Raw genomic sequence first — 72,089 nt, 5'->3', positions numbered from 1 at the left:
CATCATATACAAAAACTAACTTAAAATGTATCAAACAAATACAAGAGCTAAGTATAAAACGCTTAGAGAAAACACAGGGGAAAATCTTCATGTCATTGAATTTGGCAAAAAAATAGATCCTGTAATTCTTTTGCCTTTTACAATTTATTCCTTTTGGAATGAGAATGTCTGCTCTATGCTTATCCCACCATTGTATCTGGGAAGTATATAACCTGTTGTCTGGTTTCACAGTTCCATGACTGGTGGGGAATTCAAGATGAATCATACTTCAAGTCTCACCCACACCTCATTTATATGGTATTTAGATGAGATTCTGGACTTTAGAGATGCTGCAGGAATGGCTCAAGATTTGGGGAGTGGTTGAGATGGAGTGCATATATTTTGCTTGCAAGAAAAAATATGAATTTTGAGAAGCTGGAGGACAGAATATTATGGGTTGAATTTGTGCTCCCTCAAAACTCCAGAATATGGCTATTTTGGGAAGTAGAGTCTTTAAAGGGGTAATTAAGTTAAAATGAGGTCATTAGGGTAGGCCCTAATCCGAGATGACTGGCGTCCTTATAGGAAGAGGAAATTTGGCCATGGAAAGCCACAAAGGTAAGATACAGAGAGAAAACTTCAATCTACAAGCCAAGGAGAGAAGCCTCAGAAGAAACCAATCCCGCCAATACCTTGATTTTAGACTTCTAGCCTCCAAAATTGTGAAAAAAATAAATATCTAATGTTTAAGCCCCCCAGTCTCTGGTACTTGTTATGGCAACCCTGGAAAATTAACATGCCACATGAAATAGCAATTCTCCTTCTGAACATATACCCTAAAGTAGTGAAAACAAGTACTTGAACAGATATTTATACATCCAGGTTCATTATAGAAGCATTATTTACAACCGCGAAAAGTTGAAAGCAATTTAAGTTAATGGATGATTGGACAAACCAGATGGGATATACACAGATAATGGAATATTATTCAACCCTAAAAAAGGGCATTTCGACACATACTACAACACAGATGAACATTAAAGATGTTATGCTAAGTGAAGTAAGCCAGTCACAAAAAGACCAACACTGTCATGAGGTTCACAGAGCAGTCAAATTCATGGTGACAGAAAGCAGAATGGAGTTGCCAGGGACTGGGGGAAGAGGAGAGTGGCAAGTTAGTGTTCAAATGGGTACAGATTTTCAGTTGGGAAAGACCAAAAAATCTGGAGACATATAGTGGTGAAGGGTGTACCACAACACGAATGTGCTTAAAGCCATAAAACTATAGACTTAAAAATGACTAAAATGGCAAATTTTATGTTACATATATTTTACCACAATAAAAAGTCAAGGAGAAATAAACGTTTTTTCAGACAAACAAAATATGAGAAAATTCATCAGCAGCAAGCCTGCAATATAAGAAATATTGAAGAAATACAGAAAATGCTACCAGTTAGACATTGGCTTTACATAAAGAACACTGAAAGAGGTAAATGTGTGGATAAGCATAAAAGCCATTTTTATCATTTTTATCTCTGTGAGAGATGTTTGACTGTGTAAAGTAAAAATAATGACAATGTGTTGTGAAGTTTGTTGCATATGCAGAAGTAAAATGAAAATAGCTCAACAGACAGGAGGGAAGAATTGAATGTATTCTGCTGTACATTTTTTACACCATATGTGAAATGGTATAGCGTCGCTTGAAAGTTAAACACCAACTTTCAAATGATACTAAAATTAAATGCTAAAAAAAGGTATAGAAAATAATCATTCTTTAAAACTCAAAGAGAGAGGAAAGAACAAAGAGCAAATAGGAGAAGTAGGCAAAAAATAGCCAAAATGTCAGTATAAACACTGTTTATAAAACATACTTTATTTCAACTCAAGTCTTCAAAGAAACAGATGCCAAGGGGCATCTGGGTGGCTCAGTGTTTGAGCATCTTCCTTCGGCTCAGGTTGTGATCCCAGGGTCCTAGGATTGAGTTCCACATCAGGATCCCTGCAGCAAGCCTGCTTCTCTCTCTGCCTATGTCTCTGTCTCTCCTGCATGTCTCTCATAGTAATTAAATAAAATCTTTTTTTTAAAAAATGCCAAACTGAGATTTGATGGGCCAGAGACTTATTGGGGAACGTGGTTGAGAAGCAGCAAAGGGAGACCCCTGGAACAGGCTAGGACAGTCTTTTAACCACAATATAAATGTGGCCTCTGTTAAAGAAGACAAAGAAGAAAGGAGACATGAGTAGGACATTCCTCAGACCATTACACAGTTGTGAGAATGTCACAGCAAGCTGAGGAAAGCCCACTGAGCAATGGTTTCCCATTAGATGCAAAAATGTCCCAACCCTAGTAACCCTATCGTGCTGGGAGCAGTCCAGGGAAAGCTCAGTTTCAAGGTGAACACCATGTTGTACCTAAAGGTATAACTGTCTAACAACCATGCTTTTCACAGAAGCACCACTGGCAAAGAAATGGAAGAGCAAATTTCCATGGACACCTTTCCGTCTTTGTTCTGCACAGATCCATGACTCAAAACCTTTCCCGTGGTCCCATTGACTTCTCTTCTTTAAGGTAAACTTAATGAGATAAACCAAAGCCCCATTGTTGTAGTTGGTTTCAGGGCCACCATTGGAACTGATCATCCCTCCATCCCTCCTTTATCATCCATTCTAAATTCCCCTACTCACAAGTAATACCTATGCAGGTGTCTGGGTCTAACCTCGTGATGTAAACCAAACTTTCACCTCTAAAGGATCTAAGTCCATGGTCATTATGGTCACCATTCTCAGTAGTGCCACATATATTCGTTCATAATTACAGTGGGTCAAGGGAGAACTAAGAGGCATCCAGGGGGACTCCTGGGTACCACAGATGTTCTTCTCTTCCCACATTTATAAAAGCCTCTTCCTATTCTCAGGGTCAATTACTCCTGCCAATCTGATTACTCTTCTTCTCATCTGTTGGTCCTTAGATAAAGGACTCTAAAATGCCCTAGCAGCATGTACAGCAGATAGCTCAATAATTTCTCACTTTTCCCCTTGTAATGCCATGTCCTTCTGGGGGCCAGATTCCCTGACTGCAGAGGCTGCAGTTACAAGGATGAGAAGCACAAACTCTCCCAATGGCACATTAGACCCACTCAACCTCTCTGTAAACCTAAAATTGTTCAAAAATTTAAGGCAAATTAATTTTTAAAAAGAGGGAGGAGTCAGGTTATGTCACTCCTCTGCTCCAAACATGACAGTCACTCCCCATTTTATTCAGAGTCCAAGGCAAACATGTCTATAAGGCCTACAAGGCCTCCCTACATCATCCCTATGACTTCATCTGCTATTAATTTCCCTCTGTTTTACTCCAAGCAGATTTCTGGCATAGGACTTTTGCCCTGAACCTCTTCCATTACCAAGAATGTTCTTCCCTTGGATATTCCCTGGCTACTTCCCTCATCCCCTTCAAGTTCTTATTTCAAATAATACATATAACTATAACCCACAAGAAAAGACAAATGGCCCAATTGAAAGACAATGGGCACAATTTAAACTAATTCTTCATAAAATAGGAAATCCAAATGGCTACCCAAAGAAAAAAAAAGGGGGGATCAGCTCATTAGCAAGCAAGAAAATGCACATTAAGACCACAATGGAAAACCATTACATGCTTATTAGATTGACAAAAATTATGGTATCTGACAATTTCAACTGTTAATAGGAAGTAGAACAATATTTTACTCTCAGGAGTAAAATAATAATACTTCTTTGGAAATAATTTAGCACTATTTAATAAATGTGGAGGTGGGCATGCCCTCCCTATGATGTAGCACTCCACCCCTAAATATACACTCTGGAGAAACTGTAGTACATAGCCAGGGGATCGATACAGTAGCATTCATAGCAACATCGGACAAAATATCCCCAAACTGGAAATGATCCAAGGTGCATGGAGATAGAATCAATACAAAAATCATTAACTATGAATATAATATTACACTATACAACAATAGAAATACATAATCTGTATATACATCCACCAACATGGATAAAACTTACAAATATACTACTGAATGAAAGAAGCAGCCACAAAAGAAAAAAACTGTATAATTTACTTGCATAAATTAAGAAAAACAAACAAAATCAAACTAAAGTCCTCAGGCAATAAACTAGAAGATAAATCTATAGGGACAAGCATGGACAGATGGTCACATTTCTTTGGTTGATGTTATGTCTGCTGAAGGAAGATTCTGTTCTGACTATAGAGAGGCATGTGGCAAGTCTCTGTCTGGTCTGAGTGGTTCATGGATATTGTTTTATAATTTTTTTAACTGTATATGTGTGCTATGCACACATCTGTAGGTATAAAATATTTCACAAGAAGAAAAACAAATTCCGAAGAGTCAAATCAATGATGGATCTAAATCCACAGGCATGGATATGAATGGAAGAAAGATGCAGTCAAAAAATGAAGAGAACACCTTGTTTATATTTTTCTTCATATTTCTCATGGCTTGGTTTGCACTGAGTACTAATTATCTACTGTTTGTGTTGCTGCCTGTGCATTTTAATAGCTGTTCACTGATCTAGTCTGACCTTCTGTTTAGTAATTTTAAGTAGTCAGCAGGAGGCATTAAATTGCATCAAGACATAATGCATTATGTAATATTGTAACAAAAATAAGGTAAGATGATGCTAGGGCTTGCAAAGCAGCAAAATGTAAATGAGACCCTTTGGATGCAAGACATGCCTTTAATTGGAAGAGAAATGTCACACAATTGAAGTGCACTGGTCTTAGGGGAATAAAGACTAAGAACATCTTGCTTCCTCCTACTCCCAGGATTCTGAATTGAAATCCCCTTAATAATTTTTGTACTTTTGGATTTCAGTTCCGAGCAGACCTATTACACAATTTGGCAAATTAGTTTCAGAAAGACTGTTGCCAAGGTCATTTCCTAATCATGTAGGGCAAGATCATTTGAAAAATAAACTAAGGCAGAGCCAGGATTTGAAGGCAAGTCTTTCTAATTTTGGAAACTTTATTACCCTCCATGTGACATAATATTCCTAAAAAGGCTCTAGGTGATTTTTGGAACTGTCTATTCAATCTCCTTTGAGGCCATATTCATAAATGTGGTTTGGTATGTAATTGTGACTATAGAAGTTGTATGAAATCTGCCCTCCCTAATCAACTAAAAAATAAAATAGAAATGGTTTCAATAATATAGTCAATTTCTGTTGAGGTATTTTTGCAGGTGCAAGCCAAGAAATAAAGCATAGTGTGATATCATAGAGAGCTCCCTGGATCAGAGTCCAAAGACCTTATAGATTGTGTGACCTTGGGCAAGTCATGCAATCTTTCTCTGTATAATTTACCTGATCTGAATAATGTAATGCTACCTGTCAAGCCAATCTCACATTTGAAGGACCAAATGAAAATGGTTTGTAATTTTAATTATTCTGCAAATATCTTACTAATATTACAAATCCCGAATGGAGAAGATACTCAAAATTTCTGCTCTTTAAAATCCTCAAACATCATGTACATCTAATGGCAACTCCCTTTCAAATTACACATGGCAGCTCACCTCCCCAGATTTAATGGTGCCAGTCCCTTAATCTCTATTGGCAAGATTTGTAACTCCACAGAGATCCTCTTTAGATGGATGTGATTGGGGAAAATAAATAGAAGGGTAGAATGACATAGAGGACTGGACTAAGTTTTGGCTTCTTGTCTTTTTCTGTGTGGCATTAAATGTGAGAAACATCATGACTGCTCATGACCCATCTATTCTAAAGCTTAATATAAAGAGTTCATTGAGACAGGAGACCTGCTGACTGTCCAGCCATAGAACATATGTTTTGAAGTTTTCTGGAATAATGGTGATAACCTGGCTGCAACCCAACTCTCACCAGCTCCTCCACTGTGGGCTCATTTTCAAAATGAACCCACCAGCACTAGCACTTGATGACTGTGGTCACAAAAGAGAGTTCTTTCCTGTGTCAAGTAAACTGGACCATACAGGGTCTGAATCCATGACCTTGGCCTTGTTAGCAGTGCTCTAGGTGAGGTAATAGGCCCAGATGGTAACAAGATATAGAACACTTTGCAGAAGTCACTCTGTACTCACGTAGATCAGAGATGACTTCCAAAAACTGAATCCTTTGATGACATGTGTTCTTTAACCTCTAGGTACATAGTCTGTAGTTACACAGACGCAAAAGTGGAGACAGATGGTCAAGCTGGAGGGAAGGAAAAAGAGAACAAACATAAAGAGAAGGAAGAAAACTATAGGATTCTGGCCAATACCCAGAAAAGTGAAATATAATAAAAAGCTTATAAATCTCAAAGCATGAGAAGCCTAAGCATAGACATTAGTTGTTGCAGTACAAAGTTTAGCCATCAAAATGAAATATCTCTCCTTCAAGAGAACACATTATCATCAAAACAAAATGTAATACACAATTGGATTGGTAAATATTCATGAAAAGTCTCCAAACATGAAATATGTGTTAATGTGAATGAAAATAATTCTGAACCTTCCAGCACTCGAGAAGAACTCCAAAGTTACAGAAATCAGGGGCAAGACCACTGGCTGGCTGGGGTTATTTCCAGTAGCAGCGGGGACAGAGTTTTTTCCAGCCCTTGTTACTAAGGACATTTCAGAGCCTGTCTATAAATAGCTCCCTACCATTAGCCCCATCAGAAATGAGGTCCTGCAGCAACACTGCAGTTTTGTATGCTGCTGAAGGAGATTTCATTCTAACTGTATCTTCCTTTCTTTCTTTTTTGGCAGAAAGAAAAAAAAAGAACTTAACATCCCAAGAAAGAAAATTTGATAGATGTATATAGCTCAAGACTGCAATGCTTCTCTTTTCATAGGAACACTCCTTAACCTCTTGCAGCTATGAAAATAACACGTTTGATACTCTTGTGTTAAACTAGGTCCTAGGGGGTTCAGTTGCAATATTTTCAAGGTTAGCATTTAATGCCTGCTCTCCAAAGGTCTGTAAAGAAGGGATTTATATGATAACTTAGTATCTTTCCTTTTATTGGATAAACTCTAATTCCCTTACAAAGTTTCTTCTATCCAGGCATTCCTGTAATAGATTTTTTTTAAAATTTTTCAGGGTTCTTACTTTGATAAATTGTAAACTTCCTCTCCTACATTGTTGCCTCTTTTTCCCAATTTTCTGTTTCTATTTTCTTTTTAACTTGTTCCTACCAAATGATTAATTCAAGAATATTAGTTGATTTCAATAGATGTAAACACTAGTTGGGGGTGGGGGTGGGGAATGGCTGTGATACAACTTCTTGGACAACATTCCAGCAAGTAGTTTTAACCAAAATTGCTGCATTTGGAATCTTCAAGACTGATCTTTGGTAAATACATGATTAGAGTGAAGCTGATGCTATGTGTCCCTCTCTCCTGCCTTTGGATCTCTTCTTCCCAGAGGGTCTGTAACCATGTCTTGAGACCCCAGGATCAGCTCACCTGAGCCTGCTTTAGTGTGTCTTGCTCTCTGCTTTTCTCTTCCTCTCCCAAAGCAAAATTTAAATGTTTCCAAAAACTAATATGTAAATTTAATGCAAGTAAGGCCCATTTGGGTTGATGAGCAAATTATAAAGTTTATCTAGAGAAAAGCAAGAATAACCAACAAAAAATTTTAAAGAAAGAATAATAAAGGGAGGAACTAGCTCTACAAAATAGCAAAACATGATACAAAAATACATTTGTTATCACAGTAACAGGTATTGACAAGAAAACCAATGGGACAGAGAAGAAAATCCATATACATGACTATGCATATGCATATAAATACACATAAATACATATAAATTTAAAATATGAAGGTGACTCTTTAGATCAGTTGGAAAATTTATTGGACAGTTGGCTTATTTTTTAAGTAACACCACACATTGTATGCAAAATTCACCTCAAATTATTAAATGATCAAATTCTTTATAAATTTGGAAAATATTAAAATAAAATATAGGAGACTAACTTAAAAATTTCAAATGGGGTAGAAGAGCAGAAGACTAAACAAGCCATAAACTCACAAATTCCAAAAGGAAAATATGAATATATTTTACTATGAATGTCTACAAATAATCAATACAGTGAAAGACACTGTAAATCAAGAATAATTAATAACCTCAGAGAAAATATTGCAAGGTATATAGCAGAATATTAGTATCCAATATATAAATCTTAAAAATCAATAAGAAAAAAAGCAAATAACTTAGCACAAAAAATAAAGAATGTGAACCAATAATTTGTAGAAGAAGAAATACAATGACTGATAAGCATATGAAGATACTGAGCCTCACTAGAGGTAAAAGAAATGCCATCTAAAATAAAAAGAAAAATAAAATAAAATAAAATAAAATAAAATAAAATAAAATGAGATTTTGGTTTTGAGCTACCATAATGACAAAATTAAAGATTGATAATAACTAGAATTACTGAGATTGTGGAGAAAAGGACTTCTTATACACTGTCTTTCTGGTTAAACTTTATCTGCTTACTCTGGCTACTCATATACAGCTGGAAAGATCTGGAGAAAAATACACAAGCACCCTGAAAGTCTTACTTTAAACACATTATCATAAATCTCTTAGGCACACAACAGTACCCAAATGATCTCACCACCCTTTCCAATGCTCCAAAAATATCATTTGCTTTGTGTTTCTTTTCTCTCAAACTTTGACCTTTTCAACCCTTTTTTTTTATAGCCACTCCCCTTACAGTTAATCTTGTCTGGCATTTCATTAAGAAAAAATGAGCAATTATCTTTCTACCACTAAATCAACCACTTTATTTGCATCTGCACCTGTACCATGTCCTTGGCCTTTCGTTACTATGGATAAAGTGTCCCTGGTCCCATCTAAGGCAGTCTCCAATTTAGATCCCACCATTTGTTTTGTTGTTTTTAAGGACTTAATCCTGAATTTCTCATTACTGATTTCTCCTTCTATTGGATCCATTTCATTAGCATCTCAACCCAATCTATCATCATCCATCTTAACACACACAAACACACACACATCACATAAACCTACATCCTCCTCCAATTAACACCTCATTTCTTTGATCCTTTTCTCAGTAAAACTTTCCACTCCTTTGAGTTATCTAGTTCCTCCCATCACACAGTCTTCTCTACCCTGAGGTACTGGGCTTCCCTCACCACTGCTACACTGAAACTATGAAAATTAAACTTTTCAAGAGTTCACCTCATCTGCCTGCTTGAAATAGTCTCTATTTTTGGGTTCTGTCACCCCCAAACTATCATATCCTTCCCATTACATTACCCACTTATTTTTCTTTCTTTACTTGACATTGATATACGAAATGGTTCAAGACTCTGTTCTGTGTTTTCCACTCTTCTATCTAAAGGGATAATTTCCATTCCCATGTCCTTAAATACCGTATATATGCTGATGAGTCCTAAGTTTGCATCTTCAGTCCTCACATTTACTCAATTCTAACTTTGTATATCCAGGATCCTTCTTGCACCTCCTCAATGGAGCCTAAAAGTCATTACAAAATTAATACAGCCAAAGCAGAATTATTAATCTTACCATATCCAAGGTTGTGCTTTTTCCATCTTTCCCATTTTAGTAAATGGCACCAGTAACCAACCAGTTGCCCAATATCAAATTCTAGTAGTTATTCTTCATTCTTCCTACTTATCATATCAAAAATTAATCAGCAAGATAAAAAGCTTTGTCACCTTCTCTAAAACATAGTCCTAATTCATTTAATGTTTGCCCTTCACTGCTAAAACTCTTGTCAAGCCACTCTTTCTTCAATGGATTATGGTGGATTATTGGTCTCTTCTCTTGTTTATTTGAAATCTATTCTCCACAGAGTAACTGTATAGCTTTCTGAAACATAAATCAGATATCTCTCACACATACACACACTCACACACATGCCCTCTTCAACTACCTATATCTAAAAATCTTGTCATGGCTTTTCACTGGATTCAAAATGAAAAAGCCTTCCATTCACCTGGCTCCAGCCTATATCTTCAAGTTTATTATTTTCAATAGGCTCCAGCTGCACAGATCTATGTCTTCTTGAATATACCAAATGTCTTAGGATTGTCCTTGTATCATTCTACTCCTTTCTCATTCTGCGTCCATATTTATTCTTGGTTCACTGGTTTGGAGGTTTTTGTTTTGTTTCTAAGCTTAAATTCACCTTCTCAGTAAAACTTTCTCTGATCACGTAACCTAAAATAATTTGATTATAATCACCTTATCGCATAACCGTTTTTATACCACATATAAATTCAGATGATTGTTGTTCATTTATTTGTTACTTATCTTTATCCCACCCATCCCACCTCTAACTCTTTGCTGGAATGACGACTCCATGATAGATCTCAACTGTCTTTTTTCGGAACTATATATTTTGTATGTAAAAACATGCCAAACATAACCCAAAGATTATCCTGGATTATCTGAGTGCACCCAATGTAATAAATGTTCACATAAGGAGTAAGGAAGATCACAATCAGAGAGAGAATGTGTTAGGGCAGAAGCAAAAATTAAGGAGGAAACTTCTGGCTTTGAAGAAGGATGAAGTGTTCAGAGCCAAGGAATGTAGGCAGCCTCCAGAAGCTGAGAATGGTGAAGTGGAGTGCCCAAGAGCCTCCAAAAGAAATACATGCCTGCCAACACCTTGATTTTAGGCCAGTGAAATTGATTTAATATATCTAATTTCTGTAAGATAATAGATTTGGGTTGTTTAAGCCACTAAATTTGGTGATTTGGTTGACTGGTGGTAATCTAGTCTATTATAGCAGCAATAGAAATTAATACAACCTGTCAAGATTTGGATTTACATGTTTTTTATGTTGTAATTTCACCTCAAGAAATATATTCTCTAGGAAGATCAAATCATTTGATTATTCTTACTTTATATTAAGTCTTGAAATTCGATCGTGTGCATCCTCCAATATTGTTCTCCGGTATTGTGTTACTTTTCCATGTGAATGTTTTCTTTCCATATAAACTTTAGAATTAGTTATTGCTCTCTACAAAATGCTTTGTTGAGATTTTAGTTAGAATCACATTGAATTGCTGGATCAAACTAGGAAGAATTGACATCCTAACTATATCAATTCTTCCAATCCATGAACAGAAAATATATTTCCATGTATTTAACTTCTTTTATCAGTGTTTTTGTAGTTATCCCATTAAGATCCTATACATATTTAGACCTATGACTAATTATTTCCATTTTATGCCATTATGTTATAGATTTTTAATTTCACTTTATAATCATTCATTGCTAGTATATAGGAAAGTAACTAATTTTATATATAGCCTTGAATCCTGCAAATCTGACATACTTTCTTATTAGTTTCAGGATATTTTTTGCCAGTTTTTGGATTTTCTATGTAGACAATCTATTATCTATGAATAAAGATGGGTTTATTTCTTCCATTCCAATCTTTAAATCATTTGTTTCATTTTCTTGTCCTTTACAATACCTAGGACTTCCAGTATGATGTTAAAAAGTAGTGGTAAAAGGAGATGTCCTTGTCTTGAACTTGATCTAAAAGGCCAAGAGTTTAGTCTCTTTCTCACAACTAGTAAGTAATAGTTTCACTATTGATTCTTTATCATATCCTCTTTTTCAAGCTCAGGAATTTCCCGTCTATTCCAGTTTGATAAGAGCTTTTATCACTAACAAGTGTTGGAAATTCTGAAATGCTTTATTTTGCATCATTGATCATATTATTTCTCTTCTTTAGTGTTTTTTAATTAGATAGATTACAGCATATTTTTAAATGCTGAAACAACCATGAATACCTGGAATAAATCCCACTGGGTCACAGTACATGATTCTTTTTATGCATTTTGACTTCAATTTACTAACGGTTTGTTAAGGATTGTTTCATCTATGTTCATGAGAGATATATTGTTGTATAGTTTTCTTTTGATGTCTCTCTTTACCTGATTTTGATGTTGGTCAATATAATGCTATTCTTATAGTTGTTCCATTGCTTCTATTTTATGGAAGGTTTTAGAGAACAGCTATTATTTCTTCCTTTAATCTATGGTGGAAATTACAAGTGAATTCATCTAGGCCAGGGGTTTTCTTTGTTGAAATATTGATAACCAATTCAATTATTTAATAAACATATGGCCTCCAAAGGCAAGGGATACAAAAGCAAAAATAAACTATTGGGACTTTATCAAGATAAAAAGCTTGCACAGCAAAAGAAATAGTCAACAAAACCAAAAGACAACCTACAGAATGAGAGAAGATATTTGCAAATGCCTTAACCAGATAAAGGGCTAGTATCCACAATCTATAAAGAACTTATCAAATTCAACACTCAAAAAACAAAAAATCCAGTCAAGAAATGGGCAGAAGACATGAAAAGACATTTCTTGAAAGACATACAAATGGCCAACAGACACATGAAAAAACACTCAACATCACTCGGGATTAGGGAAATCAAAATCAAAATCACAGTGAGATACCACTTCACACAACTCAGAATGACTAAAATTAACAACTGGGGAAACAACAAATGTTTGCAAGGATGTGGAGAAAGGGAAACACTCTTACGCTCTTGGTGAGAATGCAAGCTGGTACAACCCCCCCGGAAAACAGTATGAAGGTTCCTCAAGAAGTTAAAAATAGCAATTGCACTACTAGGCATTTACCCAAAGGACATGAATGTGATCCTAAGGTGTACCTGCACCCCAATCTTTATAGCAACAATGTCCACAATAGCCAAAATATGGAAAGAGTCCAGATGTCCATCAGCAGATGAATGGATAAAGAAGATATTGTGTGTATATATATATATAATGGAATATTACTCCACCATCAAAAATGAAATCTTACCATTTACATCAACATGGTTGGAACTGGAGGGTATTGTGTTAAGCACAAGTCAATCAGAGAAAGACAATTATCATATGGTTTTACTCTTATGTGGAATTTAAGAAACAAAAGAGATAAACATAAGGGAAGGAAAAATAAAATAAGATGAAATCAGAGAGAGTGATAAACCACAAGAGAATCTTAACTATAGGAAACAAACTGAGTTGTGGGACGAAAGGAGGATGGAGGGATGGGGTAATTGGGTGAGGGGCATTAGGGAAGGTACTTGATATAATGAGCACTGGGTGTTGTATGCAACTGATGAACCACTATACCTCTGAAACTAATAATACATTATCTGTTCACTAATTGATTTTAAATTTTAAAAAGTGAGTTTATGGTAAACAACATATAATTGAGTTTTTAAAATCTTCTTTATCTCTCTATTTTAAAAGGTGTGGTTAGACTATTTACATTTTTTTTAAATTTTTATTTATTTATGATAGTCACACAGAGAGAGAGAGAGAGGCAGAGACATAGGCAGAGGGAGAAGCAGGCTCCATGCACCGGGAGCCCGACGTGGGATTCGATGCCGGGTCTCCAGGATTGCGCCCCTACCCAAAGGCAGGCGCCAAACCGCTGCGCCACCCAGGGATCCCAGACTATTTACATTTAAAGTGACTATTGATATCATTGGATTAATACCTACTATGTAACTGTTTTTCTATTAACGCAGTTGTTCTGTTTCTTTTTTGGCCTCTTCTTCTGACTTTTCTGGTTTTAATTAAGCATTTTTTAGGATTCCATTTGATCTCTTATCTTAGTATATCACTTATACTTCTCTTTTTATCTGCTTCTAGTAATGCTGTAACATTACCAATGTGAATTTGTAAGTAATCTAGGGCTTCCTTCAAGTAACACTATACCACATACCACCTCATATGAAGTAACCCAAATTCCTTCTTTTTGTTCCTTCTGAAATTATTGTCATTCATTTCACTTAACAATATGATATGATCACGCAGTACATTATTACTCATTTATTCAAACAAAATATTATCATTTAGATCAATGGGGATACAAAAAAAAACATGAGATTTTTGTTCTACCTTCTTCTATTTCTTCTTTAATGCTTTTTCACGTAGATCCAATTTTCTGACCTATATCATTTTTCTTCTAGCTCAAGAACCTTTAAGATTTCTTGCAGTGGAAGCCTGCTGATGATGAATTCTCTTAGCTCTTTAAATTTTCTGAAAGTCTTTATTTCTTCTTCATTTTTGAAGAATACTATTGTTGGATATAGAATTCTAGGGTTGGTGGTTTTTCTCTTTCAACATTTGAAATATTTCACACCACTCCATTTTAGCTTACATAGTTTCTGATAAGTTTGGTGTAATTCTTATCCTTGCTCCTCTATATGTAACATGCTTTTCCCCTCTGGTTTCTTTCAAGATTTCCCTTAGTCTTTTCTTTTCTGAAGTTTGAATAAGACATGCGTACGTGGGATTTATTTTTGGTACTTACCCTGCTTAGTGTACTCTGAACTTCTGGATCTTTGATTTGTTGTCTATATTTTGGAAAGCTTGAAGTCACTATTACTTCAAATATTTCCTATGCTCCATTCTTTCTTTCTTCTCCTTTGGGTACTCCAATCATGCATAAGTTACACCTTTTGAAATTGTCCCACATTCCTTGGATGTTCTATTCTATTATTTTCTTTATTCTTTATTCTTTTTGAATTTCAGTTTGGGAAGTTTCTATTGACCTATCTTTAAGATCATTGATTCTTTCTTTAGTTGTTTTGAATCTACTGATGAGTCCTTCAAAGACTTTCTACAATTGTGTTACACTGCTTTTGAGCTAACATATCTTTTGCCTTTTTCTTAGAGTTTCCATCTCTCTGTTTACATTATTCTGCTGTTCTTTTATGTTGTCTACTTTTACCACTAGAATCCTTAACATATTAATCACACTTATTTTAAATTTCATTTCTGATCATTACAACATCTTTGTAACTGGAGTCTGTATCCATTTATTTCTTTGTCTCTTGAGATTGTTTTTCTTGCCTTTGGCATGTATTGTAATTTTCTCTTGAAAGCTGGACTTGATATGTTAGGTAATAGAAACCGAGGTAAATAGATCTTTGATATGAGGGTTTATATTCATTTGGCTAACCGTGGTTGTATTTAATGTTTTTCATAGCCAAAGGCATCAACTTTCTCAGTGTCCTTGTTTTTGTCTCCCCTATTGACTTTGGATTTCCCTAAGTACTTCTCTTCAGGGAGATTCTAAATCTTGCAGCTCTTTCTACTGTAATTTAATATAGTACTAGAGTTCTGTTACTGTGGTGATTAGGTATGGGAGAAGAGAAATATTCTATAATCTTATAATTAGATCTTTCTTTTAGTTGGCCTGTGTCTCCAGTTTGTGGCCTTTACAAGTGGTTCCTCAGTAATACAGCTTTAATTCTTCCCTGTTCCTCATTCTGTTTCTAGGCCACAACATTCCCAGCTCTGATCCATTGTTTCCTATGTTTGTTTATTTTTTCCTCCTATAACTGAGAAAGGAATGCTAACGTGGTAGGAATGCCGTTATCCAAATAAGAAAAGGCTCTGGCAAAGTCTTCCTCTGGAAAGCAGATTTTTTTCCCTTGAATTTTTTATTTTAATTGCAGTTAATTAACACACAACATTATATTAGTTTCTGGTGTACAATATAGTAATTTAACAGTTCCATGCAGCACCCTGTGCTCATCACTAGTGTACTCTTTAATTCCCATCACCTATTTAACCCATCCCCCTACTCCCTCTCCTCTGGTAATGATCAGATTGTTTTCTATAATTAAAAATCTGTTTCTTGCTTTGACTCTGGAGAGCAGGCATTTGTTATGAAGAAGGCTGTGAGTTTCATAACGATTATTCTTCCCTTCCCCCAGCTAATGCTTGGAGAGGATCCTCTTCAAATCTTCAGGAGGATAACCTGGTGGGTCATGCAAATAAACACTACAAAAGTGTGGAAGACCCTCTGAGAATGTTGCCTCCAGTACTATCTTTCATATTAGTCCACATTCAGCTTCCAGAAATTCATTATAATAGTGACTTAAATGTCCTACTGGCTTGTGGTTACAGAAACTTCTGTAAGCAAAAGAGGTAAAGACAGGGACACAGTGGTGTTGGAAACAAGTACAATAAATCTTGAATGAAGAATCCCACAGTGAGCAATGAAATACTGACAATAGATTTGGGGCCTGATGGATCTGTCTATTGAAAAATTAAGAAATAAACTTACAGAAATATTGCAGAAAGGACACAAGGGTACTTCTATACAGTCTTCTAAGTTATCAGTTGTTAACATTTAGATTGATATATATAAATTATTTTTTCTAAATTATTTGAAAGGAAGTTGAAAACATCATGGTCTTTTATCTCATACTTAACTAAGAAAAAATTCTTACTCCTAAGAAAAAATTACCTTGTATAACCACATTTTGGTTTTCTTTTCTTTTTTTTTTTTCTTTTTTATTTTCTTTTATTTTATTTTTAATTTATTTTTTATTGGTGTTCAATTTACTAACATACAGAATAACACCCAGTGCCCGTCACCCATTCACTCCCACCCCCCGCCCTCCTCCCCTTCTACCACCCCTAGTTCGTTTCCCAGAGTTAGCAGTCTTTACGTTCTGTCTCCCTTTCTGATATTTCCCACACATTTCTTCCCCCTTCCCTTATTTTCCCTTTCACTATTATTTATATTCCCCAAATGAATGAGAACATATAATGTTTGTCCTTCTCCGACTGACTTACTTCACTCAGCATAATACCCTCCAGTTCCATCCACGTTGAAGCAAATGGTGGGTATTTGTCATTTCTAATAGCTGAGTAATATTCCATTGTATACATAAACCACATCTTCTTTATCCATTCATCTTTCGTTGGACACCGAGGCTCCTTCCACAGTTTGGCTATAGTGGCCATTGCTGCTAGAAACATCGGGGTGCAGGTGTCCCGGCGTTTCATTGCATTTGTATCTTTGGGGTAAATCCCCAACAGTGCAATTGCTGGGTCGTAGGGCAGGTATATTTTTAACTGTTTGAGGAACCTCCACACAGTTTTCCAGAGTGGCTGCACCAGTTCACATTCCCACCAACAGTGTAAGAGGGTTCCCTTTTCTCCGCATCCTCTCCAACATTTGTTGTTTCCTGCCTTGTTAATTTTCCCCATTCTCACTGGTGTGAGGTGGTATCTCATTGTAGTTTTGATTTGTATTTCCCTGATGGCAAGTGATGCAGAACATTTTCTCATATGCATGTTGGCCATGTCTATGTCTTCCTCTGTGAGATTTCTGTTCATGTCTTTTGCCCATTTCATGATTGGATTGTTTGTTTCTTTGGTGTTGAGTTTAATAAGTTCTTTATGAACTATTGGGACTTCATCAAGATAAGAAGCTTTTGCACAGCAAAGGATACAGTCAACAAAACTCAAAGACAACCTACAGAATGGGAGAAGATATTTGCAAATGACATATCAGATAAAGGGCTAGTTTCCAAGACATTATGGTTTTCAAACTCAGGAGATTACACATTGATATATACTATACTGTATTGTATATGTATTGATACTATCGATATACTATACTATATTGATATACTATACAATACTATTCTAAATCCATGATCCATAATCAAGTTTCACCAATCACTTCCATGATAATCTCTTGCTGTTTTAGGATTATGGGTTGCATTTAGTTGACAGATCTCTTTAATCACCTTTAGCAGGTAAGAGCTGGAAGTGTGTTGGAGTGATAGCAGGCTTAGGAAGATATTATTTCTGGGTAAGAGAAGAGTGACTTGGAATGGAGAAACACCTTGGAAACTTCAGATTGGAGGGGGAAAAAGAGAATATAGTTGAAATTTTTTACAATTATCAGTATCACAAATGAAAAAACACATCAATTCACAATTATCCACTGATAAAGAAACTACAGTTTACTATACCAACAGAAGATAATGCTAGAATATAAGAAATGTAGAACACAATGAAACCCCCAAGTCGTGTCTATATACACTTATTCATGCTATTTCAGAAAAACATAACACATTTAAAGATGAAGAGAAAATGATATAAAAGTTCTTATAAAGTCACTATAGGAAGAAAACTTCAAATGAAAAGAGAATATTGCAGCTAATGTCAAGTCTCTCCTTAAAAACCAACCATAAAACAGATGAAAACTGTAATAAACTCTCCAATATCAATTAAATACTTTTTAAAAAAAATATTTTCAAATAAAATAATTCTTTGGGTCAAATATTCAAAATCTCAGAATTGAAATAAATGAGAAAGAGATAGAATGAAAAGTAATCACCCACATAATGAAATGAAGAAAAATTAAACTCCTCAGGGAAGATGAAATGAAAGTACAAGATACCCAAGGTTGTATCTGGAAAGAGTAGATCTGGTATGGTTGACAGCAAAGTGTGTGCTGGAAACTGCTAGATCTTAGAGATAAATGCAAAGATAGTCTAAGCCTTTAGGTAAAAGACCAACTTACTGACAAAAGAAATAGAATTAGCTTGTTGTCAGACAACTTGCTAACACCGCACACATCAAGACTAAAGTGAAAAAAGTAGTTTTAAATGTCAAGGGATAAAAGTGTGAAATAGCTTTAGATATAAATAGTCCTCCAAATACCAAAGGTAAAAGACAAAAAAAAAAAAAAATACAGTTGATAGGTCTAAGAACTCAGAGATTTTGTTTTTAAATGCTTCGTGGGGAATTTTTTTTATTGGAGTTCAGTTTATATATAGTATAATACCTTGTGGGGAATTTTGTACATGACCAGTTTTATTCAGCCAAGAATTTGAGAAAATTTTGGCAAAAAGAGTTTTAATATATTAAATGGAGATTTCAGGTTAAAACAAAGGTGAGCACAAGTAAAGGATAGCATTTAATTCATATGTTCTAATAAAGTGGAAATAATGCAACTAAAATAATAGGAAAAGAAGAAATAAAAGAGTACAATCAACTCATTTATTATCCCTAAATTTTCAGTGAGAATTAGCATATGTTACCTAAAGCTGAAAAGTCAAATGATAAAGACACAACTAAGGAAAAAGGAATCAATGTCATGATAAGGAAAAGTAATAACTAGAACTAAAACAAAGCCTTTCAACATTAAAGAAAAATAATTTGCGCAAAGAAAATAGACCAAATAGAGGGGGAGGGGAAAGTAAATATGATCTATTGTTTCATGCTAGAAAAAAGAAGAGTTTGTTTGCAAAAAGAAACAAAAAGGATAAATCAGAAATTAAGAGGAGAGTTATTTATAGATGTGACTAAGAACACCTTGAAAGGGATAAATATGAGAGTGAGATATTCCAAGTCTTTATATATACATGAATGAAACCTATAAATACTTTATCTACTAAAAATTAAATAAAAAAGAATAACGATGTAAATCTAAAACTTGATCATAAATAGAAATATAATCTAACTTTATAAAAATATTAACAAAACCACATTTAAAAAATAAATTAATTTTTAAATGCAGTACTCTATATATTTTTTATGGAATATATCCTAAATTCAAAAGAACTCTAAGGAAATTTTGAACTTTATTTGATAAGGTTGGTATTGATTAGTAGTGTATTAATATGTGAATACTGAAATTGTTTTGGTATATTACCAGATAAAGCAAAGAAGTAAATATATTGATGTTGCAGGGAATCAGGGTTTCACTGCAGTTAGAGGAATAAAAAATATGGAATTAAAGGTGTGCTTCCAACAGACAGAGTAACTGATATTCAACCAACCTTCTCAGAACTGAAAATAAAAACATAAAAATGAACAATATATGTGAAGTACTTTTTTCAAACATAGTAAAGTTAATAAAGAATTATTATCCCTGAGAGAAAGGAAACCTGTGAAGTGTAAGCCAGAATCTCATTGGCTCTACCTGAGAACAATTTCTCAAGCAAGCCACAGTAAACTGGACTCCAAGCAGAACATGGTAATCTCACTGAATTGAGGTCAGAATTTAGGGAAGCTGACTTATCAGGATCTGTAGGGCAAGGCAGTAGGTGAGCAAGAGAAGGGAGCTGTGTAGATGAGATCTGAGAAATCCCTGTTTGGGGTTCCTGTTAGTCTTTGACTGCTCATGCACAGTGTAGGACTACAGACAGTTTGCCAGAGAGTGGCTTTTTCAGGGTTTTAAGCAGAACACAGAGAAAGCTGAAGCACTTCTGGTGGAATGAAGAGACCTTGTTAACACTACTTTAACTTTTACTTGATTATAGGCAGCCCTGGTGGCTTCGTGGTTTAGTGCTGCTTGCAGCTCAGGGTGTGATCCTGGAGATCCCGGATCAAGTCCCATATCAGGTTCCCTGCATGGAGCCTGCTTTTCCCTCTGCCTGTGTCTCTGCTTCTCTCTCTCCTCTCTGTATATTCTCATGAATAAATAAATAAAATTTTTAAGAAAAAAACCTTTTATTTCGTTACACCCCAGGATTCCATCTGAGAAGCCAGAGAACACACCGAGAGTCAGTCCAATCCAGATCTGCCTTTGTAAAATTAAAAAAAAAAAAAAGAAGAGCAGACATATCCATTTAAAAGACGAAGTTTGGAGGCACTTGGGAAACACCCTTGCCATTGAATAGGTCTGCCCTAATAAAATGTAAAAAGAGCTTACACAATTTGAGTGATGAGTCCAATAAAATCAACACATTTCAGAAGGAAATAACCGAATCCAGAGGCTCTATAAGGTAACACCAATGATATTTAATTAAAAACTATTAGACAAAACAAAACAAAACAAAAAACTATTAGACATGTGAAAAATAAGTTTAAAATAATTTTTTAAAGGATAACATGATCCAAGTTAAGGAAAATGCAGTCAATAAATTGATCTCATAATAGCCCAGATGTTGAATTTATCAGAAAAACATTTTATTTTTTTTTTTAATTTTTATTTATTTATGATAGTCACACAGAGATAGAGAGAGAGAGGCAGAGACATAGGCAGAGGGAGAAGCAGGCTCCATGCACCGGGAGCCCGATGTGGGATTCGATCCCGGGTCTCCAGGATCGCGCCCTGGGCCAAAGGCAGGCGCCAAACCGCTGCGCCACCCAGGGATCCCCAGAAAAACATTTTAATGCAGATATTTTAAATGTGCTCAAAAGCTACAGAAAAATATTTTTAAAGCATTATTTTAACATACTTTCTATGAGAGAAGACATAGGCTATCTCAAAATAGAAACTATAAAATGGAAATTTTATAACCTCAATATTCAACAACTGAATTGAGAAATTCACTAGATTGATTTGAGATGCCATAAGAGTCAGTGTACTTGAAGACACAGCAATAGAAATAGGAGAGTCTGAAAAATTGAAAAATACAAAGAGATTGAAGGGGAAAAAAGAACCTCAGAGATTTGGAGGACAATATTAGAGGCAAACATACATATAATAGAAATCTGAGAAGGAGAAAGGAAAGAGTTTTCACGAGAAATATCAATGGTCAAAACACTTTGGAATAAAGTACTAAAGAAATAAACAGCATTTAACAGAAAAGGAAATAAAAATTAAGAATTATATGAAAAGATGCTCAAATCTGTTAGTAATCAAGAGAAGAAAACTAACATTACAAGAGATACAATTCTCTATCTCTCTATTGGCAAAAATTTTAAAGTTGAATCTCAAAAGTTGATGAGGGTGTTGTGTTCATAAATTGACCCGTGCTTTTGGAAAGTCATTTGGCAATACATTATAAAATTGAATATATACAGAAAAGGAAATAAAAATTAAGAAGAACTTTATAAAAAGATGCTCAAATCTGTTAGTAATCAAGAAAAGAAAACTAACATTACAAGAGATACAATTCTCTATCTCTCTATTGGCAAAAATTTTAAAGTTGAATCTCAAAAGTTGATGAGGGTGTTGTGTTCATAAATTGACCCGTGCTTTTGGAAAGTCATTTGGCAATACATTATAAAATTGAATATATACTAATTTTACCATCTAACAATTCCCATTCCCTCCTGTAAACCCATAGCTTCCTCATTAATGACAGGAAAAATCAAAACTTTTGTTGTAGACTGTTTATAAAGCAAAACTAGGAAGTCATACAAACTCCTATCGATAGTGGAGAAAATAAATAAATGGTATAATATTCACATAGTAGAATACTAAACACTGCATAGAAAATACAGAACTGTAAGTATAATTAATATGACTGTTGAATCTCAGACACACAATGCTGTGTGATAAAGCATTCCACAGATACATATATCATGTGTATAAAACTAAGTTTCAACAGTATTAATAACAAAACTCTCTAAAACTATTATAAAATTCAAAGATAGTCAAAACTAAGCAATGTATGGTTTAAGAAATTATGTATATTATTATATGTTTATCTAATTATAAGATATTTTCTGATTATCTATAATATGTAGATACGTAAAGATTATGTATGTTATATGTGGTATTATGTATATTATATATACAATAAAACTGATCTTTAATAAGTAAAGAAACAATGAATACAAATTTGTAATAAGAATTATTTTAAGAGATGATAGGGATAGTATAGAGAACAAGCAAACAAGAATCTAGTGCTATTCTACTTCTTAAATTGAGTGGTGAGTTCATGCCTGTTATCTTATATACTTTATATCATACATAAATAATACATACAAATTTTGTATGTATTAAAATTTTTAAGCCATGCAAATTAACATGTAGGAGTAATATTTTAAATACTCCACTTAAAGAAGAGTAAAGGCAAAGACTTACATTTCTTACAGCACAGGAAGAGGATCCCAGTGCCACCTACTGGACCAGAGACATTACTTCCATGTTGGATTGTGGGAAGTAGAAAGGGGGATGCCCCAGAATGGAGAGCTGCCAGGGATATGTAAATGTTGTATATATTAAAGGTAAGCTATGTACATCATTAGCAAAGAAATTTACAAATTAATATAATGAAAAATAATTTATACAAATGGAATCTTTAATGATCATTTCAAATTCATATGACTGTATAACTTTCCCTAAGAATAAACATTGTCTCTGGTTAGGAAAGATAATTTTACTAAATCTCCCTTTTCAGAATAAAAAAAGTCTTATGACACTGTAAATTTCTCAATAAAAAAAATAATTTATTAAAGAAAATGTAGTTCTGTTACCTGTATTGTACCAAGAAATAAGCAAATACAGAGCTACCTGGACGTGTCTTCCAGAGATCTATGTTAATCTGATTTCCAGAGTTATTACACTATAAGACTCAAATTCCAGTTTTCAACAACAACAACAACAAAAAATCAAAAGGCATGCAGGAAATAATGGACCATTCAAAATAAAATAAATTGATAAATCAGCAGAAACTGTCCCTAACAAAAACCAGATGGTAGTCTTCCTAGACAAAGGCTACATCACAATTGTCTTAAAGATGTCAAATTTCTGGGATGCCTGGGTGGCTCTGCGATTGAGCATCTGCCTCTGGCTCAGGGCATGATCCTGGGGTCCTGGGATCAAGTCCCACACACATCAGGCTTCTTGCATGGAGCCTGCTTCTCCCTCTATGTCTCTGCCTCTCTCTGTGTGTCTCTCATGAATAAATAAATAAAATCTTTCTTTAAAAAATGTTAAATTGCTAAAGAAAGGCATGAACAAAGACAGTAAAATAATGTATGAACAAAATTACAATGTTAATGGGGCAGAGATTATAAAATGGAGCCAAGAAGAAATTATAGTACTGAAAGCACATTAATTGAAATGAAAAATACACTAGAGAGATTCAAAAGCTAATTGAGCAAGCAGAAAAAAGAAGCAGCAAACATGAAGATAGGACAATTGAAATTACTGAGTTTGAAGAACAAAAGGAAAAAAGAATAAAGAAAAGTGAACAAAACTTAAGGGACCTTTAGACATGAACAAGTCAACTAACATGTGCACTATAGGAATATAATAAAGAGAAGAGAGGAAAAAGAGCAGAAAGATTTTTTTAAAGATTTTATTTATTCATGACAGACACAGAAAGAATATTTTAAGAAAATGGGTGTGAAAAAATTCCCAAATTGGATACAAGATATAAATATACAAATCCAAGAAGTTCGATTCCAAGTAAAATAAATCCAGGGACCCACACCAAGATCCAATCATCAAAAGAAAGGCAAAGAGAAAATCTTGAAAGCAGTAAGAAAGAAACAAATCATCACATATAAGTGATCCTTAATAAGAATGACAACTGATTTCTCAATAGAAACCCTGGAGGCCAGAAGTACTGTGTTGATATATTCAAAAAACTGAAGGAAGAAACTATCAACTAAGAATCCTATGTCTGGCAAATTGACTTTCAAAATTCAGGAAGAAATTAGGATATTATTCCTAGATAACCAAAAGCTAAAGCTAAAGATATTTGTTACCATTAGACCTGCCGGTAAGAAAGGCTAAAGGAAATCCTCCCAGTTAAAATAAAAGTGTTGAGGGTGAGCTACCTGGGTGGCTCATTTAAGCACTTGACTCTTGATCTTAGCTTAAGTCTTGATCTTGGGGTTGTAAGTTCAAGTCCCACTTTGGGCTCCATGCCCAGCATGAAGCCTACTTTAAAATAATAAATAAATAAAATAAAATAATAAAAATGTTAGGCAGTAACTCAAAGATGTGTGGAAGAATAAAGATCTTCAGTAAAGATAAATGCTTGAGCAACTATAAAAGCTAATAATATTGTAATCTTGCTTTATAACTCCACTTTTTATTTTCTACACGATTTAAAAAACAAATGCATAAAAAATTATTAATCTATTTTACTGGGTATACAACATATAAAGATGAACCCTGTGACATCAATAACAGAAGGAGGAATGGCTTTGCATGCTATTATATTGTATACAAGTTTTTGTATACTATTGAAGTTAAGTCAGTATAAATTCAAATTATATTATTATAATTTTAAGAGGTTGTTTTAGCCTGGTCAGAATGGCATAACAAAATATTACAAACTGGATGGTTAAATAACAGCAATCTAATTTCTCAAGTTCTGGCATCTAGAAATCCAAGATCAAGGTGCAATCAGGGTTGGTTTCTGGTGAGACCTTTCTTCCTGGCTTATAGATGGCTACTTCCTTGCTGAGTCTGCATGTGGTCTCTTCTCTATGTTATAGCATGAGAGAGTTCTCTGATGTCTCCTCTTCCTCTTATAAAAACATTAGTTCTACCAGATTTTGACTCCACCATAATAACCTCATTTAGCCTTAATTACTTTCCTAAGGGCCTGTCTCCAAAAACAGTCAGTCACATTGAGATTAGGGCTTCAACATGAAAATTTTGCAGAGACATAATTCAAACCATAACAGACCTTAAATTTAATTCCTTTGGTAACCACAAAGAAAATATCTCTAGAATATACTCAGAAGAAAATGAGAACGCCTGGGTGGCTCAGCAGTTGAGCATCTGCCTTCCACTCCGGGGGGATCCCAGATTCGCGGGATAGGCTCCCTGCATGGAGCTTGCTTCTCCTTCTGCCTGTCTCTCTACCTCCCTCTCTCTGTGCCTCTCATGATAAATAAATAAAATCTTAAGAAAAAAAGAAAGAAAGAAAATGAGAAAGAAATCAAATGTTTCACTTCAAAAAAAAATCAACTAAACACAAAAGAAGACAGAAATGGATAAAATGAAGGACTAAAAAAGTCAGAAAGCCTATAGAAAATGAAGAGCAAATGGCAGGACTAAGTGTCTCCTTACCAGCAATTACATAAATGTAAATAAATTAAACTCTCTAATAAAAATACAGAGATTGGACTTTATTGAAAATAGGAACTTTTGTTCATCAAAGGACACTGTCAAGAAGGCAAAAAAGACAATTTACTGAAAGGGTGAAAATGTTTGTATATCATTTATCTGATAAAAGATTAGTATCCAGAATAAATGAAGAATTCCTAAAACTCAACAACCAAAAACAAATTCAAAAATAGGCCAAAACCCAATAGACATTTCTCTAAAGAAGATATAGAAATGGCCAATAAACATATGAAAAGATGCTCCACAGCATTAGTGATTAGAGAAATGCATATCAAAACTACAGTGAGATACCACTTCAAGGGCATTAGAATGGCTGCAATTAAAAACAAAAACAAAAACAAAATAACAAAATGTGGGTATGGTGTTGAGGGTTACACAGCATTGTAAATGTATTGAATTATATGGTAATGAATGGTTAAAATGATACATATTATGTTAGCTATATTTTACCACTATAATAAAATTGATTAGAAAGTAAGACCCAGACCAGGGTAATGATAATAGATGCAATCTGTTGAAGAGGATGATAAATTCTGACAGGCATCATGCTTTCAAAAACCAATGGCAAAGTATCTTATGGCAGGAATGCAAAAATAATACTGGGGTCATTGGGGTTGCAACTCTATTTTTTTTAGACTGTCACAAATGTAATTAGCTCAGACAATTTATCTCTGCCCAATATTTATAATCCTAATTGATGGCACTTTCATGAAACAAAGACTGAGTCATAGGCTACTTGACAGGGACACCAAAAACAGTAACAAGAGTAGTGGCCATAGTAATAAAGTTTACAGTGTATAAGCCTCTAAATAACTATGTAGTTTTAATCTTGAAGAACTGGCTGTGGCAGTTATACTTAGTCTAGACATTTTGCCAGTGATAAAACTGAAGCACAAACAAATTTTCATTATCTGTTTACGGTCAAGTAGTTATTTCTATCAGAGCCACATTCCTCGACTTCTAATTCAGAGGCTCCTCTACCTTACCACGCAGATCTAATTTTTATTAATCCAGATGCAATAAAGACAACAATTGTGAGAGTTAAGCACTGTATGGTCATTGGACAACATAAAATCTGTAACTTGAAAGTGCTGAATGTCACTTATATTAAAACTAATTAAAATTAAACTCCACTGAATTTCAAAGAGCCCGAGCTCATCCATAAAAGCATCTTGGGTCAGAGTTAAAGGCTGTCACGGCCATAAGCTCTATCACAGAACTTGTCTAGTCACCTCTGACTCCAATTTCTTTACTCCTGGTTTTCCTGATTAATCAGTCTCTTCCCCATGTTGGCTCTGCACCTTGTTTATCTAGCATCTGTGACTAACTACCAAATCCTGACTTTTATTGCAGCATATCATTTCCCACTCCACTCATGTCCTGCAATATGATTGTGTTATTTGCTCTATAAACCTGTGGGCCACACAGAGAAGACACAACACATGCTTGAGTTACCTGGAACCAATTGCCCCTCTTCCAGGGCTGTCCGAGGTTGCTGAAAATGTTGGAAGACGTACTAAAGTTACCTAATTTAAAAATACAACCAATGTACACATTTACCCTATATCATCAATAATAGTGTCATAGCTCAGCCCTGTCTGCCTACTTGCATCTGGTAACTAGACTGGCTATCTCTAGTTGTTCAAGAATATTTTCTCACATTTAATTAACCTGTGTCTCCTTTTGACATCTATTCTATTGGTTTTAATTGTGCTCCTTAGAGTAAAAACAGAAATTATCTGTTCTGTCTCCCGCATGATACTTCTAAATATTTTTGAAGATTTTTACAAGTCCTCCTTCTAAATTTGCTGTTCTCCATTCTAAGATATGGGGCAATCCAAATTCCTTCAAAAATTTATAAAATGACTTTTTTGAATCCCATAACATTCCTGTCATTCTTCAGGTGTAATATGCAGGATGAGATACAGCCCTGCTCAGGTATTGTCTACCACTGCTGTGAGGAAAAGGAGTGAGATTGCCTGTTTTCCAGAGTCAGCATTTCAGTCTGTTTCTCCACTCTCCTTCTGCCTCATATTACCTCCTGCATCTTGCTCCATTTATATCTTTATCCTTTTCTAGAGCCTGCGAGGCTTTCTCTTCCCTTGGTGGCTACAACTCACCCTCCTTGGGAATTCCAGTGTTCTAGTTTCTGCTCCCTATCTTTATTCTCTGTGCAAGCAAAAGGATAACTCCAATTCTTCCAGTAAACATCAATTGAGGAGTGTTTCCCTAGCCTTCTGAGTACAGGGACTAACTTGCAACTCATGCACATACAACTGATAATTATCTACCACAGAAAATAAGTATAGCATATCTCCTGAAGGCCAATTAAAGTTCTTTTTTTTTTTTTTATGATGACCAGCAACATTCTACAGTTTTTCCAATACTAGAACCTGTCTAAAAAGTACCTCATCTTACCCTGACAGTCCAGGCTGGACATAAGAATTGCCTGTGGAATTTCTTAAAATTAAAGATGGCCCCTCTCTCACAGATTCTGATTCAGTAAGTCTTTATTGTTATTGTTGCTGTGGTTGTAGATGTTTTTGAGCTCACTGGTGATTTTTGCTTATCTATCTATCTAAGCCTGAATTGAGAACAATACTTAAGTTTCTAAAGTCTTGCTCAACTATGTATTAGTAGCGTATTATGGACAATAAGGAATGTGAGTTCCAGTTTCTCACCTATGAAATGACTGCGGCAATATTAATTAATTAGTTAGTTACTTAATGTGATGTATGTAACACATTTAGCACGATATGATGTAGAATTAATATTTGATTCATGAGAGTACCTCTCAGCAAATTTCTGTCACTGTCTACTTACCCTATCTGTTCTACCTTAAACACTTCCCTACTCAAAGACAGAGTTAAAACCTCCCAAATGTAAGTACTAATAGAACTTCATACTCTTTTAGTTATTATATTTTTCATATCATCATATTATAAAGACCTAGCAAACAAATATTCCTCTGAGAATTTTTTTTATGATAGTCACACAGAGAGAGAGAGAGGCAGTGACATAGGCAGAGGGAGAAGCAGGCTCCATGCACCGGGAGCCCGACGTGGGATTCGATCCCGGGTCTCCAGGATCACGCCCTGGGCCAAAGGCAGGCCCAAACCGCTGCGCCACCCAGGGATCCCTCCTCTGAGAATTTTAAGTCAAACCAGTGTTCCTGAAATTTTTAGCTCTGATAAATATATTTAATAACTATTCAAACTTATTTGTCTTTGATCTTTACCAAGAACCTTCAGTAGATTATTTACAATGACCAACAACAAAATCATCTGTAAAATGATCCTTCATCTAAAGGACCAAACCAATAGCTAGAGGATCAAATTCTATTCAAACATTACCTATAAGCTATTTGGAATTTTAGTTTCTTTTGGGTGGTTTTACTTTTGTTTGATTATCAAAGAGACACAAGAGAAAAAAGAGCTCTATATTCTAATTGCAAATCCATCACATAAATTATTGGCAGATTCACTTTTGCTGGATGAGCTAATGTAATTTTCAAAACTCCCAACTGAGCTAATGTGATTATACTCAGTTCCCATTAACCAGGGGTCAGCTGGCTGGGCTGGCTGGGTCAGGCCCCAACCTACCACAAGCTGAGGTTGATAATGGAAGAAGGGATGGCAGTTGCTCGATAATGACAGTGTCCCAGTCATCAAATGCATGTAGAAAGGCAATGTTGTGTTGACACTGCTCTCATCACTCACAGAATGTCCAGAGGGACATGTATGCACATCCCAAAGACAGCAAGCCTGTTGTATCATAGCCAGGAACACCTCAAATTCAATTCCCTTTTATGCACAAAAGGAAGTTGGGGCCTAGAGAGGAGAGACCACTTACTGTAGTTCCAGACTGTGGCATGACTTATTTCATATCACCATTCTATTTCAGATGAGTTTCTAGCAAAAATGCAGCTGGGTCCACAGTATGGGGTCATTTGAAAGTATACTGTCTATGAAATAGGCTATGGAACTGAAAGACATGTTCCTTCCATCCTCCCTCTCAGAAGGAAGAATTATAAACAACCTCAGATGAAGAGTTATTTGCAATAGTTTTCAAGTGATTACCATGCTGAACTTTTCCCTGGATGATTTTTTATGTCCTGTGCAATATTGTTCCTTCTCACATCTGTCAAGAATAAAAGTATTCCATGCTATAGAAATACATTTGTTCCCAAACCAAAGTGGGGAAGCCCAGTTCTCCCTTCCCTGATTCCAAGCTTCTGGGGATAAAGGAGCCTTGTCCAAAGATGATCTTTACAAAAATCATTGATATTGACTGATTAAGCTGTAAAACACTCTCCCCCAAGGGTATTTTGAAAACCTCACTCTACATGCATACCATACTCATATTCATTGCTTAGCACTCAATACACCAAAATTAATTTCTCTCACACCTCTCTTTTCCTCTCCCACTCCCCTCACTGCCACCTTCTTTCTTCTCTTTTCCCATCTAACTCCCTCCCCATAATTCTCCACACACTTTTATGTGTGTGTATTTCTCTCCCTGACTATCCAAAATTGCTCCCAATTTTGTCTTAGATTAGCTTACATATACCCACCTATAACTCAATCTCATAATTAATTCATTGTAAGCATTACTGCAGAAATAAATCCAAAATAAAGTTATTCATTGTTGAAACTTGAATATTGGAAATTGAGTAAAGTTAATCAAAGAATCACATATTCTTGGTGAATTTATATCTACAAAACTTGACCAAGGGGTATGGGACTTAGAGAAAATAATTATCATCAAAGAAAACCCCCCAGTGAAAGAAGGCCATGATGGATAACATCAATCAAGTGATTGATGAATCAAATATTAGCCTAATATTTAAATTGAAAAGAATCAATCTTTAAAAAATGATTTATGAAATAAAAATGAAAATGGTAATGTTGGAAATGGTGTCACTGCTCTTAAAAAAAAAACAGCCACAGAATTTAATACAATTTAATTGATTTAATACAACTTACTAATATCTTAAAAATTTATCTGTGGCAAAATTGTCACTAAAATGCTTGCAATAAAATGGCTAAGTCAAAATATTCTATATCCCACGAATAAATGCCAATAATGACAAAGGTTAAGACTTACCTAATAGTAAATCCACAGTTTCTATTACTGTGGAGATACATAATAACATTACCTTCAATAATAAGCATATTCAAACTTTTAAAAGTACCATAAGTATTTTATGTTCCAGGAACTGGTGCCCACCTCTGAATGAATGATTTCAATTATAACTGAGGTATACAAGCAGGTCCACAGATTGTCATACATAATTCAGCCTTATGGATTTTTTATGTCCCTTATAAGGTAAAACTTATAATTACTCCCCTAAATTGAAGTTAATTTATATTACTTCATAACAATATATAGTAGGCTAGTGTCTCAACAGTTCCATGGCTTTATAATGAATTATTGAAAAGGCATCATTCCATATCCTTGATCAAAGCAACAGCGAAACTGGGAGAACTTACATCTACAAGGAGATACATAGGGAACAGTTCAATGCTATCTCTCTTCAGCTGTGGCTGCTGTGCAAAATGGCTTAGGTAGACTGACAGTTGATGCATATGATGAGTGTATATTTGTACATAAATATGCGTGTATTATATTAAACATAGAATAGAGAATATTTTATGCATATATAAAGCATAATGTATATAACTGACATACACATAGCTTTGTATAAACATATTCACTTTGCAGTGGTAGTCAGCCAGCTGAAGGTGATTCAGCTGGTGAGAGAAGAGGCTTTCCAGGCAGGGGTAGCAGCGTGCTCCAAGCTCCTTAAGTAAAAAAGCAATAAGTATAATCAGTAGAGGAAGCTCCAAGTAGTACTGAGTGTCTGAAACATGGAAGACAAAGTTTATGATTTCTACATAACTATGTGAACATAATGGGTCTCAATGAATAACTTGCTGATTATTTTTCCTTCCATTGTTATAAGCTCAAGGCCTAACATAAAAGCAGCTACTTTATCTTAGGTGGGATATTGAAAATTTCCTACTCAGTTATATAAAAAATCCAATAGCAATAAAGTCAGAGGTAACAGAGGGAAAGAAATGCGTGTATGAAGATGAATGACTTAGATTGGGTCAGGAAAAAAAAATCCACCCATGAATGGCCCCAAGCAAAACTGTCAAAGTTAAAAAAATTTATTTCTAGCTGCCCTTAAGCTCTGCCTTTGTTAGATTTCCTTTTCCTTTGCTACCCCAGATCTACCTCAGTGCTCTCAGATCTTGACTAGGGTCAACCTGTATTTCACTCCCAGTTTTAACATGTTAAAAGTGGACAGTTTCATGCTGAAGTATCTAGGAGTTGAGGTACTAATGGATGCAATATACTTTGAAATGCATACAAAATACAAAACAGATTAATGTATGGATAGCTGGATTGATGTGTGATAAAGCCAGTAGAATTTAAGGGTGGGAGGGAGGGTGTATATACTCTCCTATGAAAGCTTTCCTAATAAGATATTGGAAACACTGTAGGTAATACTGGTTCAAATTTGGCCTATGGGAGTCTGCTCAATTTTGCTACCAAGTCATTTGACATGAACTTAGTGTCCTCAATAGCTTGTTTTCTATGTGTTATGACAAGATGTTCCAGGCTCATCTTGTTTATTTCTTGTCCTGACCTAGAAACAGACAATTTAGTAGGAAACAATATTTCAAGACAACAATCTTGACACCAGAGACACTCGATTTGATTGGGCTGAACGTTTTATGGTCCTTTTCAGAGGACAGAGCTAAGACAGAGATAGGTAGAGGGTGAAGAGTGGAGGAGGAGGTAGAGAGAGTTCTTTTAAGATGCCCTGTAGGTTCAGATTGATATTTACTTTTCAAATGAATATTACAGAGACTTTCCTTACCTTGTTCCATATTGCTTCTGCTTTTTCTTTCTTCTACACTAAGAATCTTGGTCCATAAGGGGCAGAACATCATAGGATTAGAATACCCCATAAACCTTCTTTACTCTATCCCACATTATACAAACAACAATCTCAGAAAGATGATACTAATATAACCAGTTCTGATTATTTAAAACAATTAAATTTTTCTTACATATGCTTTCCCTACTCTAAACTTATTTTTCAAAGTTGTAATTTATCCACAATGTCAGAGCATGTAGCATTATATACCAAGCTCTCTCTCTTTTAACCCTAATTGAGTCTTATTTCCAAGGCAACTATATATTTTATGCTTATTATTAGTCCTAGTGTTGACATCTCTCCATTTGTTTTCATCCAGAACATTTCTAGTAGATTTCCCAGAAAAAAACTCATAGAAACAATATTCCTCTAGTTTTTGCATATCAATTACAGTGTGTCCTTTAAAAATGAATGTCAGGTTACCTGGATATAAAAATCTTTAACTCACATTTTCCTTTTTTTAATATCTTAAAAATATTACTCCATTTTCTCCTAGTATAAAAGATTACCATTGAAGAGTCTGATGAAGTCTAAAAAGTCTCCTTAAATATCATATGTTCTTCTGCTTAGATGTCCAAAGGATTTTTTGTTTGCTTAGCTCTAAAGTCCAATAGTTTTACTAGAATAGGTCTTGGTGTTATATGATTCTGGACCTATATTTCCAGGTACATGGTATGTTCTTTCCATTTAAGCATCAACAAAAATAAAAAATACAATACATTTAACCTATAAAATTATATTTAAAACCAGGAGTTTATAATGATATAAAAAAATCAATTGGAAAAAATCAATTGGTCACCCTTGGAGGAAGACAGGGAACCGACTCATTAGCTAACAAACTGGTAAAGGGAAAGAAGCAAGCATTGATCTTGTCTTTTCTCTACAAACACTGGACAAAATAGAAAAGAGAAAGATCTATTCATAAAAATATTTTAAACTAATAAAGGAAAACAAAAAGATTGAAATATAGTATCACTGTGTTGCATGACAGGAGGTTTATTTTCAATTCCAACTCCCTCATCTTGCACTTGAGGTTGACTGCATATAATTTATTAAATTTGTAGTCATCAGTTATCTTAAATGATTAGTTATTGATGTGACATGGGTATGACAGGTCAACTGTGGATGAAGAATATTCTGTCTTCCTTTATGGAGGCCATGTTATTCAAAATAACTTTACAGTGTTTTTGAAGCCTTAGAGAACATATGAAATTAGAAGAGGTCCAACCACAATGCAGGCAACATCACAGCACGTCACACAGACATCCTAAATATGGATTTCCAGGAACAGTGGCAATGAAACAGAACCTAATATATAAAAATAAACATTAACAATACTCATTATGGATAAGAGCTAAAATTTCCTAGGAGTTACAAAATGCTGCGCTGGACTAATTGCATTTGATTCTCACAACAAACCTTTGAGGCAACCCGTTATTTTCCCAGTTATAAATACATGTACATTTCTCCTGGGTTGTATCTTATCCCTGAATCAGTCTCATTTTTAAGAGGCGACATTTTATTAATGGATTTATACAAAGACTAACAGGAATTTGGAAATTTGTCTATAGACACTTATACAATATGGCAATAAGGAAAATAGGCATGAATCCCAGAAACAAGGGATGCAGGGTATAGGGAGAGCTCTCATCCATCTGCAGCCAATTTTGCAGACATTACCAAGGGGGTATTTTGTAATTCCTTTTCCTGAGAAACACTTGCACTATCCAGAAAGTAGTCAAAAAGAGAAAGAAAACATTCCCTTCTACATCTTCTGGATTGAAAGAAGATGGGGAAGAGATATCATAATTTCACTCATAAAATTTCAAAATCAGCTGCCTCCAGGATTAACTATAAGCACTAGTAGAGCAGTTTCAACACTCTGGAGCAGAATATTTGCAAAGATGGAACTCTCAAGTGGACTGTCCAGTACAGACCTACAGAAGATGAGTCACAGCTTTGCAGCACAGAAAGTCATAGAATAATATCAACAATTTCTACTACACCAGTTTTGGAACCCAAAGAGATTTACTTACTCTTTGAAAAATAGACTTTTTCTCACTAGAAGATGAATAATCTAAAAATAACAATGAAGCCTGAAAAATTAAAGGAGCAAAATAAGAGAGGAAGATACAAAACACAAGGCAGAGAAAGCACATATTCTTAAAAAGTATTTACTCTAGTATACATCTGTTTTATCCTCTCAATGAAAGTAAAAAATAACCAAACATAAAGCAAAAGATGGAAGGTACAAAAAACCAAGACCCTGAAATGAAAATTGAGATGTCATTGTAAGGAAAGAATATAGGGAAACTATAATGTAATAAGACCTAAGGTGACATTGGAAGCAATAAAGAACAGAATCTGTACAGTCATACCTCCTTGTGTTGTGTTTCACTATATTGTGCTTTACAGATACTGCATTTCTTAAAAATTGAAGGTTTGTGGCAACCCTGCATCAGGCAAACCTATCAACATCATTTTTCCAACAGCATTTGCTCACTTAGTGTCTCTGTCACATTTTAGTAATTCTCACAATATTTCAAACTTTTTCATAGTGTATATATTTGTAATGCTGACCTGTGATTGGTGATTATGACTTGCTGAAAGCTCAAACAATGATTAGCATTTTTTAGCAATAAAATATTTTTAAGGTCTGTAGATTGTCTTTTTAACATAATGCCAATACACACTCAATAGACTGTATACTGTAAGTATAACTTTAATAAGCATTGGGAGACCAAAAAGTTCATTTAGCTCACTTTATTGTTATATTCACTTTATTTTGGTGGTCTAGAACTGACCATACATTTCGAGGGTATACCTATATTCTGTGGTGGATTACAAGTATGCTGCTGTGATTGAATGTTTATGTCCTTCCCTAATTATTATGTTGAAATCCTAATCCCCAAGGTGGTGCTTTGGATACTAGAAAACAACTGACAGTGCTCAGGTGCTGAAGGAAAATCATTTTAAATGTAATATATTCTATATGCCACACAAATCACAAAACGGAATAGGAAAATGATTTCAAATATGAAGCAAATGAAAATGTGGCATGATTTTGGAATGTGAGGAAATCATCCATTTTTACCATGACTTTGTAGGAATATTCCCCTTCCATTAATATAGGAATGAGATAAAGGCAATATAATTCCAACACACAAGTTGATAAAGCCTTGAACAGATTTAAATATTCAATATTTAATAATCTAATTCAATGTGTGTTGGCCTTAAGCTGTTTGTTAGAAGCAAACTATATGCAAAATACAGAAGAATTAATTGGGGTTTATTATAGACTGAATTGCATACCACCACCACCCCTAATTCATATGTTGAAGCCTTAACCCCCAGCATCTCAGAATGTGACAGCGTTTGGAGATAGGGCCTTTAAAGAGAAGATTAAGTTAAATGAGGTCATTGGGGTGGGTCCTAATCTAATATGACTGATGTCCTTGTAAAATGAGGTGATTCATACATATGAGACAGACCCCAGGGATGCACAAAGACAGAGAGAAAAGTCATGTGACGTTGGGAAGACAGCTATCAGCAACCCAAAGAGAGAAGCCGCAGAGGAAAACAAGCCTGCAGAGACCCTGATCTTGGACTTTTAACCTCCAGAACTGTGACAGAATAAATTTATGTTGTTTAAACCCCCACCCCCACAGCCTGTGGTATTTTGTTTCAGCAGCGCTAGCAAACTAATACAAGGCTTAAAACAGAGGGATGTGTTATTGAACTTATTATTTTAAAGCAAAGGGGTGAAACAGATGGAAGAAGAGGTGGAGGGGATGGTAGCAGCTCTGATCTCACTTTAAAGAGTAGGAAATCAAAGAACATTAGTTAAATTTTATAGAACAAAAAATAAAGCTTTGAGTATGTTATTTAATGTTATACAGGCAACCGTGAGAATAATTGAATAACAGTATAATCAAAATGTGGGAGGAGGAGAAGAAAAGAGAGGTGCGGTGTCACATAAGTGGGGTAAATGTTTTTATTTCTCCAAGTCCAAAGCCAATAACCATTAAACATCTAGCAAATATTTATTGAACATCTATTATGTGTCAAGCACTATTCTAGACACCTGAGATCCATAAGTTAATACCAGATTGTCTGCCCTCTCGGAGTCTCTACAATGGAGCAGAGAAACAGACAATAATTCGTGAAAGGAGTTATTACAGAAACCTAGAGACAGGGGAGGGTCACCTTACAGGAGCACTGAACTTGGGTTAAGGTACTTGGCCAGTGTATGATGACCCTACCAAGAGCTCAAGTCCTTGCAAGTCAGTCGTTAAAGTGCTGAACAGAGAAGTGTAGGATAGGGAGTGCATCTGAAGGGACAAACAGAGGACATCCAGGATAACATAATAAGTACATTGTTTAAGTTGTTTGAAGATGATACAAGCTCTGAGAGAAAGGCAAATGTGGTGGAATGAATCAGAAACAGGGTATAGGAAGTGGCCTATAATTTTAAATAAATATAATTTCAAATAAAGGTGCTCAGCTACATTTCATTGAGAAAATCTCTTATTTCAGCAAATACTAGAAAAGGGGCAGGAGTGAGTCTTTTATATATCTAATACAAAAGTATTCCACAGAACAGGAATATCTAGTACAAACATCCAATGATGGGAACATGCCTGAGGAATAAAATGTAGAACATAAAAATCATTATTCAAATTTAGTATATTAGAGAGGTAAATGTAGGAAACATTTCATTCACTGGACAGATTTATATGGAGTATAATGATGTCTCTATTACTCTTCTAGGTCTGAAGGTCCAGGATTTCATAATAGGAGACAAGGTATGAGGTCTCTGGAAGCTCACACATTCATGGGATAAACATCAAATAGCCAAGTAAACAAGGAGATAGACAAGGTGACTTTGGATCATGGTATGTTCTCTAAGGAAAATAAATCAAAGGAGAATGAGAAAGGGAGGTTGGAAGCCAGGGTCATTTCAGAGTGAGTGGTCCAAGGAGACATCTTTGAAGAAATGAATGACATTAAAATCAAGAGGCAGCCAAGGGGAGATCTAAGTTCCAGCCAGAGGGCTAACAAACACAGAGATTTGTAGTGAGAGCAAGCTTGAGGCATTTGCAAACTGGAAAGAACACTGGTTTAAGAAACAAAAATCAAAACAAAACAAAATGAAATCATTAAACATGGATTGCCTTTAGGATGCAAAACAGCTAATGAGGAAGAATAAAGAAAAAAACTATTTTTTATGATTTGTCTTTCTGTTTGATGAAAGTTAAAACTGCTAAGATATCACAAGTTGAATAACAATACCAAAATATATAAAGCAAAAACAAGGTGAAATAGAACAGCAAGCACCAGAGCAGTGGGAGTCTTTTCACACATATCCATCTGCCCTTAAATCAAATTAAAGGAGTAACCACAAGAATTAATATATAGAAGGTAAGGATGATATAATTTCTAATCTTGAATAATAGAAGTTTGAAACATTTATAACTTCATATAATTTTAAATTTATAAGGAAACGAACTAGGGGTGGCAGAAGGGGAGGAGGGCGGGGGGATGGGGGTGACTGGGTGGCAGGCACTGAGGAGGGCACTTGACGGGATGAGCACTGGGTGTTATTCTGTATGTTGGCAAATTGAACACCAATAAAAAATAAATTTATTATTATAAATTAAATAAATAAATAAATAAAATGATGGGAAAAATTAAAAATAAATTTATAAGTTGAGATGCAACTTCCTGAATCTTAAGGAAGTACCCATGCAATATTATTTAATGATTGTGTATAGGATGTAATAATCATTTATGGGGACACAAAAACTATTAATTTCCATGAACCAGTAAACTATGTATTGGCTTAGGCAACTTTGAGTTGGGTTTTTATCCCTTGTCAACTCATTTCTCAAGCTTCCTACTAACATTTTTGTCTATAATACTCTGTCCAAACATCAAATCTTCATTATCCTTCTGGTCAATTTTCTCCCATTTTACACCACCCACAGTCAGTCTTCAATCTCTTTATTTCATTTTCTCTCACCAGATCTTTGGGATATATAAATACAATCAAATTATTTGATTATTTAAAATGTGATTGGATCCCTCTGGTTAAAATCCAAACTTCCCTATATGGGCCACAAGATCTTCCTGATTGGTACCCTTGATTGCAACATCCTACCACTAATCAAATTAGATATCATCCTTTAGTCATAACCAAACGTTTTCATGCCATGCTATTTCTTTCTTCTGTGCCTCTCTTTGAATTTGGAAAACCCTCTCTGCCACCTGAATCTCAGTTCTAAGGAGTGAAGACACCCTGGTAAAAGTGAATGGCTGGTCACCAAGAAAGGGCGAGAAGCAGTCTGAATCTTCTATGCCAAGGAGAAAGAAAGTCCTTTGGCCCTGACACTGAGGAGTAAACCTCATCATTTCTCTGAGAGCTATCAGTTATTAAGATTATACATTATAAGTTATTAAGACTAAATGCAAAAAAAAAAAAGACTAAATGCAAAGTTTATGAGATTGACTCCCAAAGGGCAGAGAACTGAGGGAAATTCTTCACAATAGCAAGAGATAAAACAGGACTCCATGTAGAGAACTGTGGCAGGAAAGGTCTGAAACTCAAATTGCTACTGATGAGGACATGCAGACAATATACAGGATTGAGAGTAAGGGCAAAAAAGCTGAAACCAGAAGTGCACAGTATGGATAGGCTTTACAAGAGTGAGTCTAGCTCAAGAAGAAATTGAAGAGACTGGCGATTCCCTCAAAGTTGCACAATAATGTCATTTTTGTGAACAGCATTAGAGAGCAGAAAGAATGACAAGATAGATATTTTGCCCAAGAGCCAAAGCCCTTGTTGGCTTGCTCTTCATATGACATAATGTCCCCAGAACTAGAAAATGTTCAAATTTCATGTAACCTATTCAGTTATGAAGTTAATAATTAATATGAAAGATATTATCTGAATACACATTTTAAAATGCAACAGATGCTTTAAAAGGGTATTATTTCCTGCACCAAAGATAAAATCTGACTTAAAAATTCATGTATTAAATGTCACCTTGAAAGTGTAAGGACAGCTGCACACACTATTATATGCAGTCACAAGCAAAAATAATTTGCACTGTGAACAGAATTCAACAGAAACAAAAAAACAAAAAACAAAAAGGTAATGGAAGGGTGGGAGAAGGCACAATCAACATTAATTTATGGAGATATAAAATAAACCTCTTTTGCAGTAACATGAAAAAATAACACTTTTTCTTAGAATAGAGGTAATTTATGTTCATTATAAGAAAAACAAATGAGAAAAAGAAGGAAATTAGAGTAACAAAGTATCACGGGAGGTAGCAATTATACCCATTAACATTTTGATAATTCTCCTTCCACACAAATTTTTATGTATTTATGCACCCAAAGTAGCTTACATACTATACTTAATGCTTTTTAGCTTGATTTTTTTACATTTTAAAATACCATGATTAATTAATACCTGCATTAATTATTCTTCTAAAGTATATTATATGAGTAACTATTCAATTAGATAGAGGTAGCATTTGCTTTATTTAAACAGTACCTATTCTTAAACAGATATAGAGAATTAACTACTTTTACCACTATATACAATGTTATATCCTTGCAGCTCAGTTTTAAACTTCCATAATAATGTCATTAAGCCAATATCTTTCAAACCATATTGTGTGGTGGTCTATTTCCTTGCAGTGTTAGACAAGAATTTTTTTGATATCCTTTTGAAGTTCATAATGTACATTAGCAGATTTAAAGTTTTGAGAAATTCTCTTGCCTAAAAGCTTAATTTAAGCCAGGATTTTGCCAAATTGTTTAAACCACAGAAAATCCTTCACATTCATGTACGCCTGTTAATATGCCTCAGAAATGTATATCTTACAATTCTTTTTTTTTTTTAATCTTACAATTCTTAAAAGTGAAATTGCTCAAAGTGTAGGATCATCTTAAAGTTCACAGTCTCTTGTGAACAAGGAGACTTCTTAAAGGGATCTGCAGTGTTAAAGACAATCTTCTCCAAACTAAAGACAGTAATGAGGATTGTCATTTGTTTGCCTTTGTCAGTTTGATAGGTGGCCAATTATAATGTTTTAACTGGCATTTCCTATTTGTTAATGAGCTTGACCTTTATTCTGCATTTATTGAAGATGTATATTTCCTTTCGTTTGTACAAATTGCTTATTTTCATGACCTTTGTTTATTTTTCTATTACAGTGATCATCTTTTCCTTTACTTATAGAGTCCTTTGCATGTAAGTAATATTAATATTTTTTAATGTTTCAAATATTTTATTAGATTGTTTTTCAATTACATTTATGATTTTTAATCTTGGTTATTTCTTTTTATACAGACAAAACCAGCAAAAATGTTCATGTATGATTTCTGCCTTGTGTCTTAGTAGAAGGCTTTCCTCATCTAAAAATCATATAAACTCTAACTATTTAACTAATAAGAAAGATTTCAGCAAGAAAACCAGGTACAAGCACAATATACCACAACCAATATATTTCCTATAAAAATATCCTATTTACCATAAAAGAATCATACACTATAAAGTTTCCAGCAATGAACTTTATAAGAAATATGCAGGACCTTTATGGAAAATACTATAAAACTTTATTGATGGGCATAAAAGGAGTACAGAATAAATGGTGAGATATTATCTGCTATTGGATAGGGAGATTCAATATTGCAAAGATATCAAACTTTCTAAACTAATCTATAATGTTAATTCAATACTAATAAAAGTCTCAAAGGAATTTTTTGATAGAACTTGACAAGCTAATTCTAAAATTAATATGGAAAAGTAAATGTGTAAGAACAGCCAAGATAATCATGAAGGAGAACAAGGAGGGATGATGTGCCCTATCCAATATTAAGATGAATTATAATATTATGGTAGTTAATGCATAGAACTAGCTAAATAAATATTTGAAATAAAATAAAGAGTCCAGAAATAAGCTCATAAGTATATGGAACATTAGTATATTATAAAAGTGACATTTCCAGTTACTAGGGAAGAATTAACTAAGCAGTGATGGTACAAGTGATTATCTTCTTTAAAAAATAAAGTTATGTCCCAACTCATGTCATATATAAAACAAACAAACAAAAACAGAAAGAATTGGAGGAAAATACAGAATAGATTGTTTCCTAGCAAAATAGAAAAAGGTCTTCCTAAACAAGAATTTATAAAGTTGCTAACCTTGGCCACATCAAAATTCAAATATCACTGCAAATGACTTCATAAAAAAGGCACAAAAAAGACATGAAATATTTCAGCAAATTGTCACCAGGGACTGACTAACAAGCTCTAAATAAGCTACAAGCATCCAGTTTTCTAGCCCTGGAAGCAGCAGGTGCTGCTTGTCACCAGAAACTAAGCCAGATGCCAGAAGTTCCAAACAAGACCTTGAGACCCAGTTTTTAACCAGTTTGATCCAGTTCAAATGTGCTAACCCTCCAGATAACCTGAAGATCAATACAATCTAATTGTAATAAAAAAAAAACATACCTACCGGCACTATAATAATTCCAACCCTGCCTATTGAAGGGAAGAAAAGAGATGACACTGATTCTGAGAAGCCTCCTCTCACTTCCCAAAAAAAATCCCTAATTACCCTAACCCCATAAAACCCTGATCATATGACCTAAGAGAGAAGGTGCCTTTAGAGCATGAGTTCCTCTTCTCCATTCTCTGGCCATTAAATAAATTACCTGTTTGCCATCAAATATCATTTGGTTATTTGGCAAACAGTATTGAGTAGGAAAAGAACCTGCTACTTTGGTAACAAAATATTAGAAAGAAAAGAACAACTATTGTAGATAGCTCACTCAACTCCATTACAATCCCTTAAAGTCCCTTAGTCACATTACAGACAGGAGAGCCAAGATTACATTTTCCAGTCTCCCGTAAGAGTTTGGGTTTGACACACTATGTAGCTAACACTAAGCATTTACATATTTATGAGATCTGGAAGAAAAAGTGAGGCAGAGGCAGCACTTCTATTTCTGTTGTTTCTTTTGGAAAGCTCAGCAGTGAGATTTCTTAGCTTTCCTATGGCAGTGGTAGCAAAGGTCGCAATGTCAAGGCCCTAAATTCATGCATATAGAGAGCACATACTATGTACCATCTACTCTGCTAGAATAGGTTACAACTATGATGATGAGTCACCTATTCTGGAGATGTCTTCCTCCTTTCTTTCCTCCTGGTTCCTCCTGGAACCAGCAGTTGGGTTAACAGCCCCCTCAGACCCAACTTTCTAACCATTCTTGTATCCTTTTTTTTTTTTAAGATTTTATTTATTCATTCATGAGAGACAGAAAGGCAGAGACACAGGCAGAGGGAGAAGCAGGCTCCATACAGGGAGCCTGACGTGGGACTTGATCTCAGGTCTCCAGGATCACGCCCTGGGCTTAAGGCAGATGCTAAACCACTGAGCGATGCAGGCTGCCCACCATTCTTGTATCCTGAACACGGAAGAGGCAATAGCTCTCTTAGCCATTTTCCAAGTGTTGTTCTAGGATTCATTCCTATAAAGACTACTCCTCCAGGCCTTCCCACAATTTTTAGAGTATCTAATATATTAAATGCCTTATATATAATTAAAATAGTGGCTTCTGTTATGTGCAAGAGAATCCTACCTGAGAAAGATTCTGGTACCAGAGAAAATGACCATCAATAGAATAAGGACAGGAATCTGGAACTATATTCCACCCTTCTTGAATTAGGGGTTTTAGTTTGGATTTCAAAGGGGGATCTAATGGTAATTTAAATAATTACCCACATTGGCCACCTAAATTTCAGGCTTTTTGATGTCTTGACTTAGACCAAATGTGTAGCACAGTGAAATAGTTAAGAATATTAATATTATAGGGGTGGGCTACTACTTCTAACTGCACTGAAAAAAAATTGTAATGATATGTTTGGGTGTTTAAAGCTCTGAGACACAGTAAGAAAACCAGGAACTTGTGGGATGCCTGGGTGGCTCAGTGGTTGAGTGTCTGCCTTTGGCTCAGATTGTGATCCCAGGGTCCTGGGATGGAGTCCCACATCAGGCTCCTTGCATGGAGCCTGCTTCTCCCTCTGCCTATGTCTCTACCTCTCTCTGTGTGTCTTTCATGAATAAATGAATAAAACCTTTTTAAAAAGAAGAGAAAAGAAAACAGGCACTTTCTATGATTACTTTAAAATAAATACTTGTAGCCCTATATAGCTGATATACCTAACAAAGTGATTCTGCAGCTGCTGAGTGATGACACAGGTAGAACTCACAGCCTCTCTGTGTAAAAGTTAAAGCTGTGACTGAGAAAGAGCAATACTGAGAATTAGAAGGGGGGGTATAAAGAGGTACCCAAGGCTAAAGCCCACCAATTCTTCCTTGGCTGCAGAAGTAGCCATTGCTCCCTCATTTGGCCATGACCTGCTTAGAGACCTCATAACAACTTCACCTAAAAAAAACAAAAGAACTCTTATGCCCTAAAATAATTACAAAACTCTGAAAATTTATGCTGAAAAACAACTCAAGAAATCTTATGGGAATGAACTCTGAGTGTTCTCGCTCTGGGGTAGAGAAACACAATTTCACTTCAGGAATTTATCATCATAGAGGCATTTATCAGAAATTCTAGATGCAGTGTTTGGGCTTGAGTAGCCAAGAATACTGCTGACTTTTGAACAACACGGGCCTGAACTGCATGAGTCCACTTATGTGCAGATTTTTAAAAATAAATATAGTATATAATACTGTTGATATATTTTCCTTATGATTTTATTAAAGATTTATTTATTTTAGAGAGAGAGAGAGCATGAGTGGGAGGGACAGAGGGAGAGGGAGAGAGAATCTTAAGCAGACTCCATGCTGAGTGTGAAGCCTAACTCAGGGCTCCATCTCACAACCCTGAGATCACGAACTGAGCCAAAACTCAGAGTCAGATACTTAACTGACTGAGCTATCCAGGCTCTCCTCCTTATGATTTTCTTAATTGCATTTATTTTTTTCTAGCTTACTTTTTTTTTCTAGCTTACTTTATTGTAAGAATACAGTATTTGATATATATAAATATACAAAATATGTGTTAATTATGTTATCAGTAAGTCAGTTAACAGTAGGCTATTAGTTAAGATAAAGGGCTAGTATCCAGAATATATAAAGAACTCATACAATTCAACATCCAAAAAACAAATTATCCAATTAAAAATGGATAATTAAAACATTATATGTTCTCATTCATTTGGGGAATATAAATAATAGTGAAAGGGAAGATAAGGGAAGGGAGAAGAAATGTGTGGGAAATATCAGAAAGGGAGACAGAACGTAAAGACTGCTAACTCTGGGAAACGAACTAGGGGTGGTAGAAGGGGAGGAGGGCGGGGGGTGGGAGTGAATGGGTGACGGGCACTGGGGGTTATTCTGTATGTTAGTAAATTGAACACCAATAAAAAATAAATTAAAAAAAAATAAAAAGGAAAAAAAATAATAATAAAAAATAAAATAAAATAAAAATGGATAATTTTCATGTCAGAAGACATGAACAGACCTCTCCAAAGAAGACATCCAGATGGCCAACAGACACATGAAAAGATGTTCAACATCACTCATCATTAGGGACATGCAAATCAAAACTACAATGAGATATCACCTTATACCTGTCAGAATGGCTAAAATTAAAAACACAAGAAACAACAAATGTTGTCAAGGATGTGGAGAAAAAGGAACCTCTTGCACGATTACTTGGAATGCAAATTGGTGCAGCCACTATGGAAAAGAGTAGGAAGTTTCCTCAAAAATTTAAAAATAGAACTACTCTATGATCCAGTAATCATGCTACTGGATATTTATTAAAAAAAAAAAACCCACACACTAAGTCAAAGGTATACATGTACTCCTATGTTCATAGCAGCATTATTTACAATACCCAAATTATAGAAGTAGCCCAAGTACCCATCAATAGAAGAATGAATAAAGAAGAAGATATATGTATAATGGAATATTATTCAGCCATTAAAAAGAAAGAAACCTTGTCATTTGCAATGACATGGATGAAACTAGAGTATAATGCTAAGCAAAATAAGCTAGTCAGAGAAAGATAAATGCCATATCATTTCACTCATATTTGGAATTTAGGAAAAAAATAAATGAGCAAATTAAAAACAAGAGACAGAGAGAAACAAACCAAGAAACAGACTTTTAACTATAGAGAACTAACTGATGGTTACCAGAGGGGAGGGGGGTAGGGGGTTGGGTGAAATTGGAGATGGGGATTAAGGAGTATACTTATCATGATAAGCGCCTTGTGATGTATGGAATTGTCGAATCACTATATTGTATACCTGAAGCTAATATAACATTGTATGTTAACTATACTGGAATTAAAATAAAATTTTAAAAAAACTTTTATATTTTAATGAAAGAAAAAAAAAGAAAAATTTTAACTGGAGAATAAAAAAAATAATTTAAAAAAAGGAATGCTGTAGTTGATTTATCATCTGTTACCAACCAGCACACCATCCACTAAAAATGTCCCCCAGGATGACTCAGAGAACATTTTTTTTTTACCAAAGTACTGAAAAATAACATGATGAAGGAAAGGTAAGTTCCAGGCACAGGAGTTAAGATGAGAGATCTGCCATTGAAATAAGAATCCCTAATTTTAATGGAAATAATGATATCACAGAAAAGCAGAAGCTAAGTAGAAAATTTTAATTGTGAAGGCAAGGTAAGAATCATTAATAACAGAAGGGCTAAATTGGTAATTAGTGATGTCTAATTGATACAGGGCTCCTAGAACTAACATAGATGAGTCACTCATCAAGGTCTTACTTTGTCAATTAAACTAAAGGAACCTTGGGTCAATTGATCAGAAGCCTACCCTGAATCATCATGGGAAGGAGTCTCAACCAAAACCCAATTCCCACATCTGAGTTAGTTCACAAACCAGAGTATCCAAAATTAAAAAGATGTCTTACACTCTTGAAGATGAACTTTGCAAACTTAAAATAATTATATATCTTCAATTTTCCTCTTAACCTTCCCCAAAGACATGAACTCAATTGCCATGGAAACTGCTCGAGGGAAATGGAAAATGTAGACCCTGAAGAAATTAATAAATAACATTTCTAAGATAGCATTTATCCCCAGGAACCCAAAAGACCACTGTAATCCATCAGTTTTAGTGAGGGCTTTCAGGAATCAGATATTAAATGGAGTTTTTATCTTATTCCATTTCATGATGGAATTATTTTACCCTTGGCTCATCGTATTTTTATTTATCAATGTATTAGGTCCATAGTTGGATTAGGTACATTTGAAAATGTTTCAACCAAGCCATGACATTAATCATGACCAGCAGTACTTGATAATTATGTGGAAAATTTATATGAAATCTTATCTTAAGTATGTCCTGATTTTGTTATGAAAAAGAAGCTTATACTTCAAGTGTGCTAACTCCTGTCATACTTTTGTTATTTTCCTGATTCCACACCCATGACCTATTAGGAGTTTCCTATGACCAACTGGGTGAAAAGAAAGAGGATTCAAAGATGGCTTATATTTAACTCTATTTGATATGTGGCAACAGCCAGAAATACACTAGTATGATATTACAGAGAAAGAAAGGAAGGGAAAACCCAACAATGGAAAAAAAATTAAAATACAGCACATAGTGGTCTACTTTGCCGGCAAAGAGAGGGAAAGTCTTCATGTGTAGATCTGTACAAATTCATGGGAAGTGCACTTGAAAGAAAATAAAGATTGAGAACTGGTGATAAGGAGGTGTGGGGAAAAAGCATATGGATGGATTTCTTGGAATGAGGACAAATTATGAAGATTTATGAGTGCTCAGTAAAGAAACTCTAATGCTGAGAGGGCTCTCAATACTCAGTCGGACAAGTCAGCATGTTTTGTGGATATTAGCCATGTTCCCAGCCTTCAGTACTTATGGACAAAGCAGGGATGAAGGTCACATATGAGATCAACAACATGTGCTTCTCCTTTCCAACAGAGGCTATTCCAAATTACTCTATTGAGGGTGATAATTTTTTAATATTTTTAAAAATCTGAGAGAAAGTTATTCTCAAAGTCATATTCTTTCTTTTCTAGGTGCTATTTACATTCATTTATTTGAAATATATTTAATAGATATTAAAGTTGTTGGAATCTTTTTTATATATTCTACCTCAAATAGAGAAAAATATTTTCCTATTTACTGCTGACAACAGAGACATTATTTGAATTGACCTTTGCGTTCATTATCCCTATCACCAACTGTTGAGTATCTCCATCAAATTATCACTGGAGGGCAAGTGGATACGTTCCATTCCAAGTCAAATTTCTTATTTTTAGTGGGCTTTTACTAGATGTACCTTTCATAAACTAAGGTATCATCTATCCCCATTGTCTGAGACTCTGAGATCAGAACCTAGGAATAACATAGTAATTATTTTTCTTTCTGGTACAAGCCCTTAAGGCTGAATGAGAGGACAGACAGTGGGGATGACGGTAGGAGGTATCTCTGCATTAGTTCAGACTCTGTTTCATAATAAAGGTCCCAAGTCAGGTTTTTTTTAAACCAGTTCCATCAACCTCTAGTCTACGGAATTAGTGTATTACACTTAGAGAACTGTCTTTATTTCCAGACATGAATTTATATATATTTTGAGTTGAAAACCTAAAGACATCTATAGAAGCAGCTAAGTAGGCAACAATTTACCAAAAATGTTTACACCTAATTTAATAGAGTACTCAATAAGCTATAGATGTTAAGAATTTTTATTTCTATTGACTTTTTTTGTAATGGGAGCAACTGCCTTTTGTAAGGTGTATATAGTTTCTGCCTTATAGGATTAAGATAATCATTTGTCCCTGGGACATACTCCCTTAGAACAGGAAACAACCACCGTGAGGATATGATTTAGATGAGAGGGCATAAGAAAAGTGCTAACCCATTGTTTCAAGGAAGATTTCCCAAATGCAGAAAAATTGCCTCAATCTATGAAAAATTTCATATTGATACACAAATTTTCTCTTTAATAAAGTGATTGTATTAGTGATATCCCCTGCTGATTAGATACTTTCTTATCTATAAGCCTAGTTTAGACTTGATATGAAAATTCTATTTTTGTTTATAAAAGATCCATGTGTGTCCTTATCCAGGTCATTACTAACAGGAGATTTGGAGCTAAAGCTGAGCTACAATGGAATAGCTAGCCAGGGCTGTTTTTCTTCTCTCAGGCCAGAAAAGGAGCATGATAAGTTGCTGGCTGGGCAAAAAACAAACTGTACTGGCCACCTACATCTCTGTGATGGGTAATACTCAGATCAGAATAAGCCAAGCTACGGTGATAATTAGGCTGCATCCAATGGAACGGGATGGAAATATTCTCAGGAAAGGAATTGATGCTTCATTTGCCTGTAAGTCAGGAGGGTTAGATTAAGATGGTTTTTATTTATTCATCCAGCAAGTATTTACTGAGTGCCTCATTTGGCAAGCCCTAGTGGGGTGCTGGGGCACAGAGTGAGGGCCCTTTTGGAGTTATTATTCTAGTGGAAGAGATTTAAAAAAATAAAAATAATAATTGAATAATATGACAGAATGATAGTGCTATAAGGAAAAATAAGGAGAGTAAGAAAGATAGAGAATTATGGATGCAAGAGGAAAAGGATGCTATATTTTCGGGGGGTAGTAAGGACTGTCCTTTCTGATAAAGTGATGTTTGGGGAAGCACTGTCAAAATTGTGGAGCACATATGCAGCTCCGGGGGAAGAGCATGCTAAGCAGAGAGGAAGCAGCAAGTGCTCAGCAAAAGTGCTACAAAGGAGGATAGTTTTGTTTTTGTTTTTTGGGGGTTTGTTTGTTTGTTTGTTTGTAAACCAGCAAAAAGGACAATCATGATAGAACAGAAAGAAAAAGTGGAATATTGATGGAAAACAAGGTCAGAAAGGTAAATGAGGGACACATCATGAAGGACGAAATAGGCTATAAATAGGACTTGAGATTTTTACTGTACAGGAGCTGAGAAACTGCTGGAGGAGTTTGCCAGAAGAGTAACATAGTGAACTATATTGAACACAGAAAATGAATTCCCCCCAATCCTAATTTCTTAGACAATGAATAAAATGTATTCTTATAAAAATAAGAAACCTATAACGAGGAAAAAAGAAAAAGTATCATCAGTGAAATAGAATTCCTGTAATTTCTTAAAAATAGAAATCAGATATCATAGGACCACATTGACAAAGAAAACTATTGCTAAAAACACATACCAGAGGCAAGTGTGGAGATGGCAGTAATTGAAGACAGAAGTTGTAGAAGAGAGTTAGCAGGATGTTTCCTACTTCGTCCTGGGCTTGTACTAAGCGACTGGCAGCAATAATATTGATTCACTCACCATAATAGCAACTAAAATGTGGTTGGCAAACCTGGGCAGTGCCCTACTGTACAATATATAATGGAAATACAAGCCCTGTATTAGAAAAACAAGTTACTAACATATTCCATCAGATAATAACCCCTTTCTGAAATAATCACTATTAATAACATCCTGTGACCCAAATTGCATCCTTAGATGGGCAAACAGATGTTCCAAAACAGAAAGGTGAGCAGACAACCAACAATCACCACCAACTTGAGCAAAAACAGCACTACATATTAGAGTCACCTGCTTCAACAGGTAACTGTTGGATAAAGGAAATAAAGGAAAGTTAATGCAGCAGAAAAAACAATACTTTCAGTAGTATAACTGACAACTTCATATTTCTGAGGAGAACAAACCTGAGAAAAGAAACAACTAGAGATCTTGGAAATTTGAAATACTAGTCTCAAACTTAAAAAAAAAAAAAAGTATGGGTGGAAAAAAGAAAAAGAAAAAAATGTGCAAAGGGGTCAAATTACATAATAGACGCAACTGAAGAATACATGAGTAAGCTGGATGACTGAGCTGAGGAATGTTCCAAGAGTAAAGCAAAAACAGCTAATATAGATGAAGCATGACCAAAATGACGTAAAAGAGAGATAAAGTCCTAGAATCCACCTAAAAGGAATTCTGAAAAAGAAGAATAAAAATGTTGGAAGAGAAGAAATAAATACCTTCTAGAATATAATTTCTCAGAGCTGAAGAGAAGAATCTTTATTTCAAAGGATTCCATGCAATTAATTTAAAAAGACCCATACCCCATAATTAGATATATAGAAATAAAATTTCTAAATCCAAAGATATTGAGAGATAAACAAAGAAAAGAAAGCAAACAAATATGCCACTGAGAAGAAAGAAACGGGCTAACGTGTGGTATCCAAATGCTAACACTGAATGCCAGAAGACACTGGAGTGACTGTCTTATTTCTTAAGGAAAATTACATGAGGCTAAAATCTTAGACTCCGTCAAACTAGTATTAAAGCAGATAGAAATAATGATGGTTTTGGATTTATATAGATTTAGAAATTGATCATTCCTAAGCCACCCCTAAAAGAATGACTTAGGAAATACTCCAGCAAAAACAAAAACTGAAAGGAAAAAAGTCATTTAAAAAGAGAAGGGATCTCTGGGTGGCTCAGCGGTTTAGCGTCTACCTTCGGCCCAGGGAGTGATCCTGGCGTCCTGGGATTGAGTCCCACATCAGGCTCCCTGCATGGAGCCTGCTTCTCCCTCTGCCTGTGTCTCTGCCTCTCTCTCTCTCTCTCTCTCTTTCTCTCTCTATGACTCTCATGAATAAACAATAAAATAAAATCTTTTTTAAAAAAGAGGATAATTGGGCTTGAGGGAAAAAAATAGTAATAAACACATGAATCCTACAGTTAAATCTAAATAATTTTTGATATGCAATGAAAACATAAATAATAATCTGAACAAAAAAAATAACTCTGGAGAAGAGGGAGAGCTAAACTCCAAGGAATAAAAATATTTGGAACCTTCCCAAGAGTGGAAGTAACGGTTCCCCCTTCCAAGTGAAAGCAGCCCTGGAGCTAAATAAGAGGCTGACCTGCTAAGGACCTTATATCAGATTCGCTCTTGTGGCCTTATTGTTCATTTATAGCAACTTTGTGCTACATTTCTATTGCCCCCAGCCTTCAACAAAGCCTTATTAAAATCACAGTCGTGGTCTCAGCTATGCTGGAAGGAATTAGGAATAGTATTATGCCCCCTTCGTGGCCAGGAGAAAGAAAGATTAAGACAGCAAGAATCAGAAACAGATTGAGAGAGAGAAAGAGAGAGAGAGAGAGAGAGAGAGAGAGAAAACCAGATCAGAAAGGTTCAGAAGTTGCATGTTGACAATGCGAAAGGAACAGAAAGAGACATCTGAGGATTGTCCCAGGGTGCACCCTGAGTTGCAGAAATCACTAGATTCAGGTAGGGGCTAATTCTAGCAAGTTATTGGGGGCTCATGCTGGAAAAAGAGGTATGAAAAGGAAGTATAACCTATTTTGTGGCCATAGGATGGTAACGCAGGGGAATTATTGGTTACAGTAAGAAATTTTATCCTAGTCCCAGCTTAATTATTCAGGAAGCCACAAATGCCACTGAGATCATAAGATGCTCTCAGAAAAGGAAAACTATCATTTCTGCACTCTGTTGCTCAATTAGGGAAACCATTAAGTCAGGTGAAAGCAGATTCTCATCAATATGAGGCTGCCAGTGAAACCTCAAGCATCCTTTCTTTCTTAGACCCACATAAATCTGATTACACATAGACAACATGGGTTACATGCTCTGTACTTCTCACTGGAGAAAGGACAGGTTGAAATTATGCCCAAATAATCTGAATTAGAGAGGAAAAAGCTAAAAACCAGAAAAATAAATGATATTGGGCTCTTATAAATCATGTCCTCTAACCATTGTTCTTCATTTGAAGAAATTGAGGCTTTTTTTTTTCAGAGAACTAATTCCTTAATTAAAAATTAAATAGAATTTAATTCTCTAAAAATTAACGAAATTGAATTCTTTAATTAAAAACTAAATAGATGGGATCCCTGGGTGGCGCAGCGGTTTGGTGCCTGCCTTTGGCCCAGGGCGCGATCCTGGAGACCCGGGATCGAATCCCACATCAGGCTCCCGGTGTATGGAGCCTGCTTCTCCCTCGGCCTATGTCTCTGACTCTCTCTCTCTCTCTCTCTCTCTGTGACTATCATAAATAAATAAAAATTAAAAAAAAAACTAAATAGAGTAAAAATGCTTTTCCTACTTATTGGCACCTAAAAAGTAAGAAGCAATCAGCAGTAATTACAAATTTTAGATTACACTATTGTTAGATCTATAAAAAAGGATATGTGATCCTATGTCAACAAATGAACAAAAATCAGTTGGCTCCCTCATCTGCCCTCTCCTTTGGAGTAACTAATCATTTTATACTTTTATCTCCTTTGTTGGCTTTTTTTAGCTATAACATATTATATAATTATTTAGTAATTACTCTAAAGATTATAATATGTACCCGTAACTTAAATATATTCTAAACCAATTCAAGCGCAGCATAACCTTTAGACAATGAATTCTCATTCCCACCTTTGTGCTATTATTGCCATACATTTTATTTCTCCATATGTTAGAAATCCAATACACTGTTACTATTTGTTTGCTCCAAACACTTTTTAAATGAATCAATAGATTTAAAAAGTCATTTATATTTACATATTTACTATTTTAGTTGCTCTTCATTCTCTCAAGTGAGTCCAAATATCCTCTGGTACAATTTCCTATATTCTAAAGAGCAATTCTCTTAACATTTCTTGTAGCATAACTCAGTGGTGACAAATTCTCTAAGATTCGTTTATCTTAAAGTGTTTACTTTCATTTTTGAAAAAAAAGTTCAGTGAATACAGACTCAAAGTTGACAGGTTTTTCTTTCTTCTTTCAAGCACTTTAAAAATGTTATTCTATGGCTTTCCATTGCATTGTTTCTGATGAGAAGTTGATGGTTATTTTGACAATTGTCCCCCTATAAGAAACATGGCTTTTGGGATTTTCTCTTTATCCTTGGTTTTCAGATATTTTACTATAATGTACCTTTTTGGCCTTTTTTGTGCATATGCTACTTAGGATTGATGTTTTTCATTAAATTTGGACGTTTTAACATCATTATTTTCTTTTTTTTTTTCATCATTATTTTCTCATTATTTTTCTATACCCTCCCCTTTTGAGATAAAAATTATATATGTTATGCCACTTGATGTCTCTCTTGATGTTGGTTCAGTCCACTTTAATTTTTAGTATTTTTCTCTCTGTGCTTCAGATTCTATTGCCTATCTTCAAAATCACTGAAATTTTCCTCAGCAAGTTTATGATCTTCTACTAAGCCCATCTGCAAAATTTCCATTTGGATTTTGTATTTTTCAATTCTAAAATCCTTATTTTGTTTTTCAAATAGTTTTTTTTTATACTGGGATTCTCCATCTCTCATTATGTGAATGTTTTCTCATAAATCCTTGGACATTATAATAGCTGTTAAGAAGTTTGTCTGCTTATTCCAAATCTGTCATCCGTAGATCTGTTTCTATTGACTTGTTTTTTTTTGTTTGTTTGTGGGTCTCATATTCCTATTTCTCAAGGCATTGGTGGGACAAATTGAAAACAAATAGCAAGATGGTAGACTTAAACCTAACTACATCAACAACTACATTAAAAATAAGCAGAATAGAGGCTCCATTCCGATTTAAAATGTAGAAAACTGCAATCTACTTCAACTTAGAATGTAGGATATGCCACTCCCTAACAATAAAAAATTAAGGTAATCCACAAAATTATATCCTTTATTGAGCCCATCAAAGAACTGAAGTCTTAATGCAATTTCTGAAACATCAAAAATTGAACTACTTGAGCTTTTGCATAGTTCAATAAGAAGCACCTACTGTAAAGAAAGTAAGAGGGAAACCTCTGAAAGTTTATCAAGTTCTTAAAGGCCAAATGTAGACTATCATGATATTTATAATCACTAAGGTTCCCAGATACAAAAGAAGTCACGCTCACATCCCAGCTCTTTTGGGCTTCTACTGGATGCTCCCAGGAAATATGAGGGTGGGGTGGGACCTGTTAAAGTTTCCTTAGTTGTGCACAGACACGAATCTCATGCATTTTCTGGATCTTTCTCTCATGCAAAAAAAAAAAAAAATCAAGTTAGTGGAGGAGAAATAGGAAAGCCTTTCCCCAAGGAAAGATCTCTTGCCCCTGGGAAAGTTGTAGAAGTAAAAGCTATCTTCCACTGGGAAGTGGAGGGAAAACCCTCTTTCATGAGTCCCAGGCAAAGGTCTAGAAAACTTGTCTCTAAGGAAGGGCTAGAAGCAAAGGCCTCTGCCAATGGAAGAGGGACATAAAGTCCCATGGACTCACGATCTTGCTCTAATATATATTAAGGTCTGTTATCATTGGTGAAAGGAGAAAAAAAAAAGTGTTTCTCTTTAAGACTTCCACTGAAAATTTCCTGCCAAATCAGGAAGTGGAAAGAGGGGATAGTACCTGGGAGAAAGTCCCAACCCTAAAGTTAAGATACATGGTACCTGCCTAAGAAAAGGGATAGAGCAGAAGATCTAAGGAAAGGCCCCTTTGCTACTATGAATTTCTTACTGAATAGCAAGCAATTCCAGTCTACTAAAGGGTAAGGAACAAAAGCACAGAGAGAGACACCTTCTATAACATAGGCCTTCTGGATCTGCTAAGATTTGAGAGTGGAATGGAAACACTGAGGAAACTCCCTATCATTGCAAGGCACACACTAAACACAAAGTGGCTCACAATTTGTAGGAATTTGACATCTAGAATAGATGAGGGGTACTAAAGAGTAACATAAAAACCCAAATGAAGGTCAGTTGCATACTAGATCAACCCAACTGCTCACACTAACGGGCTAACAAAATAAAGGACATGCCTATTTTAGAGTGTAAACACTATTTACCTCAGTCTCTACTGTTCATTTATACATAATAGCCAGTATTCAATAAAAAAATATAGGACACATCAAAAAGTCAATATATTACATAGTATTTATATGTGTGTTTATATATAGATGTCATATTTATACATATATATATATAAACCATTATTGATAATGTCAACAGAAAAGCACACAACTAGGTGTTAGAATGATGATACAGAGTCTTTAAAATAACAACAAAGAATGTTAAGTTATATAGAAAAATAGGTGTAAATATTTATGAATATAAGGGGAAGTGAAAAAAGCTTAAAACTATTTTTTAAAAGAGTGAAGTGAATGAAAATGCTACAAATTAACAAAATTATGAAAAATCTACATCTAGCATCTTGATGCTAGCAAAAAACTAAACACTGCCAAACCTTGTAGACAAGGCTATTTGCTCTTACAATTCTATTAAATATTACCCTGAAGATCCTAGATAGTGCAATAAGAGAAGAAAAAGATATATAAGCCACATAGGATAGAAAATAAAAAAGTAAAACTGGTTTTATTTGTAAACAACATGATTTAGTACATAGAAAATCATTAAAAATGTAGAAGATAGAACTAGTAAATAAATTTAGTGAGATCATAAAAAAGGATAATATACAAAAAATGTATTTGTAAAACAAGCAATGAACAATTGGAGAAAGAAATTTTAATACCATCTTCAATAGAATTTAAAACATAAAATATTTGGAAATAAATGTAATAAAAGATATTTAATTCTTCTACATCAAACACTATATAATATCGCTTAGAAATTTTTTAAAAATAAAAACAAATGAAGAGATATGTCTTGTTTAAGGTTTGGAAGAATCAATATTTCTAAGATGTCAGTTCTCTCCAGACTGATCTCTAGATTCAACACGTTATCAATAAAAATCCTAGTAGGCTTTTTTTTATGATAAAATTTGTCTGCAAATGAAAGGACCTAGAACAGCTAAAACAATCTTAGAATTGAAAGATAAAGTTGTAAGATTTGCATTCTTATGCTAAAATACTGAACATGAAGCCACAACAACCAAAGTACTACAGTATTGACAGAAGGCTGAAAAATAGGCCAAGAGAACAGAAAAGGGAATATAGAAATGAACCCACATTTATAAAGTCGCCAAAGCACTTCAATGGGGAGAGAAAAAATTTTCAGTAAATTGTACTGAAGCAACTAGATATCTACATGATTGAAACTCAACCCCTATCTCACATCATACACAAAATTAGTTTCAGGCAGATCACAGAAAATCTGAAAAAGCAAGAACTATAAGGCTTCTATAAGAAAACATGAGAGTGTCTGTAGATAAATGAACATATAAAGAAGATGTAGCATACACATACAATGGAATATTACTCAGCCATAAGAAGAAATGAGAGCTTGCCATTTGTGACAACATAGATGGACCTGGTGGGTGTTATGCTAAGTGTAATAAGTCAAACAATTAAAGACAAATACCATTATTTCACTTATATGTGGAAACTAAAAATTAAAACAAATAAGTGAACAAACAGCAACAGGCTTATCAATACAGAGAACAATTTGTAGTTGTCAGAGGAGAGGGGCTGAGGGGGCAGGGTATAAGCAAAATAGGTACAGGAAATTAAGAAGCACAAACTTCCCATTGTAAAATAGATCACAAAAGATAAAGAGTACAGCATAGGGAATATATCAGTAATATTGTAATAATGTATGTTGATAGATGGTAACTACACTTATCATTGTGAGTGTTACATAACATATTGAATTGTCAAATCACTATGCTGTTCACCTGAAACTAATATAACATTGTATGTCAACTATACTTCAAAAAAAAAAAAAACTTTTTTAAAAAGAAAACATAGGAGAATACCTTCATGACCTTGGGATATGCAAAGATTTCTAAGAACACAGAAAGTACGAATCATAAAATTCATCCATAAATTCAATTTCATCAAAATTAAACACTTAAGTTCATCAAAAACCTATAAGAGAATAAATTCTTAAACCTCGAAGGGTCAATTTTCACAATCCATATATCTGATAAAGAACTTTTTTCCAGAATATATTAAGAATCTCTATACTTAATAGTGAAAAGACGACTCTATTTTTTAAACAGTCAAAAAATTTGAACAGACACTTCCAAAAGAAAGATATGAAAATAGCCAAAAAGCACATGAAAGAGTCCTCAACATCATTAATCACAAAGGAAATTCAAATTAAAACCATAGTGAAACATCACTCCAAACTCACTAGAATGGTTGAAATTAAAGACTAACAGCTGTTGGTCTGAATGTTGGTTAAATGTTGGATGTTGGTTAACCAACAGCAGTTGGTTACATGTTGGCAGGGATGCGGAGAAATCCTGCAGTTGCCTTTCCCAATGCCAAATTCATATTCTAGTATAGTAATATAGACAATAAATAATAAATACAATCAAAATGAGTAAATATATAAAATGCATAAAATATTAAACAAATGTACAGTATATTAGAAGTTGATAAATGCTATGGGGAATAATGGGCAGATGATGGAAGACTAGAAATATGAGAGATCTGCAGTAGAATAAATTGAAATTGCAAGTGGGGAGATAAGCATTACAGGCTTCCCCCACTACCCAAAAGTAGAGTTTCCCTGTGAAACCTTTCATAAGCAGGACTAGTGTAAAGCAAGGAGGCAATTACCATTAATTTACATAGAAAAGTTTTTGAAATAACCTATCTTAGACATCTCTAATACCTTAGGACACATCTTGCAAACAGATGCATGAAATAAATCAAGTTAAAGTGCAGAAGCTCACAGACAGAGTTCAGAGCTATGGATGCTAGAGATGCTGACTGTGGTTCCCAGCGAAAGGAGCTTGGCAGTGCCACCTTCACTGCCCAGGGTGTGTGCTGCCTCTGTAATGACTCACAAATGCTGAACACTAATTGTGCCTTTCACTTTTTCTCATAAAAGCCAAAATCCTCTTCAGATTTCTCTTGGTTAGTGAAAAGAGGTACTAACAAAGGCCTTTTGTAAAAATGATGTGGCATAATGCAAACTTTTGAAAAGCAGGGATGTTGCCTAAAACGATATTTGAGCAAAAACTTGAAGAAGATAAGAGATAGATCAAGGAAGGAGCACTACATGCAGAAGTAAGAGCTATATCCTAAAACAGAAATGTACCTGGCACTTTGAGAAACAGTATTGAGACCAGAATGGTTGGAAGAGAGTGCATAAGAGGGAAAATATTAAGAAATAATACACCTGGAGAAAAAAATGAGTGGGAAAAATCAGAGAAGGTGACAGAACATGAGAGACTCCTAACTATGGGAAAAAAACAGGGGGTAGTGGAAGGGGAAGTAGGCTGAGGGATGGGGTGACTGGGTGACGGGCACTGAGGGGACACTTGACGGGATGAGCACTGGGTGTTATATGTTGGCAAATCTAACTCCAATAAAAAAAAATACAAAAATTTAAAAAAATTTAAAAATACACCTGGAATGTGGGAAAAGCAAATCAGGTACAGCCTTTTAAGCCTTGAAAGATTTTCAAAATAAGAATGAAATGATCTGGATTATGCTTTTAAAGAGCCAACTTGATTGATCTATTAATTACAGATAGATGCTGCTGATGCTGCTTATGACAGATAGATGATAGATAAACATGATTTTGTACACACACACACACATCTTTTTCAGAAAAATATTTTTCTGATTCTTTGTCTCCTTGTCTTTCAGAGTGACATTCCCTTTTTAATATAAATGAAAAGATCTCTGTAATTTATTCAGCAAACATCTAAGGAGTCTCCACTAGGTGTGTGGCACTATCCATGGTGCTGAAGATGCTGAGGAAATAAGTTAAAAGGTTGATTCTCAAATGGGGGGAAAAAATCACAAGAAATAGTAAACCAGAAAATAAACAATAAAATAATCAGCTATAACAAATACAGTGGAGGGTAGTAGAAGAGATAGATGAGGTATAAAGTGACTTGATGGCTACTTTAGAGAAGATGGTTGGGGAAAGCCACTCTGAAAACATAGCTACTAAGCTAAGACCTAAGTAGCTATTCATACAATAGTCAAGGAAGAACAGAGGGGAACCTCTTACACACAGATTTTTAAGCAAGAAAAATAAACTTACCGTTGTCAAATGATTCAAAATTGCAGTGCAATAGATCATATTGGTTATGGGGGAACTGGAGACTGAGGCAGGACCCAGATCCTGTGGTTTGAACTTAGACAATAGTAAAAGAGAAGGTGTGGACAGAGTTCAGAATGGGACTGAACAGAACTAAGAAAAGGAAGTCTAAGACTTTTATATGGACTTGGTCACCTATGCCTTTGTTCTAGGTCTTGCTACAGGGAAGATGGCCTTCAAGCCTATGGAAGCTTTAAGTGTTTATTTGGTAAATACCTTTATTAAAGGCATAGTTTAAAAATCCATGCAACTGTCTTTCATGAGTGCTTAAAAGTCCCTAGAAAAACTCCAAACAGCAGGATTTTTAAATAAAGCAGCTTTTTTTTTCTTGTCTCTGAAACTGGGACACCATGCCCTGGGTTTGTTTGCCAGGTCAGTGGCATCTAAAGTAAAAATGTGAAAGTAAGTGCAGCCCAATGAAAATAGAACGAGGTAGAAACAGAACATAGCAAAAGCTCAATTTATCCAGTATCATTGAGGAATAATGATTCTGTGTAAGTGATATTTCCAGTTATCATTGAGCTAACAAAAAAAGAAAAGAAAAAAGAAAAAGAAAACCCTTCTCGAAGTAAGCGGTACTACTTAGATTAGATTTTTTTTAACAATTTTATTAAACAGAGCATAGATTTTAGAGTCAACCTGTGTAAATGCAAATATCAGCTGTTCACTATGTATTGTGTATCCATGAGCCAAGGCACTTGAATTCTTGAAATGTCTCTTTTCTCATTTACAGAGAAAATAATATATCTCCAGCATGGTTTTTGTGTGTATGTGTGTGTGGGAATTGAATGAGCTAATTTGTAAAGAACCTGTACGTAAAATGTCAATACTCTCTGGTAGCCAAAGAATATTTTGTAATATCATCCCTGGTGTAAATAGGCACTGTCAAGTTGTACAGATAATATAAGTCACACAGCCAAAACATAATGTGATTGAAAAGTCTTTCTATAACAGCCTGTATATTATAGAAAAACACAGAAAAGCACCCTGCTACATTCTTTGTTAGAAAACCAACATTCTAATAAAATAAGGTTGTCTCATTTATTCTCAATCACAGGGATTGTTGCTGACTCCTTATTAATAGTTTCAAGGAGTAAATAAGCCACCTCTCAGAGAGAAGAGATGCTGGATTTGGGATATTTCCCACTAGGAAGCTCTCCAACCCCTTACTCCCCTTTCCATACTTCATATGACTGAATTACAATAAAAAGTCATCAGCAAATATTGACATGATCAGTGAAATAATAAATGCTCAGAGAATCAGCAGAGGTAAAGGAGATGGGGAGAGTAATGACAACAATATGTTGAGTACAAGGCATGAGCCACATGCTATGCTGGTCAGCTTAACCCTTCCACCAGTTCTTAAGGAAGATGCTATTCTGTGATCTTGCAGAGGAAGAAACCATTGCAGGTAAGGGTTAGGTAATGTGCCCAAGGTCACACAGCTATGAGGAGGCAGAGCTAGGAATTGGAACCAAGTCTGTCTGACTCCAAAGCCCAGGTGATTTGCACCACATCAGGAACAAAGAAACCACCATCCTGGGCAGTTTCACAGAAGGACAACCATCAGCTTCAAGCATGGGTATGATTTCTAAAAGAAAGTGAATGCTAGCTTAAAAATTATTTTGTACAATCTTCACTTTCCTTTGTTACATGGCCTTTCCATTGTATGTTGTGTAGTGTAGCTAGTTTAGACACTCTTCTCTTCCCACTGACCTCTGCAGCTTGCTGTCTTAAGTGGCTATTGCCCTGGTCCTTCCTATAGGGAAGACCCTTAGCACACAGAACCCTCAGCACACAGAATGTATAACATCACTTTCACTTTCCCTCCACACCTATCTTGTCAAGGCCCATTGACTCAACGTTCTTACTCCAAATCCTTTCCATCTTGGTCATTCCCGTGGGACCACTCAACTCTGATTCACAATCTATAGCCAGGATAGAAAGTCAGCTTTTCACAAAGTCAGAAAGGATGGCAATGTTTCCACAGGAAGTTCCTAGTGAAACAGCAGTGCAAAGACCCCAGGAGAGCAAAGATCGTTCTCATTTTGTCAAAAAGCCTTAAGCACTGATTGACAACATGCTGAGAGTTGCGGTCACCCAGTGACTTCTGAAATAACGTAATGTATTCAGTTTGAACTCTGTAATACCCCTGCCTCTTTCCATGAAAATCCTGAGAGACATGACTACTCAACAGAAGTTGGATTCATTTTTCAGGTAATTATACCTTTTATATTTGTGATGTGCTCATTTAAAAATTATCCAAAGCTTATCCCAAGAAAATGTAGCTGGTGAAAGTCTTCCTGAGATTCATCATCACAGCTGCATCCCATGAATGCTCTTAGTCACAATATCATGTCAAAGTAGAAAAAAAGAAAGAAAACAAGAATTGAGTACCTTTTAGAATTTCTACAGATAATTCAAAACAATTTTATTCTCTTTTAGAGAAGATATTAAAAACAATAACTCCACATCCTCTCCTCATAGTATCTCACATTTGAATCATCACTTTTAATTTTCCAAAGTGTTTTCATACCCATTATGTTATTTTACGTTCAAACCATAAAGTAGGGCAGCCCAGGTGGCTCAGCAGTTTAGCGCCGCCTTCAGCCCAGGGCTTGATCCTGGAGTCCTGGGATCAAGCCCCACGTCGGGCTCCCTGCATGGAGCCTGCTTCTCCCTCTGCCTATGTCTCTGCCTCTCTCTCTCTCTCTCTCTCTCGTGAATAAATAAATAAAATCTTTTAAAAAACGTAAAGTAGAGGAAAAGAAATATTATGTTATTGGTTGGAAAGTAAGGCAAGAGCACACTGAGGGAAACCCCTAAGTTCATTTGGCTGTCAGCGACAGGACTAGGCTAGAGAATTTATTATAACTTCGGAAATTATTTTCTCTGAGACTTATTATTCCTACCATTTTTCTCTAGTTCTGTAAAAGGAATGATTCTATAATCATTCAACAGATATTAACTGGGCACCTATTATTTGATAGGCCCAGATCTTGGAGGCAGAGATACATTGGTAAAGACAGATGATTACTCCACTTCCAGGAAGTATACTTTCTAGTGGGGAAGAAAGACAAAACAAAGTGGATTTTAAAACCAGGAGAAGATTGGACAGTACTAAGTGCTCTGTCAATAGTTGTGTGTTGACAAATGACAGGGCACCATTTTAGTTTAGGTGGTCAGTACACCTCAAGCCCTTCATCACTTTGCTCACATCCTACCTACTGTTATGTCATATCCTATCACTATATTCAATAATAACTCCTCGATGTTTCTCCTTTTCTCCAACCTATCACTCCGTCGACTCAAATCCTTGGCCTATGTCAGTTGATATCTCCAAAGCTTGCCCAGCTGCCCTCATGTGTCCAATCTCTCCCATACACCTTCCCTAGTCCTACCAAATTGATCTTTGCAAAAACTCATGTAAAACCCATGAACAAAATTTTATTCCAGAATTAAGATTCTATCCAATCTGATCCAAACTCCTTTTCTAAGTTCCTTTCTAAGCAAATGAAGCCTCTTACTCTTATTTATGCTATGCTTCTACTTTTCTACTTCCACATCATTGTCCCTATCACTCCTTCCATTTTAGATCCCCAGTCCCTCCCAGCCAGTCTCTAAAGACTGCCTCTTTTTCAGGGCCAGCTCCAAAGACACCTGCTCCAGGAATGAGTGAGTAAATACATGGATGAATAAAATAGAAAATGGTGACTCCCCCCACTCTGCTTTTGTCACTGGATTAGACTTTTGCCAGTTAGCACTGCTGCCTCTTCTACATTGCCCTTTGCCTCTCTACGTGACTAGGATTTTCCTCTACTTCTCCATCAGCACATAATTAAGTTCTGTAATGTTCCTTACCAGCTTCAACTTGTCAGCTATAGACTTCTGCTTTCTTGTCCCCCAATGCAGAAACAACTTGAACCCCAGCTGATGCCACCTGTACCCCAAAAGTAGGTCATGTTCTGAATTCAGACCATTTCTGACAACACTTTGGGATTTCAATAAAGCTCAAACAGATCTCTAAATTCACATTTTTTCAGAGCCTCTTATAAAACTTGTTTTCCCCTTAAGGCTCAGCAAAAATGCTTTCAAAAGTACCTGAATGAAAGGAAGAGGGGAGCATGGTGCATAGTTTCTATAAGAAATCAATGGCTACTAAAAATATCCCACATGAAATCTCTGAATGAAGCATTTCTAGTCTCAGCAGAAGCCTTTGGGAAGCTCATGGGCTTTGGCTATGTGTCTTATAGAGACAGTTCCCAAAGTGGAGGGAGGGTATTTTTCTTTCAGGCAATGGCTTTGCTTAAATTGCATGCTGTAGCTAATATTTAGATATCTTGGTTTGGTAAATGCTAAGATCTGCATAATGCTGTATTCATATAACCACTGATGAGTGAAGACCCAAGAGGAAAACCTTAATGTCAAAATGGTTAGGAAAATGCCAGTACTTCAGTGGTCATAAGTGACTGCTGAATGTTGCCGGATGTTGAGAACTCAGAAGGACAAAAAGTGTGGAAATATGTATCACAAATAAGTATAGATGTATGGAGAGTTGATGAGTGTCAGGGTGATTTCTCTTCTGATGATGTTCCTGGTTTTCACAGGGAGCAAAGGAACTGTTCACTGGTGTGACCACAGTCATTGGCCCTTCATTTCTACCTCTACAATCTCTATTTCCCTAATTAGCTCTCTCTTTAAGTCTCCACAATGGCTATTTCAAAACTTATCTACTTAAAAAATCATCTATCCACTTCACTCTCATATCCTTCTTCTGCTTCACTGAGAAAATGAGAGCCTTTAGGTAGGAATTCTCTTAGTTGTGTGCTGCCCCATCTGAAGTTAGCTCCCGGCATCCATCCTACCCTTCTCTTCTGTTACAGTGCAAAGCTGCTCTGTTCCCTGCCTAAAGCTCAGCTGTACTCCAGATCTTATGCCCTCCTTTGGAGAACGTGCTTCATCAAACATCCTTACATTTCTCTTTCTTCCTATCGATATGGGGAAAACATGCTGACTTTTCACACATACTGGACACAAAAACAAAATCGAAAAACACAAAACTCTCTGCAATACAGCCTCTTGAAAGAGCTGTTTGTCTACCCTCTCTCATTTTCACCTTCCATTCGCTCTTTATCTCACTGAGATCTGTCTCCTCCTCAGCACCCTATAGAAATTGCTGATAAGTATTGCCCTGGATCTGACTCTCTTTTCATTTGTACATTTTCTTTAAATAAACTCAAGCAGTCTTATTGCCTTAATTTTCACCTATTTGCTGATGACACACAAGACCTCTAATCTCTATTAAAATAAAAAACAAATGGAAACCAGCCTTGAAAATTCCCTGAGCAGACAAAACCAGTTTAGTTACAAACAAAGCTTAATTTTGCTTATTTTGCAAGGCAAACCTGACCTGGGTCATTTCCTGATTATGCCTCTGAATATTATAAGCAAAATTTAAACTCTTTCCCAAGGTTGATAGGAGGTAAAAAAAAAATAGTAGCTAATTCCCTTATCATTTAAGAAAATTCTAATATTATAAACAATCACTGTAAAGAATAAACAGTCACTGATTTCTCACTATATAACAATATACCCCTGATTCTCATTCCTAGCTTTGACTTGAGTGTGTGTGTGTTTTTTTTTTGAGTGTTCTTGATTTGCAAACTGTCTTTTTAGTGTATGCACAATAAATATTTAGTAATTCCTACATCAGTGACTCTTTGCTTTTAACTCTGATATCCTGGAACTTTTGACATTTTATGATGTCTGAAGCAGGATCCAAAGACCCCCCCTCCAATGACTTCAGGATGGTGAACAAACAGATGCTCGTACCCACAGAGTCCTCTGAACTCCATGTTTTCTCACCAACCCTGGAGTTTGAGGGTAAGTCTCCCTTAGACTCAGGATTCTCTCTTTGTGTTTTGGGTTCTCCAACTTTATTTTGCATACCTGTATTTTGTTTAATGAAGCTTCTTGATAAGGCACCCTATTCTGTTCAAGAGGGGAAAGCTTCTGATTCCTTGTGCTTTTGAATAGCTGTTGAAAACAGAGCCCCTCATAATTAAAATGTCTGAAGGAAACTGAAGGCAAAGATAGGTTCTATCTGGTCTATAGACCAGGATCTTGTGTCTTTTTGGAAAGTGGGTAAGGTTTTGGAATTGTAGTGGCCACTTTGGGGAAACTTTAATTTAAATAAGTCGACCTTAAGGAGCACCCTTCAAAGAGAGGATTTCAAACCTCTCAGAGACTATGAAAAGCACTTTTTGACCAGGATACAAAAGCTTTTGAAAGACAAAATGACTCTTAAAATAGGTTTCAAGAATCCTGAAAGCCGGGATCCCTGGGTGGCGCAGCGGTTTGGCGCCTGCCTTTGGCCCAGGGTGCGATCCTGGAGACCTGGGATCGAATCCCATATCGGGCTCCCGGTGCATGGGGCCTGCTTCTCCCTCTGCCTATGTCTCTGCCTCTCTCTCTCTATCATAAATAAATAAAAATTAAAAAAAAAATCCTGAAAGCCTGCAAAGAAAAAAATCTTTTGTAAAGTTTTTTGGCCATCAAAGTAGGTAACCTCAACTTAGTCCATCTGCCAGAAACACAATTTGGATCCAACTGTTATTTTGAATTGTGTACCTGAGATATGGCTAAATTTTTTTAAAAATTTTTAAACAAAAGCTATAAAACCTCTGTGTCTGGTGGTATGTTTATGTATGTATGTTACAAATATGTGATGTTTTTCTACCTCCAGATAATATTACCAGAATAAGTGTTTTAAGAGTCCTGCTTAGGGCACCTGAGCATGGCTCAGTCAGTGAAGCACCTGCCTTTGGCTCAGAGTGTGATCCTAGAATCCCAAGATTAAGCCCAGCATCAGTCTCCCTGCTCAATGGGGAGTCTGTCTCTCCCTCTCCCTCTCCCTCTCCTACCCTCCCCCCACTCCTAGCTTGTGCTCTCTCACTTTCTCTCTCAAATAAATAAATAAAATCTTAAAAAAAAAAAAGTCCTGCTTAACTGGCTTAAAGGAAATTAAGCATTTATATAAATCAAGTATACTCTCAGAAATATAGAAACTAATCCAAAGGTTTTCAAGCTCAGATGATCTAGCATAATCTTTGGTAAATAAAAGCTAGTTTAAGTTCTTTAGTTTAATAAAAGCAGGTGTATCTTCCAATTTGTCAACAAGAAAAATAATTTAAGATGGTGGTTAGCTGTTTGATATCTAATCCAAGCATAATTATTAAAAGCAAGTAACTTAATAAATGTAAATAAGATAATCATTTATACTAAGTTAAACAATGGTTATTTATTAAATATCTTAATCATTTCCAAATAAGATAAACATTAAATGCTAGACATCAGTTTTCCTTCCTCTGAATTTTTAATTTTTTACAAAAAGAAAAGCTATTTGGGTCTATTAATAAACATGTTTTGTGCTGTACTAAAAGATTTACTACAAGGAAGAATGTACTTCTAGAAATATGAAATGTATTCGTAAATTTGCAAATAACTACAGGATGTTAATACATAATAGTTCACAATTGCCTACGATGTCTTAGTTTTCACTGGAAAGCAAAGATTACTAATATTTAAAATTAGTGATCAATATGTAAAAATAAAACTACTAGAAATAATAAGGGTGAAAGAAAATTACTGTACATGAAAAGTAGGTAAGAAAAAATGGAAAATGTTTTTAGGATAAGTAAAGACATGAAAGACATGGGTTTGTCTAGTTGGTTTGGTTAAGTAAAAGTATCATTCCAGAATAAAAAACAAAGAAGATAGGACAAAACCTAAATGGATATAGAAAATTGTAGAAGGTTTGTGAAAAATGAATCTTGAGAAAGGAATTTAATGTGTGGTCAAGCTAAGATTGGAATGAATTTCTTAAGTTAAAAGAAAAGATCATTTTAATATCAAAAATATACTGGTGCAATAATAGCATTTGATTTGTTCTCTGTTCAAAGGACAGAGAGGTGTTTTTTTTAGATTATTGATCTACTCTTAATGAGAAACTGTGAACAAAGGGTTTTTTCTTTATCTTTAGTGTAACCTGCCTAGTAACAAAGAGGGTTTTTTTTTTTTTTGTCCTTATAAGGTCTTTGATTACTTACAAAAATTAGTCTCCTCTAATACAAGAGCAAAGGTTTGTTGGTTTTTTTTTTTTTACAACTATTTAACCTTTTGTATATGGTAAATTTTATGGGAAGCATTGCTAAAGAAGAAATGACACTATACTTTCTTTGGGTAATAATTGTAGGAAATTCCTAAAAATCTGATATGTTCTTGTATAATGGTATTAGGCACAATTGTAAAATGCATGTCACATAAATTTACTTGTCAATTGCATTGCAATAAACTCTCAGGAGATCTTTAACTGACATGGCTATTTTTAAACCGTTTTTCATTCGCAGTTATTATTTTATTCTGATGCTCCTGCATATGTGTTCCTGTGAAAATACTTCATCCTCAAAGAGATTAATGGAAAAGACCCTGACAAGTACTCTAAAATGCAAGTTTCTGATAAGTTTAAGATCATAACACTAAACTGGAAGTAAGAATTTCTAAAGCTGTAATGGAAAACTGGTTAATTTACAAAACTGCCTACCCAAGAAGAAGTAAAACCAGAATTAGAGGTGTTTGGGTGGCTCATTTGACAGTCTGTAATGCTTAAGTGTCTGCCTTCAGCTCAGGTCATGATCTCAGACTGAGCTCCCTCCGCCAGTCTGGTCTCCCTATGCCCTACATTCCACTTATGCTCATGCACTCTCTTTCTCAAATAATAAATAAAACCTTAAAAAAAGAATTACATAGCAGTAAATGAACTAATGAAGATGATTATAATTTTTATGACCAAATTTAATACATTCCTAGTTTCTAAATGTAGTTTCTGGATTTAAAGGACCTCTTTTTCTTTTCTTTGAAGCTATCTATAATTTACAGAAATTTGGTAAAGTGTATTGTTGCAACAAAGATTGAAATATTTGTATTTTTCTCCCTACCTGATTCCTCCAGAATTCAGAAACTCCTATTAAATATTCTTATTTTTCATGACAGTATATGTGTTTGCATAAGTTCAGTAAGAATCTGTTCTCTTTGTAAAGGACACAATTGGACTGGTCCTTGGTTTCGCTTCCTAGTCTGGAGAGGCTTTTAAAATCCAATCTGAGATTGCTTATGAAAAGTTCCAGCCAACTAGATTTTTTAAAGCCTATATGGTCTTTTGATATTCTTTGGGGAAAAACTTAGTAGGGTAATTTCTGGATCACAGAGAGGTTCTATTTTTAACTAAAGAATACAAAAATAGGAGATCCCTGGGTGGCTGGGCCGTTTGGCGCCTGCCTTTGGCCCGGGGCACAATCCTGGAGTCCCAGGATTGAGTCCCACGTTGGGCTCCCTGCGTGGGGCCTGCTTCTCCCTCAGCCTGTGTCTCTGCCTCTCTGCCTCTCTCTCTCTCTCTCTCTCTGCGTCTATCATGAATAAATAAATAAATAAATAAATAAATAAATAAATAAATAAATAATAGATAGATAGATAGATAAATCTTTTTTAAAAAGAATACAAAAATACTAATTCAAAGGGATACATAAAAAAAAAAAAAAACAAAGGGATACATGCACCCGAATGTTTATAGCAGCATTATCTACAATGGCTAAATTATGGAAATAGTCCAAGCGTCCATCAACTGATGAATGGATAACGAAGATGTTATGTATATATATATAAACAATGGAATATTAGCCATAAAAAGGAAGGAAATCTTGCCATTTGCAACAATGTGGATGGAACTAGAGGGTATTACGCTAAGCAAAATCAGTCAGAGAAAGACAAATACCATATGATTTAACTCATGTTGATTTTAAGAAACAAAACAAACGAGCAAAGGGAAAATGAGAGAGAGAGGCAAGCCAAGAAACAGCCTTAACTATAGAGAACAAACTGACTGCTATTAGAGGAGAGGTCTGTAGGAGGATGGGTGTAATCGGGGATGAGGATTAAGGAGTGCACTTGTCATCATGAGCACCAGGTGTTATATGGAAGTGTTGAATCACTATATTGTACACCTGAAACTAATATTACACTGTATTTTAATTAACTGGAATTTAAATAAAAACTATAAAAATTTTTAAAAAATAAAATCCTATATGGTAAATCACTATTCTTGCTGTACTTAGGTAAATAATCAGGTCAAGTTTTTTCAAACTAGACTTAATCTGCAAACAAATTAGTGAGATTATCTTTGATAGAAGTGGGGATGGTTATATAAAGAAAAATTGTTTCAGCCATACACCTTTGCAGGTATCAGATTCTAGTGCTGCCAATTGTCTTTGAAGTTTTATTTTCTACCTGTAGACTGGACTGAATCCTGGATTATTCTAGTTCCCTATAGTATTTGTCTAGATCTCTCCAAATTAACATTTCCAATTTTCTCCCACTTTCCTGACTTGGAATCACTATGAAACTAAAACTGCCCCTTTTCTGAAGCCCTGGAGGCGATATAAACCTCAGAGAAATCACCACAAGAGCTCATGTGTGGACAGATTTCATGCCTGTTACTATGTGGCCACTCAGAAAAATCACCAGACACCCAAGCTGCAAACCAAGGAAATGTGTCAAATTGCCACTGCTTGCCTTTACTCCATCTGAAGATGCTTAGACCTTGACATCTAGAAAGCTTCTCAACTGTTTGCTTCCAAACTCAGAAACTACATTTCTAATTTGCTCAAACTGTTGACCTTTGGGGTTTTTTTTCCCCTTAGAAATGCATCTCATTAAATTACCTGATTGCTCACATCATATAGAGCCTAATTTAGATGAAAGCTTACCTGCAACACTGCATCCTAAAATAAAATATCCTCATATTCATCCTGCCCTAAAGGAAATATACAAAAATATATGATTGCTAATATAACATGTTGTGCCTATGTAAATAACTTTTTAAAATTATAACCCATTTAAGTTATGTAATTGGTTAAATTTTGGTTCCTGGGAATCTCTGCTCTGGGAATTTTTCAATCATTGGCTTTTCTTATAGCCATGATATTAACTTCTAATGTATTGTATACTCTTGAGTGTTTTAAATGTCTGTTGGCAGCCATTCACATGCCAGATGGTATCCATCAGGATCAGACAACAGAATGAAATCAAAAATTACCACATCAATGGTGAAGACCTTGACTACCTGGCTCTCCAGCCTGGGGACTCAACTAGTGGGAACATTTGAAACAGATGTTTCAATGTGTGATTCTTCAGTCTAATGACATCAAGGACAGTACCCAAGAATAATGCTATACTACATGGTCATGCTCTCAGCCTGCCTTATAATATATGTAGAAGGGATAATTATTAAAATTTAAAACAAAGACCAGCCTTAAAAACTCCCTAACCAGTTAAAACTAGTCTAATCATACAAATAAAGCTTAACTTAACTTATTTTTCAAGACTAGCTTTCTTGCTTATGCCTCTGAAACTTATCAGCAAAACTTAGACTGTTTCCCGAGCTTGACATCAGATAACTACTGACCAGCTCCCTCTCATTTAAGAAAATTCTAATACTATAAACAATCACTGTGAAGAATAAACAGTCACTGATTTCTCAGTATAAAAGCTGCTTTACAATGTACACCTGAACCTCATACCCTGGTTTGGTTTGAGGGCTCCAGATTTGCAAACTGCCTTTTTGGTGTGGCACAATAAAGTTTTACTAGTTACTACTTCAGTGATTCATTGGTGATTCATTGGCTTCACTTCTGTTTTTGCTTTCTGTGTTTACATCTCTAATACAGACCTTCTTTCTGAGCTCCAGACCTGCGTCTATACTTGTCATGGTTATACCACTTGGATATGCCATTATCACAGGTACAAAGCTAAACTCAGCAACTCCTCTCACCCAACTCCAATTTCAGCAGACTGGCTTATTTTGCCACTTCTTTCTTTAGAGGGTACCACACTTACTACCCAAGCAAAAAAAAAAAACAAACAAACAGAAAAAACTAGGATCATCTTTGCTACCTTTCTTCCTCCCCTACTAACCCAATGCCATATGCCATCACCATGTTTTGTTGATTCAATACATTAGTTTCTGTAGAATATATCCAAGTAACACAATATAATACTTTGAATAGGTTCTGCCCATAGGACTCCATGATCAAACACATTAACACTTATGCAAGAAAATGTTTGAATATGCACAACATGTATGATATATAAAGGTCAATAAAGCAGACCTAATAACAAGAAATGCAAAGGCTTGTTCTTTAGTCTGAAGGCAATGATAACAGAAATATGAATCTTAATGAAAACATGAAAAGCATCAGAAGTATGAATACCTGGTCAAATAGAAAAGACTATTTTCCTATTAATCTCTTTGAAATATACGTGACCTTTTAAAACAAGATATCATTTTGTTGGCTTTATGCTATGTGAAGGTCATCATTTTACATAATTAAAAAGAATTTTTAGCCAT

This window comes from Canis lupus, chromosome 24, assembly GCF_048164855.1.
Source record: "Canis lupus baileyi chromosome 24, mCanLup2.hap1, whole genome shotgun sequence".
NCBI lineage: Eukaryota > Metazoa > Chordata > Mammalia > Carnivora > Canidae > Canis > Canis lupus.
Note: the sequence above shows the minus strand (reverse complement) of the source record.